At 35.6% G+C, this 72089-nt stretch overlaps 1 protein-coding gene and 1 pseudogene across 1 annotated transcript; one reads left to right on the forward strand and one right to left on the reverse strand.

The window, feature by feature from the left end:
• Positions 1-21004: 21004 nt before the first annotated feature.
• On the reverse strand, positions 21005-21670 carry LOC114275151 (uncharacterized; annotated as a pseudogene).
• Positions 21671-32283: 10613 nt separating this feature from the next.
• LOC114275152 (terpene synthase 10-like) lies at positions 32284-50169 on the forward strand. Its single transcript, XM_082896927.1, has 8 exons — positions 32284-32838; positions 32997-33041; positions 34491-34740; positions 37101-37109; positions 46942-47320; positions 48426-48643; positions 49089-49228; positions 49761-50169. Exons 1-8 carry the CDS (start codon positions 32284-32286, stop codon positions 50049-50051), a joined length of 1887 nt encoding a protein of 628 aa, XP_082753053.1. The 3' UTR covers positions 50052-50169.
• Positions 50170-72089: the final 21920 nt, after the last annotated feature.

The following is a 72089-nucleotide window of genomic DNA, read 5'->3' on the forward strand; positions in this document are numbered from 1 at the left end:
ACATATTGACAATATTGTTTTGGAGAACTTGGAATTTTTTTGACATTATACAAATAAGAGGAGAAAAGAAATGTGACATTAATTTTTTAACTAAATCATTAATTGGGTAAAAAAGGAGAGGACCAGAGAGTATATTTAATGATGCAAATTTCCCATGTTATCACAATGATGGAATTCTATTAAATGATAAACCTTAAAAAAAAAAAAAAAAAAAAAAAAAAAAAAAAAGCACACACACACACACATAGGACCTGTGGCAAAACACCTTAATTAGCGTGCGTTAAACTTAACCAAAAAAGAGCGTGAAGGGGGAGAACTGCAAAATAGCTCCTGAACCACCATACAGATGTCATGGCCAACTTCCCGGTGACAAGTAGGACCTATGACAACAAACAGAATGTAATTAGCACATGTAGGTTGGGAGTTAGAGCCGAAAACGCATCAAACTTAACCAAAAAAGGGCGTTAAGGGAGTGAAACTATGAAACAGCCCTCGAACCACTGAACGAATGTCACGGCCAGCTTTCTCGTGACAAATAGGACATGTGAAAGTAGATGGAATGTAATTAGCACGTGTAGGTTGGGAGTTAGAGCCGAAAACGCATTGAACTTAACCGAAAAATGGCGTTAAGGGTTCAAAATTGCGAAATAGCCCCCGAACCACCGTACGAATGTCACGGCCAACTTTCCCATGACACATAGGACATGTGGCAATAGACGGAAGGTAATTAGCGCGGGTAGGTTAGGAATTAGAGCCGAAAACACCTTAAACTTAACTGAAAAAGGGCATTAAGGGTGCAAAAATGTGAAACAGCCCTAGAACCACAGTATGGATGTCACAGCCAGCTTCCCCATGAGATGTAGGACCTGTGACAATAAACGGAATGTCATTAGTAGGCGTAGGTTAGGAGTTAGAGCTGAAAACGCAATAAACTTAACCGAAAAAAGTCAATAAGGGGGTGAAACTGTGAAACGGCCCCTGAACCACCGTACGGTTGTCACGACCAACTTCCTTGTGACAAATAAGACCTGTGACAACTAACATAATGTAATTAGCATGTGTAGGTTGAGAGTTAGAGCCAAAAACGTCTTAAACTTAACCGAAAAAAGGCGTTAAGGGTGCGAAAATGTGAAACGGCGCCAAAACCACCATATGGATGTTACAACTAGCTTTTTGATGATATATAGGACTTGTGACAATAGATGGAATGTAATTAGCACACGTAGGTTGGGAGTTAGAGCTGAAAACACATTAAACTTAACTGAAAAAGGGCATTGAGAGGGAGAAAATGCAAAATAGCCACCAAACCACCGTACGGATCATGGCCACCTTCGCCGTGACAAATGGGGCCTGTGACAATTGACGGAATGTAATTAGCATGTGTAGGTTGGAAGTTAGAGCCAAAAATGCCTTAAACTTAACCCAAAAGCAGCCCCAGAACCATCGTATGGATGTCACGAACAACTTCCCTGTGACATATAGGACCTGTTACAATAGTCGGAATGTCATTAGCACACATAAGTTGGGAGTTAGAGCCGAAAATGCCTAAAACTTAACTGAAAAATGGCGTTAAGGGGGCGAAAATGCAAAACAACCCTAGAACCACCATAGGAATATCATGGCCAGCTTCCCCATGACAAATAGGACCTGTGACAATAGACGAAATGTAATTAGAACGAGTAGGTTGGGAGTTACAGCCGAAAATGCCATAAACTTATTTGAAAAAGGGAGAGTTTGACATCCAATAAATGTTCAACATTTTGATTGTAAATGATGCCATTGTTTCGTCATATACGGTGGTCATTTGGTTGGTAAACGTATTAAGAAAGCATGATATGGTTATGGAGATAACCCCGTAGATTACTCATTTATTTTACTTTGACTAGGAAAATGGAAATCAAGAAGAGTTAAAATAAATTTACAACAAAAACATTCTAGCAATAAGCATTCATTTTATGAAGAGGTATGCTCCTAAAAATTGTATTTTTTGTAAATTGAAATCAAGTTTGGAATAAATCTTTCATGATATGTACATATAATTGTATATCGAAAAAAGGCTTTTAAATATTGTTCTACCTTAAATGCATGTTATTACAACCTTTTTCTTATGTTTGAATCAATTGATATTTTGTAATGGGTGCAATTTTGTTTTTATTTTTTGTAGATGGCTTTTAACGTGGACTTGTGGATAGTCTATATACTTTTATATAATCCTGCTAACTATGTAGTCCTCTGTTTTTGTGTAGATTAGTATTATTGATACATATAACTTTTGTAATCCAATTGATAGTTGCTGGCGTGGCATATAGATCACCTTTTGTCATTGTACAGACTACAATGGTAATTTGTACCACCCCAAATGACCATATCACATGGTAGTAAATATATTTTTTGTATATGGAGGGTTGAATTTTTGTATGGAAATATAATTTTAGTTTGGACAATAGTTGGTTTGTATGGAATATATATATTTAAAGTTATTCATTTTTGGATGGTTGGAAGTAATATGGATTGTGGAATGATTAATAATTTTACATTGTGGAATGATTGATAAGATATGTATTATTTTGATTATATACATAGAGGGTATTTGTTTGGGCTTTTTTGAGCCAACTTATAGCTTCTAATTTTAGGAAAGTTATTTTGGACTATTTGGTTAAACTTATTTCAAACAGCTTCTAATTCTAACAACTTATTTTAACTTTAAAAAGGTAATTCTGAAAAGATGCTCACCCCTTACTTCTGATTATCAGCTTCTGCTATGAACATGTTAATTTATGATTTTACTGTTAGATTTTTTTAAAAAAAAAAAATTAAAAAAAGGCCCAAATGGACTATAAATTATTATTATTATTTTTTATAAGAAATGTAGACAAGTAGTGAATAACAAAAAATAAAAGTTAATTGAAAAAGATACTTCACAGCTTATTTAACAAACACTACTCAGCAACTTAAATCCATAATCCAACAGTTACACCAAACAGATTAACAGCTTCTGATTAAAGTCATAATCTATAATCTGTTAAGCTATAATCTATAATTTGTTTTAACAACTACACCAAACGGGGCCATACTACAGGTTGCACAAAATACAGACAAATTGTGGAGAAATTAAAATTTTGTGATAAAACATAAGAACATTTTTTTTGCGACTAAAAAATTTGTAGTAAAAAGGGAAGTACTTATTTTAGTGACTAAAATGTTAGTAGCTAAAACCAAATAAAAATTTTCGGAACACAATTATGGCGATTACAAAGCTTAGTGCCAACAAAAAGCAAACATTAGATGACTAAAACTTAAAAAATAATCAGACATTTGGCGACTAAAATATTTTGTAGCCAAAAAACAAAAACATTTGCCGACTACAAGTTTAGTAATGAAAAATGTGAGACTTTTGCCCACTAAATGTTTAGTAGGCAAAACACAAATTATTTGCCTACTAAAAGCTTAGTAACTAAAAAAGTCAAACTTTTAATGACTAAAAAATTAGTAGTCAAAAAGAAAACCAAACTTTAGCCAACTAAAACCTTCATAGCCGAAACCAATCCGACATTTGGTGACTAAAATATTTTGTAGCCAATTTTTTTTTTGATGAACAACAACAACACTTTTTCTGACTACAAGTTTTGTAGCAAAAAATGTCAGACTTTGGGCGACTAAACTTCTAGTAGCTAAAAATACAATCATGCTTTAGGCGACTAATATATTTAGTAGCTAAAAAATAATAGGAGGAACCAAAAAAAAATTTGGTGACTAAATTTTTAGTAGCTAGATATAAGTAAGGTTTTTCGTGACAAAATATTTGTAGTTGCTGAAAAAGTGATATTTAATTTTTTTTCCAATACTTTTGACGACTAAAAAATTAGCCGACATTTCAATACATTTGGCGACTAAAATAATTTTGGTCGCCAATTACCTTTTCCCGACAATCCTTCAACGACTACTCTTGCAACCAAAAAATTTAGTTGCTAAATAGTTTCGGCAATGGCGACTAAACCTTTAGTCGCCAAAAGTGTAAATTCTTGTAGTGTGGGAATTTGATCACAATGAAAAATTGTGTGGTGAAATTGAAAATATACTATATTAATGCATTGTTTTATTATTGCATTGCCATTTGAAGACACCCCATTTTTGACCGTCCTCAAGACTTGGGCGTCACCATTGGAACACTTGGTGATTACCCTTGTTTGTGTTCGTCTTGAGTTCCCGGAGGTCTCGGCTTGCGCGCCTTGCCTCAGGATCTCTCTACTCGATTGTTTAGTGTCTGGTTTTGCACCAAACACTTGTGTTTTGCCTTGGAGGGGCAGGGAATGCCTTGTGCGGCATCCCCACACATCACCGGCCATGGCCAGAAGCCACCGGCTGTTGTTTTGTTGCCATCGGCAATGTATATTGCCGGTCGGCATTCTTTGTTGCCGGTCGGCAGTCCATTTTGTCAAAATGGCAATTTTGAGCAGCCGACTACTGTTCATCTGCTTTTGCAGATATTTTAATACAGCTGTATGGCATTTTGTTCCCCTCCATACACGTGTATGGAGGGATGGCTTCCTTGTTAGCTTACCTTGTAAGTTTTACAAGATTGGCCTCTTGGCTCTAGGTTAGACATTTTAGAGAGATAAGTTGTGTGAGAGCTCTGGTTTTAGGTTTAGGGTTCCATACACATTCTATCTATATACCTCTCTCTCATTTGGCCTTTGTGTGTGTATAAGTGTGTTTGTGTCTTACTATTGCACACAAACACATAGTGTTCCACCTTTCCTTGGTTTCTTGAAGGACCAGAGGTTGTTCTTGAGGTTCTTGGGCTGTTTTGAGCTCAAAGAAGCTGCTGGAGCTTCATTTGTGAAGAGGGTCTTCAAGGGTAAGACTTTTGCTCCTTTATTCCCCATCTTTGCATCCTATTTTTTCCTATCTTAGAACTGTTTTTGAGCTTAGTGTATAATATAAAAAAGTTCTATTTTTAGGCCCTCTAAATAGTTTGTTTAGAGTGTTTTGTGGTTTGGAGGTGTTTGAACCCTCCTAAGCCTTGTAAGGCTCCATTTTGTGCTATTTTGTGTAAGCTCCGAGACCTTGGTGTTTGGGCCTCCTCACCACTGAAATCTTGAGGGATTTCAGAGGTAAGGATGGTGCCTTGATGTCCCAAGAAGGAGAGGGCCACCCCCTCTCCTCGTTGTCCTTGAAATGGACCCTTTTTTGGCCTCTTGAGGGAGCACCTAGCTAAGCTTCTTGTTGACCATGCCTTGGCTGTTTTTTGTGCTTATTATGTCATAATATGCCTCTATTTTTTGATGGTTTTGGTACACCATGCATGCTTAGCATACCTACCTTGTAATGCCACTTCGTTGTCTTAACATGCCTTAGGTTGTAAACCCTTGTTCTAGCATGTTTTAGGCTTAGGCTTAGCCTTGTGAATCTTTCGTGCTTATTTTGCCATGTTTGAGGTCTGTCCTAGGTTGTTTGGGTCGACCTTGGCATGCTTAGTATAGTCCCTTTGCATTTTTGGTTTGTTGGCCTTAAGTGTGTGAATGTATAGCATGCATCCTTGCCTTAATTTAGTGGGTTGGGACCATTTGCCATGTTATTTCAGTCCCTTTAACATGCTTGTATGCTTGCCTTGGATGCCTCTTTGAAGCTTTGAAAGCTTGTCTTGCATGCTCCATGTTTTGGTCATTGTGCATGCTTTTGAGTTTGAGCCACTTAGATGCCATCTAGGTGTCCCTTGGGTGTTGTTTAGGCCTGCCTTAGACCTATTTTAAGTCCTCTTAGCCTTGTGAGGCTTGGTTGACTTAGACTTGGTTTAAGCCTCTTGGCTTGTCTTGGGTTTTTGGCTTTGTTTGCATGCCTTGTTTATCTTGTTTAATTGGCTTAGCACCTTTTCTAACATGATTTTCAATGCTTACCTTGCATGCCATTAGTCCATGTTAAGCCTCTTTTAAGTGTGCTTGAGATTTGTCCCTTTATGCCTACGTGTTGGTCCTTGTATACATCCATGCTTGCATGCCATTAGTCCTTCATTTTGGGCACTTTGGCCACTGTTTTAGGCCTAATTAGAGCTGCCTAAATCATGTTTAAGTCCATCCTTTGCTTACTTGCATGCTTACCTTGCATGTTGTTTGCATGCTTGCATGTACATCTTGCATTCCCATGGTGTACCCTTAGCTTGCATGCCTAGGTTGCATTGCATCTAGCATGCATGCCTTGTTCCTTGATCTAGTGATAGGAATTGGGCTTTGGTTTGTTGGTTTGCATTGCATTTAACATTAAAATGTGCACACTTCGTCCTTCGGGCCATCACGCATGGAAATGCGCGATTGATGGTCCGAGAACCAAGGAGCGTATCCCTTTGAGTCAGTAACATGATAAGGGACATGATTGGTGCATATATGGCTTGAATTGCATTCCCATGCAAAGTCCTATCCTCTGCTGCTGTCAAACAAGTTCTACAGGCACTTTCTGCCGATCGACTGCATGGAGTGCCGACCGGCAACCCATTGATGGCCGATGGATGCATTCACAGCCGGTGACCACCAGACCACTGCCGGTGGCCATTCTACTCAGCCGGTGGTGTCTCCCAATGTCCAGGGAAGCAATCCTGAGACTTTGGCAGCCTTCAGAGGAGTATAGCAGGGAAAACAGAGGCAGCTTGCGCATGGCAGTGCACTTCCGAGCAGGACCGAGCACGCGCACATCAAACCCTCTTCCCGAGGCCCATGTTATTGCTTTTCTTATGCTTAGTTAATTTGTTAATTAATTAGGTGATTTGTAATAATTAATTAGCTTGTAGGTTAATTATCTGTAATATTTATTTGGTCCCTCCGAGCGAGGGTAAACTTGTAATAAGTGTGGGTGAGTGTGTGCATGTCTTCCAATCCCCACTTCTTTTTTCCCTTTCATTTACCTGCTTATGAAAGTAGATTAGGGCATGTTTAAATCAGCATACCTTATGCTATGCATGCGTGCATCCATACATTTGTCTTGCATGCACCGGGCTCGGTACATCATGCTAACTGCATTTGTATTTCAATTCCAAATTGAATACGTGCATCAACTGATTGCATTTCACATACCATGTTTAGGTTAGCCAAGCCTACTCTAACTGCATCCTGTATGTGTTGCATTAGACATTTAAACATGGACTTGGATCATGCATTGTTTTACTAACGAGTTTATTGTTTTGGCATGGAGTACGATGTAAGTGTTTTCATGCTTTAGCATATCGCATGCGTGTGAATGCTACCATAATAGCATGCTTACCATATGGCTAGATGCTTATGTGATAAACTGTTTGAATGCCTGTGGGTGAAGGTTGGATTGTCTGAGTTGGAAAAACTCGTTGAAATCCGTATTTTTAGCCTACTTGCGAGTAGCAAATTCCAAAGCGTTTTTCAAGACAAACGGATATGCAATGCTTATTTCCAAATTAGGCAATCTAGTCTATACTTGTTTGCCGTTTGCATAACATAGTAATTCTAGGCTAATAAATGGAGTAAGAACACATAATGTTTTCAAAAACGGATATCACGGTTAGTAGAGGCCGATCTTCGGATCGGGCGAGAGGGGGTGCTCATAGCTGACCTTCTCCAATCGTACCCTAGCTCCCGAGCCGAGGCAACTCTGGTGATGACGGACATGTGGCCTTCGGCACCGAGTCAGGGTTTCCTAAATTCCCCCATAAAAAATATTTAGGTGGCGACTCTGTATCTGGCAAAGCAGTCCATGTTTGGCGCTTCTTTTCAAAAAATCTGTTTCTCAAAACGATTTGCTGGATTTGGACTCTTTGGTTCAGATTAAGAACCGTGATATAAATCGAGTCCGAACTGTAGTAGCGAGGGCCCCCCACGCGGGCGCGTCTACACCATTCTATTTTATCATTAATGCAATTGATTTTGAATCTTGCATTGGAAAAATATTATTTTGAGAAAGGAAATTGTTTGTGAAACAAGAATCATTCTGGATTTGTCTTGGAATAAATACGTTGGTAAGTCTGGATAGGGGGTGTAATTGGTAATGGTTAAGTTGGTCTGAGTGTCCATGGTAAAAGATTGAAAACACATATGGAGGAGGTACCATGTGCCTTCCAGTTAGTAACCGGTAAAGTGGGTATTACTAGTGCTTGTTATGCCTACTTGTAAATACCAACCTAGGGATTACCTAAGTTGTATTTACCGCTCCCTTTAAACTACATTGAATTGTTAAATTCTCAAATTGCGTTGTGCACAAAAGTTTCAAAAGATATAGATATATTTTTTTGAACATAGCATGACATATGCATTCATCTCAAGAGATTGTATAAAATGTATATACTTTATTAAGATTTTCTTATTGGGCTTTGTGCTGACCCTATGAGACTTTGTGCAGGAAATGATGTGGTGATCCTACCAAGTTAAAGGCATGGAATGTGGTTTGAGAGCACAAGGCTCTTTCCTTTTTGTTGTAATTATTTTGACAAGCCAATAACTTTATATGTATGGGTTTGAAAATCACTTTTGTGTAACCGGGTTTAAGTCTTGGAATTTGTAGCCCTTGAGGGCATTAATTTGTACATGACATATTATGTCACATGCTATAGATTCATATTCTAGGAATGTTGAATATATACTCGCATATGGAATTTTTTTGTAAATCTCTTGATGTTTAATGAATACACATGTTAGAGATTGATGATGACGTCTATGTTGAAGCCTTATATTCTTTACATATATTAAGCATTGGAGTGGTTGATTTGGAAACAGGATAATGTAATTAGAAGTTAGTGAATCTGTTTTGTATTACTTATTCGGGGCGTGACATTTTTTTTTAAATAAAAAAAATTAGAAACTAGTTTGGAAAAAAAAATTAACAAAATACATATATATATATATATTTTTTTAACAGAGGGGATTGGAATTTGGGTTTGGATTTGAAATTTTGAGTTTTTGGTCCCAAAATTGGACAAAAGATGGTTTTGGGAGTAAATTGAGAAAAATTACAAATGTTAACGGGTAAAGTGAGAAAAAAAAAATATTTTAAGGGCCAAAGTTAAAAAATATGAAACTTAAGTGAGGGGTAAGTGTAATTTACCTATTTTTATGCCAATGTGGCATTTTTCATTTCAAATTAGATGGAAGTTAGTTTTGGAAGTAAATTAAAAAAAAAAATACAAATGTTAGAGGCAAAATGTGGGGAATAAATATTTTATGAGTCAAAACAGAAAAATTAAGGGAACAAAGTGTAACTTATCTTATTATTTATAACCTGCTACTAATGTTATAATTGCATGATTTTCAGCTGGTGATGGTTACACATTGAATTATTACTATTTTTATTAACACATGTTTGGAATGTTGGAAAAGATATAAGGTTTTCACTGGTTAATTTACCCTCTTATCTTATCTATAACCTGTTACAAATGTAACTATTACATGATTTTCAGCTGGTGATGTTTACACATTTTTTTAAAGGGAAAGTTGCCGATAAATCCTATATGTTGGAGTTATATTTCATTTAGTTTCATAAATATATATATATATATATATTTGGTAATTTATTTAGTTATTTTGAATGTATAATGACTCATTTGATATTATAATCTCCTTAATTGTTGTTGTTTGCTGGAGTGTTACGTTTGAAAAAAATACACTAAGAAGTTTTTACTGTTATATTGGATTGTTCTATTTTTTGAGTGTTACATAAGAGTGTTATATTTGGGAAAAGTGCACTAAGAAGTTTTTGTTAGATTGGAATGTTACATTGGAGTGTTATATTTGGGAAATACACATTAAGGAGTTTATAGTGTGTTACATTGAATTGTTACGTTTTTAAAGTGTTAAGTTTAGAAAAAGTACACTTACATTTGAGTATTGCGTTTGGAAAAAGTATACTAAGTAAATTTGCTTTTTTTTTTTTGGTAATTTTTTATGTGTTACATTGGAGTGTTATACTTGAAAAAAGTGAACTAAGAAATTTTTTTTGAAGTGTGACGTTGTTACGTTTGAAAAAAGTACATTAAAGGGTTTTTTTAAGTATTATATTTGAGTATTACATTGAAGTGTTATGTTGGGGAAAATATACTAAGAACTTTTTTTTTTAGAGTGTCACATTGTTACGTTTAGAAAAAGTACACTAAAAAGTTTTTTTTAATGTGATATATTTGAGTGTTACATTGGAGTGTGTTACATTGGAAAGTGTGTTGCATTGAAGTATTATGTTTGGAAAAAATACACTAAAAAATGTTTTTTAGAGTGTTACGTTTTTACGTTTGAAAAAAGTACAGGAAGAAATTTTTTTAGAGGGTAGAAACGTCTACCAAATCATATCAAAATTAAAAATAGGATCTCACGTAAGATTGTCAAAATAAATAGGACCTATTAGTGTATTAGAAAGTTCATGAGATTAATTGGAGTAACTGATTCACATATGTTCTTCTTAAATTTATTTTTAGATAGTGTTAATGTTTACTAATTGAATTATGGTTTTATTACCATGTGTTTGGTACATTGGAAAATATATAAGTTTTTTTTTATTACATATATGTCATTTTACATCCATTTTGTTTATGGATTTGTTTCATTCTTTAATGTTTAAGTGCATCACATTCTTGCTAACACATTTGAGTATTACATTTGGAAAAAATATACTAAATAAATTTCCTTTTTTTGTAATTTTTTATGTGTTAGATTGGAGTGTTATATTTGAAAAAAGTAAACTAAGAATTTTTTTTTTGAAGTGTGATGTTGTTACGTTTGGAAAAAGTATACTAAAGGGTTTTTTTAAGTATTACATTTAAGGAATTACATTGAAGTGTTATGTTTGGAGAAAATATACTAAGAAATTTTTTTTGGAGTGTTACATTGTTACATTTAGAAAAAGTAGATTAAAAAGTTTTTTTTTAAGTGTTACATTGGAGTGTGTTGCATTGAAGTGTTATGTTTGGGAAAAATACACTAAAATTTTTTTTAGAGTGTTACGTTTTTACGTTTGGAAGAAGTACCGGAAGAAATTTTTTTAGAGGGTAGAAACGTCTACAAAATCATACCAAAATTTAAAATAGGAACTCACGTAAGATTGTCAAAATAAATAGGACCTATTAGTGTATTAGAACGTTCATGAGATTAATTGGAGTAACTGATTCACATATGTTCTTCTTAAATTTATTTTTAGATAGTGTTAATGTTTACTAATTGAATTATTGTAACAACCTACATTTATGGCTTAGTCATGTTTGCATGCATTTATATGTTTTGCCATTTTAAGATGCTGTAACGACCCATATTCATGTTGTAGTCATGCTCATGTTCATTTACACAACTTTGTCTTGCTAAGCTTGCATTCATGAATCTCGTCTTGCTTTGTGTTTTATGTGTTATGTCTAAGTGTTGCCTGCATGCCTTGTCCCTTTCCTGTTATGCCAAGCCTAGGTTATGTTGAGCCTGGGTCACGCCAAGCCTAGGTTATGTTACGCCTAGATCATCCCAAGCCGAGGTCATCTTCAGTCTGAAAGTACCTTGGAACCCCTTTGTTTGACCTCCACCTTCGCCCTAGCATAGTGGCCGAGATGTCATTATCTAGGCCGAGGTGTGAATCACCAAGGCCGAGATGTGTATTATCTAGGCCGAGATGTTACCTTTGCACCCAAGTGATCTTGTCCTAGAGTGGTATGACCTAGACCGAGGTGTGGCACATCTAGGCCAAGGTGTGGCACAGCTTAGTCAAGTGTTGTCCTTCCTAGCCGAGGTCATTGTCAACCTAGTTGCCGAAGCTTTGTCCTTAGCCGATGTCATCACTTGCCGGAGTGCCATACCGAGTAGCTTGTTAGATACACTTTGTCATAGTCTTGTCTTGTCAACCTATCACCTTTTTAAAGAGAACCAACCAGTCGTTGCCACGTGTCCGAGCTGAGAGTTAAGTCAGCCAGCAGAAAGAGAAACCCATCATTTGTACCTATACTTGTTTTGAAGAGGAGAGAGAAGCTCTAAGAGAGGGAGAGGAGTTCTTGAGAGGAGGAAGATTTCCAAGCTTGATCCCTAGAGATCGAACCGTTAGATCCATGTTCGAAGGTTAGATTCTTGATCTGCTCTTGTTGTTCTTTATGTTTATGTTATTGCATTGCATGATTGAATATGATTTGTAAGCCATGCATTGTTTTGAACATCGGTTTTAGAAAGAGAAAATAGCATTCATGTGTTCTTCAAGAAAAGTTATGTTTTGATCCGAAAGCTCATGCCAAGATCCAAGTTTTTGTGTTTGTTTTCACATGATTTTCAAGCATGGGTACCCAGGTCCATGTTTTCGAACTCATAGCATGAAATCCCAGATTTTCTAAATAAAGAAGTTATGATTTTAGCATTCATGTTCTTTATAATCTTCATGTTCATGTTCTTCCTGTTCTTCACGGGTGGAAACCCAGATCTCCAGACCTCACTTCCCGAGGTGTAGTCGCCGAGATCACTCTTACCTAGACCTCATACTTAGGCCGAGCATCGTATCTCACCTTGGCCTACCTTGCATGATCACTTACACTTTTAGTTGTCTTGTGCGCACCGCAGCGTGCAGCCGCATGCCGAAGCCTAGGTAGCCACACCTTGGCCAGGAGGTGTGGGATCTCGGCAAAGACCTAGTTGGTACCCAGCATGTTTTCCTGACATGTAAAACAGTGTTTTGACTTCCAACATGTTTTCCCGAGATTAATTGCATGCATGTAAGACTTGTTTTGACAAGTATGTTCTGTATGCTTTGCCTGTGTTGTAGGACTTGGACCTTTGCCTTGACCCCGACGTCCCAAGAACTAAGTGAGTGGTATTTTTAATAAAGTTATTTTCTTAAGGTTTTGATAAAACTTTACCTTGTTTTGATAAAAGTATTTGTTAAGCATGAATGATGTCCCTATTTTATATATTAAGTATAAGCTTTGTTCTGAATGGCAATGTATCAAGTAAGCTTTGTTTTGACGACATTTTCGGAAAGTCCCTCGTGCTGGAGGACTCTAAACTTTTGCAGCACCCTTGATTTGTACCCAAGTGTTAAAGGGCTACGGGCTCTTGTAACATAGGTCCCTTGTGTTGGAGGACTCTAAACTTGCGCAGCACCCAAGTGTTAAAGGGCTACGGGCTCTTGTAACATAGGTCCCTTGTGCTGGAGGACTCTAAACTTGCGCAGCACCCTTGATTTGTACCCAAGTTTTAAAGGGCTACGGGTTCTTGTAACATAGGTCCCTTGTGCTGGAGGACTCTAAACTTGCGCAGCACCCTTGATTTGTACCCAAGTGTTAAAGGGCTACGGGCTCTTGTAACATAGGTCCCTTGTGCTGGAGGACTCTAAACTTGCGGAGCACCCAAGTGTTAAAGGGCTACGGGCTCTTGTAACATAGGTCCCTTGTGCTGGAGGACTCTAAACTTGGGCAGCACCCAAGTGTTAAAGGGCTACGGGCTCTTGCTTGGTCTTGTTTTGCCATTGGCGGTTTACCGCGTGGGTCTTGTAAGTAAGTAAGTAAGTTTTGAAGGACCAAGGTTATGCCGAGGTTATGCTTTTGTTTTGAAGGACCAAAGTTGTGCCGATGGTATGTCATAAGATTTGACGCATGTTAAGTATGTAAGTTTTGTAAGATCAAGTTTGATGAACAAGATTTATCTCATGTTTTGTACAAACTATGATAAGTATGGTTTTGACAAAGATATATTATGTATTGTTTTGAAAGACCTCGGGAATCATTCATTTTACCCCTTTATTACTTATACCATTCACTGAGTATCCAAGCTCACCCTCCCTATGTATATATGTAGGTAACAAGCAAGAAGTCGGCTACGCCGAGATGTGTGTTTTGTGTGCATGATATGTCGGCTGTAAGGACGTCGGCAATCCTGAATATTATGTATCTTGACTTGTATTCCATGTATTTTGTTTATGTCGGCAATTTTGAAGCTTATGTATTTTGAACATGTCGGCTTGAGAAGCCTTTTTCCAAGATGTAATATGTATTTTTGTACTTCATTTCTATTGTATTCAAGTTGTAAAGCTATGTAAAGATGTATGCCATTTCATTTAACTTATGCACTGCTCTTATGGACCACTTGTATTTTAGACTATTGCTTCCGCGCTGGTGAGCCCCCTATATCTATACTTTGATTGTGTGTGAATTTTGTAAGTTGGCCTTCGATAATCTCGGATTGCTGACCATCACAGCACCAAACTACTAGGGGCGGTTTGGGGTCGTGACAGAATGGTATCAAAGCCCGCGTTCCTTCTAGTACGTTATTCACACACTTTGAGTCCTAAAGAGCATAGGATTTCCCCTTAGAAGGATGTTAGGATTGCATCATATAGCTTGCTACTTGACAAGGTGTGCATCATCTCGGCATGAGCATTTTGTTTCATCAGCATGATCATGTTCACTTGCATGCATGTTCATTTTGTGCTAAGTGTCACATCCTGCATACACCCAGCATCATGAGAAGAGGTAGACCCCCAGTTGGCTGAGATCAATCCGAGGACAGAATAGATAGATTAGAAAGATTGGTTGAAAGTTTGGCCGATGAGTTAAGGCAAGCAAGGCTGCAGAACACCGGTACCACCTCCACCCAGGCCGAGCAGGCAGATGGCCGACATGCAGTTCCACCACCGCCAGTACCACAAGTGCCTCCGCAGCCTGCTTTATATGGAGATGACACATTGACCCTGATCAGAGAATTCAAGAAGATGAAACTGCCGAAGTCCCATGGAGGTATAGAGCCGATGAAGGCAGAAGCATGGATTCTTGAGATGGAGAAGCTGTTCGAGGTTTTTCCCAGCACTGACGCTTAGAAGGTGTCCTTAGCAGCATTCACATTGGAAGACAACGCTTGTAGATGGTGGATGATGATCCGAGAAGGTAACCCAGACTTGACTTGGGCCAGATTTTTGGAGCTGTTCTATGACAAGCATTTCCCACTTAGTGTCCGAGATCGTAAGACCACAGAATTTCAGATGTTGACACAGGGTAGCAAAACAGTGGCAGAGTATGATCGTGCTTTCATCGAGTTGGCAAGGTATGCACCTCACATGGTCGACAACGAGCACAGAAAAGCTAGGAAGTTTGAGAGCAGGCTCCGAGGGCCAATACAAGATCAAGTTAACTTGCTCGACATGCCGACGTATGCTGGAGTGTTAGATAAAGCCATCCTTGCAGAAGCCAACCTGAACAGAAGTCAAAGTTCGGGGAAGAATCAGAGGAAGAGGCAGACCAACGACAATCGCGAAGAAGAGGCAGACCTGAATGATGCCGAGGAGAAGACAAAGGAGGACAGTCCCAACAACGTGAATCAGGAAGGTGATACCTGGCCGACATGTGCAAGTTGCGGGAAGCGACATTTAGGAATTTGTCATCGGACAACTGGAGCATGTTTCAGATGCGGTGAGATGGGTCATCGTATTAAGGATTGTCCCAAGGTAAAAGCTAAGGATGATAAGAAGAGATAAGAACTCGACATCGGGAGTCGTTTTGGGAACAAGGTAAGCGAAGTTTGGGGACCAAACTTTTTTAAGGGGGGAAAGATGTAACAACCCACATTTATGGCTTAGTCATGTTTGCATGCATTTATATGTTTTGCCATGTTAAGATGCTGTAACGACCCATATTCATGTTGTAGTCATGCTCATGTTCATTTACACAACTTTGTCTTGCTAAGCTTGCATTCATGAATCTCGTCTTGCTTTGTGTTTTATGTGTTATGTCTAAGTGTTGCTTGCATGCCTTGTCCCTTTCCTGTTATGCCAAGCCTAGGTTATGTTAAGCCGAAGTCATGCCAAGCCTAGGTCATTTTGAGCCTAGGTCACGCCAAGCCTAGGTTATGTTACGCCTAGATCATCCCAAGCCGAGGTCATCTTCAGTCTAAAAGTATCTTGGAACCCCTTTGTTTGACCTCCACCTTCGCCCTAGCATAGTGGCCGAGATGTCATTATCTAGGCCGAGGTGTGAATCACCAAGGCCGAGATGTGTATTATCTAGGCCGAGATGTTACCTTTGCACCCAAGTGATCTTGTCCTGGAGTGGTATAACCTAGACCGAGGTGTGGCACATCTAGGCCAAGGTGTGGCACAGCTTAGTCAAGTGTTGTCCTTCCTAGCCGAGGTCATTGTCACTCTAGTTGCCGAAGCTTTGTCCTTAGCCGATGTCATCACTTGCCTGAGTGCCATACCGAGTAGCTTGTTAGATACACTTTGTCATAGTCTTGTCTTGTCAACCTATCACCTTTTTGAAGAGAACCAACCAGTCGTTGCCACGTGTCCGAGCTGAGAGTTAAGTCAGCCGGCAGAGAGAGAAACCCATCATTTGTTCCTATACTTGTTTTGAAGAGGAGAGAGAAGCTCTAAGAGAGGGAGACGAGTTCTTGAGAGGAGGAAGATTTCCAAGCTTGATCCCTAGAGATCAAACCGTTAGATCCGTGTTCTAAGGTTAGATTCTTGATCTGCTCTTGTTGTTCTTTATGTTTTTGTTATTGTATTGCATGATTAAATATGATTTGTAAGCCATGCATTGCTTTGAACATCGGTTTAGAAAGAGAAAATGGCATTCATGTGTTCTTCAAGAAAAGTTATGTTTTGATCCGAAAGCTCATGCCAAGATCCATGTTTTTGTGTTTGTTTTCACATGATTTTCAAGCATGGGTACCCAGGTCCATGTTTTCGAACTCATTGCATGAAATCCCAGATTTTGTAAATAAAGAAGTTATGATTTTAGTATTCATGTTTTTTATAATCTTCATGTTCATGTTCTTCCTGTTCTTCACGGGTGGAAACCCAGATCTCCAAACCTCACTTCCCGAGGTGTAGTCGCCGAGATCACTCTTACCTAGACCTCACACTTAGGCCGAGCATCGTATCTCACCTTGGCCTACCTTGCATGATCACTTACACTTTTAGTTGTCTTGTGCGCACCTCGGCGTGCAGCCGCATGCCGAAGTCTAGGTAGCTACACCTCGGCCAGGAGGTGTGGGACCTCGGCAAAGACCTGGTTGGTACCCAGCATGTCTTCCTAACATGTAAAACAATGTTTTGACTTCCAACATGTTTTCCCGAGATTAATTGCATGCATGTAAGACTTGTTTTGACAAGTATGTTCTGTATGCTTTGCCTGTGTTGTAGGACTTGGACCTTTGCCTTGACCCCGACGTCCCAAGAACTAAGTGAGTGGTATTTTTAATAAAGTTATGTTCTTAAGGTTTTGATAAAGGTTTGCCTTGTTTTGATAAAAGTATTTGTTAAGCATGAATGATGTCCCTATTTTATGTATCAAGTATAAGCTTTGTTTTGAATGGCAATGTATCAAGTAAGCTTTGTTTTGACGACATTTTTGGAAAGTCCCTCGTGCTGGAGGACTCTAAACTTTCGCAGCACCCTTGATTTGTACCCAAGTGTTAAAGGGTTACGGGCTCTTGTAACATAGGTCCCTTGTGCTGGAGGACTCTAAACTTGCGCAACACCCAAGTGTTAAAGGGCTACGGGCTCTTGTAACATAGGTCCCTTGTGCTGGAGGACTCTAAACTTGCGCAGCACCCTTGATTTGTACCCAAGTGTTAAAGGGCTACGGGCTCTTGTAACATAGGTCCCTTGTGCTGGAGGACTCTAAACTTGCACAGCACCCTTGATTTGTACCCAAGTGTTAAAGGTCTACGGGCTCTTGTAACATAGGTCCCTTGTGCTGGAGGACTCTAAACTTGCGCAGCACCCAAGTGTTAAAGAGCTACGGGCTCTTGTAACATAGGTCCCTTGTGCTGGAGGACTCTAAACTTGCGTAGCACCCAAGTGTTAAAGGGCTACGGGCTCTTGCTTGGTCTTGTTTTGCCACTGGCGGTTTACCGCGTGGGTGTTGTAAGTAAGTAAGTAAGTTTTGAAGGACCAAGGTTATGCCGAGGTTATGCTATTGTTTTGAAGGACCAAAGTTATGCCGATGTTATGTTATAAGATTTGACGCATGTTAAGTATGTAAGTTTTGTAAGATCAAGTTTGATAAACAAGATTTATCTCATGTTTTGTACAAACTATGATAAGTATGGTTTTGACAAAGATATATTATGTATTGTTTTGAAAGACCTCGAGAATCATTCATTTAACCCATTTATTACTTATACCATTCACTGAGTATCCAAGCTCACCCTCCCTATGTATATATGTAGGTAACAAGCAAGAAGTCGACTACGCCGAGATGTGTGTTTTGTGTGCATGATATGTCGACTGTAAGGACGTCGGCAATCCTGAATATTATGTATCTTGACTTGTATTCCATGTATTTGTTTATGTCGGCAATTTTGAAGCTTATGTATTTTGAACATGTCGGCTTGAGAAGCCTTTTTCCAATACGTAATATGTATTTTTGTACTTCATTTCTATTGTATTCAAGTTGTAAAGCTATGTAAAGATGTATACCATTTCATTTGACTTATGCACTGCTCTTATGGACCACTTGTATTTTAGACTATTGCTTCCACACTTGTGAGCCCCCTATATCTATACTCTAATTGTGTGTGAATTTTGTAAGTTGGCCTTCGGTAATCTCGGATTACTGGCCATCACGGCACCAAACTACTAGGGGCGGTTTGAGGTCGTGACAATTATGGTTGTATTACCACGTGTTTGGTACATTGGAAAATATATAAGTTTTTTTTATTACATATATGTCATTTTACATCCATTTTGTTCATGGATTTGTTTAATTCTTTAATGTTTAAGTGCATCACATTCTTGCTAACACATTTGAGTATTACATTTGGAAAAAGTATTCTATGTAAATTTATTGTTATTTGTAATTTTTTGTGTTAGATTGGAGTGTTATGTTTGAAAAAAGTAAACTAAGAAATTTTTTTTCAAGTGTGACGTTGTTACGTTTGGAAAAAGTACACTAAAGAGTTTTTTTAAGTATTATATTTGAGTATTACATTGAAGTGTCATGTTTGGAGAAAATATACTTAGAAAATCTTTTTTGAGTGTTACACTGTTACGTTTAGAAAAAGTATACTAAAAAGTTTTTTTTTTAAAGTGTTACATTGGAGTGTGTTGCATTGAAGTGTTATATTTGGGAAAAATACACAAAAAAAAATTTTTTAGAGTATTACGTTTTTACGTTTGGAAATAGTACAGGATGAAATTTTTTTAGTGGGTAGAAACATCTACCAAATCATATCAAAATTTAAAATAGGATCTCACGTAAGATTGTTAAAATAAATAGGACCTATTAGTATATTAAAAAGTTCATGAGATTAATTGGAGTAACTGATTCACATATGTTCTTCTTAAATTTATTTTTAGATAGTGTTAATGTTTACTAATTGAATTATGGTTTTATTACCCCGTGTTTGGTACATTGGAAAATATATAAGTTTTTTTTATTACATATATGTCATTTTACATCCATTTTGTTCATGGATTTGTTTCATTCTTTAATGTTTAAGTGCATCACATTCTTACTAATAAAATATATAAGTATTATATTGGATAAAGTATCAAATTTTTTAGAGAAGGTACCAAAAGAAGAAATAATGATTCATTCATGTTAATAACGTGTTAAAAAAAAATATTATACTAATGACAGCACATAGAGTTCTTGTTAAGGTGTAGAAAATATCAAAGTAATAACAATTTTAATGTGTTTTTCATTTTTTTATATATTTTATTTTTTATACACATTTTACATGTATATTAAGACTAATGATTATTCATTATAGGTCAGTAACATTTCCCATGACCCTTTAATGAGTTGTGTATTTGGCAAAAGATGATATTTGACAATCATTTAATGTAGGGAAAATTACAAAAACAAAATTAAAAAAAAAAGTAAGGGTTGATCTTTGTAATAAAATAAATTCTAAAATTTTAATTTTGACACTTTAAATCCTGAACTTTTAATTTTTTTTTCAAACTAAATCATTTGTCTATTTTTGTTTAGAAAAAATAAATAAATAGTCATTAAACTCAATGAAAATGTGTATTTTAGATATTTTATGTATATTTACATTAAGTTTAATGACAAATACTATTTTTTTGGTCAATTTTAGTTAATGAAAATATGCAAATAGTTTAGATTGAAAACAAATCAAAAAATTATGATTTAAATTAAAAAAAATTAAAAATTAAAAATTTATTTTGTTGCAATGGTCCAACCCTTATTTTTTTATTTTATAATTGTCCCTCTAATATATGTATTGAATAAGGATGTGCACAAATGCCATATTTGTTTGGCTCTTTGGGCAAGAGGATTGGATTAATAATCTGTGAGACTCACCTAAAGTGTGTTTAGTTGAAAATATAAGTGAGGGGATTAACTATGCCCTTGGACTTAATCACCACATATGGTAAGACTAACAAAGCTATAGGAGGGTTGAGATTAGAAATTGAGTAAGGGGATTAGTGAATTTTTAAATAAATTTTAAGCCAAAATTATATTTTTTTAAAACAAAAAAAAAATAGGGGATTTTTTTTTAGTTTATTAAAATTTTATAGTATAAAGGACATCTAATATTTTTATAATGTCTAAGGTCTCTTAAATCAATCTAGAGAAATTTCAGTCCAAACTAGAGAATTTCTCTAGACCAATCCAAAGAAAATTCAGTTCAAACTAGAGAATTTCTTTGAACCAACCTAGAGAAAATTTAGTTCAAACTAGAGAATTTCTTTAGTCCAAACCAAAGAAATTCAATCCAATACACGAAGCAAAAACGATGATCGTTATACACAAAAGTGAAAGACAATCCTGCCAAGAAAACACAACATGTGCCTGGTCGAAGATGTGCATCTACAGAGTCTCATTAAAATAGTCATCTCATTAAAATTGTTCAGTAACATTTCACAATAATTCACACCACCCTACATGTTTATTATAACAGCAAAAATGATCTAGTTGTCAACCAAAAAAAAAAAAACTAACCTACATTTCATTATGTTGTGAACAAAAGTCATAATCATTTTCACTGGGCATCCGAAAGCACTGCAATAGCTAAGCGAATTTCATTATCTGAAAATTCTTGATTTGGGCTAGTGAAAATTGCAAATTCCTTGCATCGTGCTACTCCGGTGCCGACAGTGCAAGTTCAGAGTTTTCCAATGTTATTGCCACAACTTTGCATATGGGAATACTCTCATCTTTACTAGAAGCTTCAACGATAAGTGAATCTCAATATCGTGCATGAACATCTTATCTTCAATGTCTAGATTGCTTACATCCACCTCAATTTTGGAGGGGATGTGTTCAGCTGGGTATAGATATTTTAAAGTGATCCTTATCCTATTTAAAGTACCTCCTTTCTTGAGACGAAGACAAACATCTTCTCCTTTGAAAACAACTGACACTTCAATCTTCAATCCTGATCCCTTATCAGCCCAAACAAACACCAAATTCAAAATCATCTCACACTCTTCTCATCCCTATGAATCTTGATGGGAAGAATAGTACTAGATTCGAGGAGAGTGGAGGAACTAGAACTAGCGCAGATCTGGAGAGGGAATGTGGTGGAACAAAAGAAGGGGAGTTGAACAGAGTTAAGGATGGCCTGAATTTGCTTCCCCTCAGTGGTAACGAGGTGTTTCTGGAGGCCGACCTGCTGGTGGTGGTGGTGATGGTGGTGTGGCCGCCGTTGTCTTGGGCTAACACGACGGTGGGGATTCGGCCTTGGAGTCTGTCTATGGCGAAGACTTTGTGGCCAGTGTACTCTTTGGGAATGGCTTGGATTGTGTGGTATGATCACTATCTTCACCACCTCATCCTCTTTCGCAACTCTTTCTTTACGGATTAATTTGATTTTTTTCTGTGATTTATGGGTGTAGGATTGAGAGACTTTAGACATTATAAAATAAAATCATGAATTTCTTTCATTATTAAAAATGGAAGAGGGATCTTAGACTAATTTTTTTTAAAAAAAATAATTATAATATTAAAAAAATACTAAAAATTAAAAATATATATATTAATTTTATATATTAATACTATCTATAGTATTACTAATCCGGTGGTATATAAACAAACACTTTTTATCCTATATCTCCAACCTAATATCATTACACTAATAATTTTCTCACTCAATCTCACCAAACCCTTAATTCCCTTCATTCTATGGAGCCAAACAAACGTGATCAAATTATTTATACTGTGTAAATAGAAACTCCCAATGACTAACCGACCTATTACACAATCTATCTTAAATATTTATCTGAAGACTATATATTTACATTAACTTATATATCTCTTTGTTTCAACGACATTTTTATTTAATAAAGCAACATACACGGTCACTCTCACTCATATAATTATAGGAAAAGTAATACAAATAAAATAAAATAAAAAATACAATACAATACAATACAAGCACTCTTTTACCTCACATGTTACATTGCATTATTACACAGGACAATAATGTAGTTATAATACATACACGACAAACATTTCACTCTTTATTTTCTCTGTCTAAACCAATACATTCACACAATTAATATCAACCCAATTCATCCCATCATCATATGTGCTTGGTTGAAATTTAATTTTTAAATTTTAATTTAATAGAAAAACTAATTTAAAAAAATAAACCAAAAAAAATATTTTAAATTTTTAAAAATTATTTACCTTAAAGAGAGAGAGAGAGAGAGAGAGAGAGAGAGAGAGAAATCATATGAAAATATTAATATTTAATCATATGAAAAATATTTTTAACATTATTCTTTCAATTTTTTATATTTTTAATCTCTCTCACACACACACACACACAAAAAAAAAAAAAGGGAAAGTTGTGAGAAAATAAGAAATATGACTTTAGTAGAGTTCTTTTGAGGAGTCTGTGTTGCTTCGGTTTGCATGGAGGAGGTGATGGAGAGAAATAATTTTTTATTTCTAAATGAGAAAATGGTGATACATAACGGATAAAATGTAATTTAATTTTTCTTAAAAGAGTAGTAATGTCATATTCAGTAGTTATGAAATCGGATAAACCCTTTCTGCATATGTATCGTTTTTATTTTTTATTTTTTGAGTTAATTACACTTATCACCTTTACTTTTTCATCATAATCTTACTTTTTTGGTCTATGTATTTTCAATTGTGATTAATAGTCAACTTTTTATATTTTAAATCAAGTTGCAATATTATCATTCTATCTATCTGCTGTCAATGAAGTTGACGAAAATTAAAATTTTAATGAAAGTGTAAGGATTAAAGTACTTTTGATAAAAATGTAGAAATGTTAATGAGAAAAAAAAATGCCACTTTTAGCAAATATGACAAGTTCCATTGACCATATTAACTGTAAATGAACAAAAGTGTGATATTGTAACTTGACTTAAAGTGTAAGGCATTAACTAACATAATTAAAAGTGAAAAGGCCAAAATGACATTACAGTAAGTGTAATTAACCCATTTCCTTTCCTTTAAATAGAGGTTGTTACACAGCCAAACAATCACAACAGCAGCATCAGCAGCAGCTTTGTTAATGTTAGGTCCCTTGATTGTCAAATCTGGGTACAAAACTTTGTGTTGAACAAGTTGTAATTTTCTTGTGTTTTTTGTTCTTCCCGCTCGAGCGGGACCATTGGCGCTCGAGCGAATATTGTAGTCTCTCAGTATTTTGTCAGGTCTGTAAAAATACTGGAAGGTATGATTTCACGCTCAAGCGGGTCATCAAGCGCTCGAGCGGAACTCTGTTCTGTCGCACGCAGATTTTGCTGAAGCCGCTCGAGCGGGATATTGGCCGCTCGAGCGGAGATCGCGGACTCAGGATTCCTATTTATACCTGTTTAGGTTGTTTTTAGGACTACTTTTCCTAGATCTTATTCAAGAGTCCTAGGGTTTTGTTTGAAGTTTTGTTCTGAGGTTTTTATGAGTTTTCCTTGATGTTTTGAGAAGAGTTCTTCAATCATGATCTAAGATACATATATCAAGGAGTTGGTTACTTTAAATTCAAGAGAGAGATCTTTTCGGTGGATTTCGAAGATTCAAGCGTAGAGTTTCAAAAGGCGTTTGATTCTGTATGTAGTCGTTAATTCGACAAGTGAAGTTGTGGATTCAACTTCAGGATTGATCAGTTCCAAAATGAAGACGCGGTGAAAGAGTTGCAAAAGATTCGAAGACAAATTGACTGAGTTGGGTAATTTGTGTATTATCTTTGTAATCATTCTTTCTTCAGTAGTGGATTGATTAGTGGCATTTCGCCCGTGGTTTTTTATTACAATTGAAGGTTCTTCAATTGTGATTTTTTCCACGTAAAAATCGTTTGTGTTGATTTATTGTTTATTCCAAAAAACAAACAATCTAAATCACTTTCGTAAGTGCTAGTTGATTTAGATTGTGTGTTTTGGGTAATTGGGATTTAGAATATTATAATCTTGATCTAATCACGAATCACTTAGGATTTTCAATTGGTATCAGAGCGGGTCACTCTTTTTTTAAAAAATATAGGAGTGTGATTTTGTGTGACTAGTAATATGGATTCTATTCGTGAAGGTAACTCGACCCATAGACCTCCTTTACTCAATGGTACAAACTATTCTTACTGGAAAGCTCATATGAGAGCGTTTTTAAAATCCATCGATGAGAAAGTCTGGCATTGCGTGATCTATGGGTGGAGTGAACCTACTATCACCATTGATGGTATTGATATTTCTAAACCCCTTGATAAATGGGACACGACTGATTACCAAAACTCGAGTTGGAACAGTAAGGCTCTCAATTCCTTGTTTTGCTCCGTCACACCTGAAGAATTTCGTCGTATCTGAACGTGTGAGGTAGCAAAAGAGGCTTGGGACATTCTTGAAACGATTCACGAAGGTACTACTTCTGTCAAAAGGTCAAAACTTCAACGTCTCACCTCAGCCTTTGAAACCCTTTTTATGCGGGATGAGGAGACGTTTGATGATTTCTATGCAAAACTTAGTGATATCGTGAATTCCTGTTTCACACTCGGGGAAAAAATCCCGGAAGCTAAAATTGTTGGAAAAATTTTGAGGTCCTTACCCGAGAGGTTCCAACCAAAAGTGACAGCCATTGAGGAGGCTCAGAATGTTGATACCCTCAAGCTTGATCAATTGGTTGGAAACTTGCAGACTTATGAAGCCCACCAGATTTCAAAGAAAAAACAAAAAGAAAGTGTGGCTTTCACTAGTGCTCATGAGTCTGCAAAAACTTCGGAGGCTGAATTTGATTTAGAGTCTGAGATGACGGCTATGTTTACTAAACAATTTAAAAAAAATTTGAAGAAAAAGAAGCCTAATTTCAGAGACCCTATTTCTAAAGACAAGAGTAATGAAAAACCCAAAACTTTTCCACCAAAACTTGCTCCAAAAACTGAAAAGAAGATTGTAAAGGGGCAAGGGGTCAAGTGCTATGAATGTCAAGGGTTTGGTCACATTGCCCTTGAATGCCCTTCGAAAAAGAATCGAAAGAAAGTCTACACTGTGACTTGGGATGATGAAAGCGGGTCAGAGCAAGATCCCGAAGAACCTGAATCTGGAGAAGACGGGGATAGTGCTTTCATGGCATTTTGGTCCACTTTCACTCAAACTCTTCCAAAGCCAGCAGAGTTAGCTCGTGGTTAGAACCTGCATCATGCTCCTACCTTTGATGGGAGTAACTACCTGTTTTGGAAAATCAAAATGAGGGCTTTTCTGAGAGCTTTTGATCCAGAAGGCTGGCAGGCCATTGAAGAAGATACAGACAGGGCTGACAATCTGAGTAGTCAGAGAGCCCTGATCACTATTCGTGGAGCAATTTCTACTGAAGAACAGCAACGGGTTGTTCATTACACAAAGGCTAAAGAGGCATGGGAAATTTTGAGCCAATTCCATGAAAGAGGAAATTCACCTTCACTACCATCCAGCAACCTTTCTGTCTTAGTTGCTAGACTGGATGAGGTCAAGGAGAATGAAGAGCAAAAAGAGGATGATGAAACATCTGAAGATAATGATGAGATCAATGGCGATGAACTACAACAAGCCTACGAAAAGCTGTACGAGGAATCTCTGAATTTGTCCAAAATCAACGACAAACTCTCTCTCAAGCTCAAAACATGTGACAGTGAGAATGTCAGGTTGAAAGGAGAACTTGTAACCGCAAAGCAGAATATCATCAAGATCTCTAGTGATAGGCAAGAATTATGTGGAAAACTTCTATCCTGTGAAACTGAAAGGAATGAACTCCTAAAGGTGTATTCCACATATGAAGAAAAGCTTGAAAGTCTTGAGATGTCACAAGCTACATTGGAAGAGAGAGTCTGTCAAAAAGATGAAGAACTCCGTGTTGCTAGAGCCACTATTGCCATGTGGAACAAAGGTTCCAAATCTTTAGAAGACATCCTCGGGTCTCAACAAATGGGTTGTGACAAAAACGGGCTAGGCTATGGTGCAACAGCTCACAAGGGACAGGCCTCCACTTCATATGACATGAAGACTCAAGCAAAGGGAAAGTTGAAGGTAGACCAGGCTGATCTCTCTCGTCATCTACCTAAAGTTGGTAAGATCAACAAAAGGGAGGTAAAACCTATTTTTATTTGTCATCACTGTGGTAGGTATGGCCACATTCGTCCTTATTGTTTTGAATTATTTGAAAAGGTGTCTCAAAAGGGTAGAAATTCGAAAACTTTTTGGGTTAGGCAACAACCTTATATGTCTAGGAGGAATACCAAGACTAAAAAGATTTGGGTGAGAAAAGATGATTTGACTTGTTTAGTTGTTCACACTGCTCTAAAAGCACGTGATTCACACATGTGGTATCTTGACAATGGGTGCTCTCGTCATATGTCCGGTAACAAATCTTACTTCACATCCCTTGAAAAATATGAAGGAGGAATTGTTACTTTTGGAGATGGCGGCACTTCTAGAGTCATTGGTAAGGGCTCTATAAGTGTTGCTGGTCTTCCTAAGCTCAAAAATGCTCTTCTTGTTGATGGTCTTAAAGCAAATCTTTTGAGCATTAGTCAAATGTGTGATTCCCATCATGAAGTATTGTTTTCAAAAAATAAATGTGAAATTTTGGATAAAAAGGGAAATACTGTCTTACTTGGGGTTCACACATCTGATAACTGCTATGGGATTGTTACTACTAATGATCTCACTTGTCACTCTGCCATCATTAGTAACATTGACCTGTGGCATCAAAGATTAGGTCACATGAATTTCAAAGACCTAACTAAGATAGCCAACGAAGAGCTTGTGAGAGGAGTACCTAAATTGGGGAAGAATTTGAGCCATGTGTGTGGACCATGTCAACTTGGAAAGCAAACCCGTGCCCCTCATAAAAAGGTGAACAGCTTTACAACCAAACGTCCTCTTGAATTGGTTCACATGGATTTAATGGGTCCTACTCGCACTGAAAGCATCGGAGGTAAAAGATACATTTTTTTAACTGTTGATGATTTTACTCGATTTTCATGGATAAATTTTTTAAAGGAAAAATCTGATACGTTTGATGCTTTTCAGGCCTTAGTCTTTAAAATCCAAAATGAGCAAGGTGTTTCCATTGGGCGTATCATAAGAATCCGAACCGATCATGGTCGTGAGTTTGAAAATAGTTCGTTTTCGGATTTTTGTGATATACATGGAATTAAGCATGAATTTTCTACACCTATTACTCCACAACAAAATGGAGTTGTTGAGAGGAAGAACATGGTTGTTCAAGAAATGGCTAGGGTCATGCTCCTTAGTAAGAAACTTCCTCCAAAGTTTTGGGCCGAAGCCCTAAATACTGCTGTTTATGTCATAAATCGCGTGTATTTAAGGCCTGGCACTATACAAACTCCATATGAATTGTGGAAGGGATTGAAACCTAATGTAAAATACTTCAAAACTTTTGGGAGTAAGTGTTATATTTTCAAAGATAGAGAGCCTTTGGGTAAATTTGACTCTCGAAGGGATGAAGGTATTTTTCTAGGGTATTCAACCACTAGTAGGGCTTTTCGAGTCTATAACCTGCGAACTTCTTCTTTAATGGAATCTATCATTGTGGTTATAGATGACACAGGTGCACCTACTCCAGCAACAAATGAGGATGACAATGATGAGTCTCCAATCTTGGATACTGAACCACAAAATCATGGAAAAGCTGCGGACCAATCACAAGAAATTGTTACAGCTCCATCCTCACAGGTAAGTTCAAATCCAAAGAGTGCTCCAAGGGACATCACTCATGTTGCTCTGGTCACCGCAAGTCCGGAGCTTAAACCATCAGCTAGGGTGAAACTGAATCATCCAGCTCAACAGGTGATTGGAAGTGTCTCGGATCGAATAAAAACCCGAAGACAGATTCGGGATGAGGTATCACATATGTGTTATGTTTCATTAATTGAACCTAAGAATTTTAAAGAGGCCTTGCTAGATGATAGTTGGGTCAATGCTATGCATGAAGAATTAGGTCAATTTGAACGTAACAAAGTTTAGACTCTAGTTCCCAGACCTAGAGACGTAAATGTGATAGGTACCAAGTGGATCTTTAAAAATAAATCTGATGAGAATGGTACAGTTGTTAGGAATAAAGCTAGGTTGGTTGCTCAAGGCTACACACAAGTAGAGGGTGTTGACTATGATGAGACATTTGCCCCAGTTGCACGTCTCGAATCTATTCGTATTTTGCTTGGAGTTGCATGTTTTCTTTCCTTTAAATTGTTTCAAATGGATGTGAAAAGTGCCTTTCTAAATGGGTACTTGAGAGAAGAGGCATATGTAGAGCAACCAAAAGGGTTTGAGGACCCTAAATGTCCTAATCATGTCTACAAGTTAGACAAGGCTTTGTATGGATTGAAACAAGCCCCTCAAGCTTGGTATGATAGACTTACTACCTTTCTTCTTGATAATGATTTTCAAAGGGGTAGTGTGGATAAGACTTTATTTGTGAAACATACTAAGTCTCGTATTCTTGTTGCTCAGATTTATGTTGATGATATTGTGTTTGGATCCACTGCTGAATATCTTGTGAAATATTTTTCGGATTGCATGACACATGAGTTTGAGATGAGCATGATGGGAGAGTTGTCTTATTTTTTGGGTCTTCAAATTAAACAGTCTCCTTCAGGTATATTTGTGTCTCAGTCTAAGTATGCGAAAAATCTTGTGTCTAAGTTTGGTCTTGAGTCTGCCAAACATGCACGCACTCCCATGAGCACCAGTCTTCACCTCTCCAAAGATTCCTCTGGTATTAATGTTGATCCTACCCTTTATAGGAGTATGATAGGGAGTCTTTTGTACCTCACAGCCAGTCATCCTGATATTGCTTTCAGTGCAGGTGTTTGTGCCCGTTACCAAGCTAGTCCTAAAGAGTCTCATCTTCTTGTTGTCAAACGCATCATTAAATATGTTAATGGGACATTGGGGTATCGGGTTTGGTTTTCTACTGATACTACAGCTGAGATTACTGGTTTTTATGATGCCGACTGGGCAGGGTGTGCTGATGATAGGAAGAGTGCATCCGGAGGGTGTTTTTACCTTGGGAATAATTTGGTTTCCTGCATAGTAAAAAGCAAAAATGCCATCTCTCTTTCGACTGCTGAGGCTGAGTACATTGCTGCAGGGAGTTGTTGTGCACAAATGCTATGGATGAAGCAAATGCTTCATGATTATGGGATAGAACAGAACACTTTCACTCTTTTCTATGATAACACAAGTGCCATAAACATTTCAAAAAATCCTATCCAACACTCTCGCACCAAACACATTGACGTTCGTCATCATTTTATTCGAGAGTTAGTGGAAGAGGGCCTTGTTGTTCTTGAGCATATTCCCACTGAGCATCAAAAAGCTGATGTTTTTACTAAACCCCTTGATCTTCTTCGGTTTGAGTTCCTTAGAAAGACCTTGGGTGTCATGCTCGATCACTAGAGTGTTACTTGTTTCTTGAGTAGATGTAAGTGTTTTGCCTTATGTATGCTTGGATGTCATAATCTCATTGTCATTGATATCTGTTTTTCTTGCATCCAACTTTTTATGTACACTACTCATGCTGCTTACAAGATCTCATTGTTCATTGGTCATAGCTCATTTTGAATGCCCATGCTCATTAACCTCATGATCTCATTATGTACACATCCTTGAGATTAATTGCTGCAGGGGTTTCCGCACAAGTGATCAAAGTTCTCTATGGACCACTAACAGTGTTTCTTGTACTTTTACAGTGGAATTGACCGATACTAGTATATCATGGGTGATGTTGAGTCTCTTAACCATCTACCACCTGTTTTCACTTCCACGGTTTCTCCCTCAATTCCTTGAAGTCCGGGCATTAGGAAAAGGCTACCTCAGAGGCACCAACCAGGCCATCCTTTATGATTTCATTCTTCTCTAGTTTGGTTTCCATACTCTTGAGAGTGAATGCCACCAGTGAGTGCCCACAAGAAAGAAAAAGTTCAATAATAATAAAAAAAAAGGGACCCATTGATTGAGGGGGAGCCTCCGCATTTACTCAACAAATACCCCGTGATTCCTAGTGGTTTGACTTTTCTCTGTATTGTTGAGTTACTCTTGATGGAGGTCCAGCCATCCGATCACTACTAGGATTAACTCTAGCTCAGTGACCTCTCATGGTATGCACACACACACTTTTTTTTGTGAGCTCTCATGTTGGATTTTGAGTTGTACATTCTCATGTAGCTTATGATCATTGATTATATTTTATCTGCTTTGCTCATGATTTCCAGTGTCATTTTTTTTACAAATTGCAAGTTTACGGAATTCATGCATTGCGGATTATTTCATCTTCGTCGTCAATTTTGGCTAAATGTGATCATCTACTTTTGTCTGAGGTCTCTCTTCTAGATATTGAGTTTCTTGTTTTATTTAAAAAAAAATGTTTTTTTTACCCCGCTCGAGCGGATATTTCCACCCTCGAGCGTGTTTTTGCGCCTTGCAGCAGTTTGCTCTTTGCTTTTCAGTTCTGAGAGAGGTATTTTTGCGCTCGATCGTCCTTATTCGAGCTCGAGCGGGTGTCAGCTTGCCTTGACTCACGCTCGAGCGTTCATACCTACGCTCGAGCGGACCTATTTTGTATAAAACTCCCTCCCTCGACTCTTCAGGTCATTTTTTTCCCTCTTCTTCAGTTTCTCCGCCCTAGGGTTTGGCGAGTGGGCTCTGTGTGCTCGATTTCACCTTTCTTCTTCCTCTTCCTTGCCGATTTCCACTTTGGTAAGTGTTTCCCTCTCTTCTTTTCTGTTTTTTTTTTTGGAATTTCGGCACATTTGGGGGTTATATTTCGGGTTTTTGGTGTTTTTTGTGTTTCATTTTTTTTTCCCTTTCTCTCACACACTTTCACTGAGTCGTTTTGTCTTTCTCATGTTGCATTTCATGTTTGTGTGTATGGAGTCTGTGTTGTCCATTCGACCTAGGGTTGTGTGTTCCACATGCTTGAGGAATTTTTGTCTGTACTACAATTTTGAGCAGTTTTTTGACCACAAGATGGAGTAGTGTTGCAATAGGAGTTCTCTTGTTTTTTTTTATATCATTGATTGACATCACTAGGTCATTGATATTCTGCCATTTCCATTATGCACATTTTTGCATTCTGCATTTCATTGATATGTGTCCTCCATGTTTATGAAGTGATATCATTGATATTTGTCCTTCATGCTTATGCATTATGCGTTTAATGTTACTAATGTTCTCTGTATTGTGCCTGGTTTGCTTTTCGGGTTTGGTTTCTTTTTGGCTTTGTTGGGTTTTCGGGTTTTAGTCATCTCTCATCTCATCATGTCGGCCCCTAAACGCCGGAAGGCGATAGTGTCTCGTCCATCCTTTAATTCTGAGAGGTTTCAGACTGCTAAGCAAGACAAGTTGTTCCATAAATCTTTTGAGGCTCGCACTGTTCACCTAGAACGGAATGTCCAGCCTAACATTTTCGAGTCCATCCCCATCCGTCCATTGTTTGATCCTCTAGGTGGTGATTTGGTGTTGTCTTTTTCTGGGCGTCAAAATCTCGACTGGGTCTGAGAATTTTACTGCAATATTGAGCAAATTAGTGACTTTAAGCGTTCATTCACTACTTGGGTTCGGTCCAAATCCATTTCTGTCACACCTGCTCTCATTCACCATCTTCTTAAGATTGATCAAGTGTACCCTCAACACTATCCTTTTCCTGTCCCTGGTCGTCCTACCTGTGATTTCAATAATGTAACTGAGGTGTTATGTGGTACTTCCCGTCCTTGGCCTACAGGTGCATTGATTAAACAGTTTGAACTTCTTCCGGAGTTTAGACTGCTTAATCTAATTGTTTGTGCAAACATCCTTGTGACCACTCACTCCTCCGAAATTAATCAAGACCAAGGTTTTGTTTTGTTTTGTATCGCCGGTCACATGTCTATTGATCTAGCTACCCTGATTATTAAGAAAATGATAGGTGTTTCTGGGAATAAACAGTTAGGACTTCCTTCTGGGTGTTTGATCAACCGTCTTTTGTCTGAACTTGGGGTTCGAGTGTTAGAGGATGATGAGTTTGCCTTCCCCTCCCGACCATTCACAAAGAAAACTGTTTCTCAGAGTCGGGCTCATGTTAAGGGGGAGTCTTCTCGGGCCGGTACTTCTGCAGGTACCACTGCTGGCCTAGCTGAGGAGGCTGAGTTTGACGCTACAGCAGCAGGGGGTGAGGAGGATGCTATTCCCCCTGTTCCACCTCGAGCTTTTCATGATCAGCTTCAGCATTTTGAGGAGGCTATGACCCGGCGGTTGGACCTTCTGGATGCCTGCTTTGATGCGTTTGATGGTCACCTTGGTCAGTTGGAGCAGACTGTCGTCCACACTACTTCTCAGCTGGCCCACATCATTTCCTTACTTCAGATTCAGCAGCCACCACCTTCCCCTGGTGCATGCTTCATTGATTCCTTGATTCCCGGTCAAAAAGGGGGAGATCGATGTTACAGTGGTGATCTTACAGTGGTGATCTTGGTGGTATTTTTCTTTTTTGATATATTTTGTTAGATGGATATTTTGTTCATGTTTGGACATGTTGGATACTTTGTTGATATTCAGATAGGTTGGTTATTGTAGTTGGTGGATACTGTATCATGGTTATCTTTTTATGTATGTTTTGGTATATTCTTATATAGTTCCACAAGTTTTCTTTTTCTGGTATGTTGCTCGCTATTTCACAGGTGAATGTTGGATGAAGTTGGATGGATGGATTGATTGATCACATGGCAAGATTGTTTGATAATAGAGTTGTTTAGAGTCGTTTCTCTTTTTTATTAATCTTGTCTAGTGCGTGTGTTTAAGGACATTTGTTTATAAAGGTTTTGTCCGGGAATTGACAAAGGGGGAGATTGTTAGGTCCCTTGATTGTCAAATCCGGGTACAAAACTTTGTGTTGAACAAGTTGTAATTTTCTTGTGTTTTTTGTTCTTCCCGCTCGAGCGGGACCATTAACGCTCGAGCGGATATTGTAGTCTCTCAGCATTTTGTCAGGTCTGTAAAAATACTAGAAGGTATGATTTCACGCTCAAGCGGGTCATCAAGCGCTCGAGCGGAACTCTGTTTTGTCGCATGTAGATTTTGCTAAAGCCGCTCGAGCGGGATGTTGGCCGCTCGAGCGGAGATCGCGGACTCATGATTCCTATTTATACCTGTTTAGGTTGTTTTTAGGACTACTTTTCCTAGATCTTATTCAAGAGTCCTAGGGTTTTGTTTGAAGTTTTGTTCTGAGGTTTTTGTGAGTTTTCCTTGATGTTTTGAGAAGAGTTCTTCAATCATGTTCTAAGATACATACATCGAGGAGTTGGTTACTTTAAATTCAAGAGAGAGATCTCTTCAGTGGATTCCGAAGATTCAAGCGTAGAGTTTCAAAAGGCGTTTGATTCTGTACGTAGTCGTTAATTCGACAAGTGAAGTTGTGGATTCAACTTCAGGATTGATCAGTTCCGAGATGAAGGCGCGGTGAAAGAGTTGCAGAAGTTTCGAAGACAAATTGACTGAGTTAGGTAATTTGTGTATTATCTTTGTAATCTTTCTTTCTTTAGTAGTGGATTGATTAGTGGCGTTTCGCCCGTGGTTTTTTATTACAATTGAAGGTTCTTCAATTGTGATTTTTTCCACGTAAAAATTGTTTGTGTCGATTTATTGTTTATTCCAAAAAACAAACAATCTAAATCACTTTCGTAAGTGCTAGTTGATTTAGATTGTGTGTTTTGGATAATTGGGATTTTGAATATTATAATCTTGATCTAATCACGAATCACTTAGGATTTTCAGTTAGAAACTCATTGCAATGGCTCTTGCTCTTCTTAAACTCGTAGTTCCAACCTCTTCTCTTTACACTTCAACTAGGTTACCATCTCAAAGCTGTGCATCATCACAATCTGCTTCCATTGATCATGGCCGAGCTTTGCGCACCATTCGATGCATCAGTTTGAGCCAAACTTGTGATCAGACGATTGTTAGGCGAACTGCCTACTATAAACCTCCCATTTGGGACTATGACTCTCTGAGTCACTAAATAGTAAATATGTGGTATATATATGATTTTTGTTATTTTTATTTACCTTCTAAATTGTGTTTCATTTGAAGCAATGTTTTGCTTGCTAACATTAATTAATACTTTTTTTTAGGGAGATATATATGTAAAGGGTGCTGAAAAGTTGAAGGAAGAAGTGAAGAGAATGCTTGCAGAAGTGGTGGATCCATTGGGTGGACTTGAGATGATTGATGACTTGCAAAGGCTTGGAGTGTGTTACCACTTTGAGGATGAAATAAAGAGAGTGTTGGACAATATTAGAAATGATGATAAGTGGAACAATGAGGATTTACATTCTACAGCTCTTCAATTTAGGCTTTTGAGACAACATGGTTATAATCATGGTTCTAAATGCGCGGTATCGGGTAGCGTAACGGTATCGATTGCAGAGTTCGGTATCGGTAGTATCAATCGGTACGTATCGGGAATCAGGTGTCGCGGCGGTGAAATTTTAAAAATCATTTCACAAGTTTTTCAGCTTTTTCTTTCTCGTACCAGTCCGAACCAGTGAGTATCGGCCCGTCGCGGCTTATGTAACGGTTACAGACTGATACGTACCGGGACTCAGCCAATACATTTGCGATTTTTAATCTCAGTGGTATACCAACCTGTATCCGTCGTGGTGCCCTATTTTTTCGATACGTATCAGCCGATGCGTAGCGTATCTGCTGGTTTTTAGAACTATGGTTATAATATACCCCAAGGTACTTCAATGATTCCCTCTACTTTATTTTTTATTAGGGTAGATTATAAACACACTTTTTAAAATTTATTTAAAATATGAATCGTCCTTATAGTTTTATAAATTATATTTCGCCTTCTGATATTTATAATTTCATAATAAATAGTCATTTTTATTAATAAATTATTAAGTTAATTAACAATTTTTAATGATGTTAAAAATTTATTTCAATTAATAATTCAAATAAATTTATTATTGTATAGGAGAACATTTAGGAATTTCATTTTTTTTTCAATTAATTCTGTTAAATAAAAAATTTTGACAATGAAATATTTATAATTTTTTAAATCATAAAAAACAATATGTATTTTAAGCAAATTTTAAAGAGTACATTTGTAATTTGCCTTTTTATTATTTATTATTATTATTTGGTTTTTGCGTTATGATGGTTTTACGGATAGGCCAATACTTGTTGGTTTATTTATTTATTATTTTTTTTTTTCCCACATACATTTTTTTTGATCAGCAAAGAAAAGGAAATTTTATTGATGAGATGAGCAAAAACATGCAACAAAAAACATCAATAAAGGAGGAAAGTGCAAAAAGCAACATAGCTAACACTCTACAATCCCAACTAAGTTGGCACAAAGGAGGAAGCACAATCATCTGCTAGCACTAAACCCACAGATTGGCGAAACAAAACAAAGGAACAAAAACTAAAAACAGAAAAAAAAAAAAAAAAAAAAAAAAAAAAAAACCACCCAATCACACAGCCTTCCAAATCTGCCAATTTGTATCCCAAAATTGCATCAATTTGTAGCCCAAAACTGTTGCACTCTCCTAGCAACACTAAAGAAATAAACACCCAAAGATAGCCGACAGACAGACACCAGCAGCAGACAAACCAGCAGCAGACACAAAACTGTTGCAGTCTCCTAGCAATACTAAGAAATTAACACCCAAGGTAGCCAGAACAGAACCATAGGACAGCAGAACACAACAGCAGCACTCCTAGATTCACTCCATTCCTCACAGCAGCATCCAGGAGGTGTTAGTCAGGCTAATGCAAGACTAGTGCAAAACAGAACACAGCAGCTCATCCTCAGATCACAACATACAAATTCAGCAACTCATCCTCTTCCCCATAGATCATCAGCAGACTATACTCCACAAAACCTACTCCTTCACCCGTCATATGTGATACAAAACTTTGCCTAGAGTCACTCCATTCCTCACAGCAGCAGCCATGAGGTGTCATTCAGATACCAGTCCATAACCAGTAGCAGACTTGCTTTCTGAGGCCTTTTATGACACACATATCAGACCAGCTTCCAGCATCATTAGCAATCCACTCCCCTCCTAAATTCTGCACAGCAGACCATTCAATCTTAGACAACAAACACAAAATTAGCATACAGAAGCAGGCACACCAGTAGCCCCAATGGTTCAACTTCACAGCAATCACAGATCAGCATGTAGCATCATACATTAGCACAACTCTGCATCTGGATGAGGATCTCCTTTGATTACTAGATTCAATCTTGCATATCAGGCCAAACATAAGAGCAACATACACCAGCATCACTACCAGATACCCTCACATAATTTCCTTTTCACCTTGTGCTTAGAGGCAATTTCTCACCTGCTACAATTTATAAATAACATCTGTAAGACAGCAAACACAAAATTAGCATACAGAAGCAGGCACACTAGTAGCCCCAATGATTCAACTCCACAGCAGTCACAGATCAGCATATAGCATCAGACATTAGCACAACTCTGCATCTGGATGAGGATCTCCTTTGATTACTGGATTCAATCTTGCTTATCAGGCCAAACATGAGAGCAACATACACCAGCATCACTACCAGATACACCTCACATAAATTCCTTTTCACCTTGTGCTTAGAGGCAATTTCTCACCTGCTGCAATTTATAAATAACATCTGTAATAGAAAATGAACATTTTGGGTCACAAGATTTCCACCAAGAAGCTACCCTGACTTTGATAAGTTCACATAGTTCCACCAGGTTAGGCTGTATACCAGAAAACAGGTAATCACTCCTACATTTCCAAATTGAACATATCACAGCTGCTGGTATTGTTCTCCAAACTTGACTTTCCTTTTTTCTAAACTTCCAGCTCATCCACCATTGTAGCAACCCTTCCAAAGATCCTGGAACTACCCATGGCAGCCCCTACCACTGCATTATATTTGACCAGATTTTCCAAATAACGGGACAGAAAAGAATAATGTGGATCAAGGATTCCACTTCTTCTTTACAAAAGATACAAGATGAGTCAACATTATCCCTCAACACTCCAATTCTATTCAGGAACTCAGCTGTCTTTAATCTTCCTTTCCATGCTAACCACATGATAAACTTGGATTTAGCTGGAGCGAAAGTATTCCAAATTAGCTCTGTGGAGGTGGATTTTAAACCATTTGCCAATTGACACCATTTATAGACAGTATTCACCTTGAAAAGCCCATCTGGGCCTGCCTTCCATCTCATGGTGTTAGGTCCCTAAGTCTTGTCAATTCCACGAATAAACTTGTGTAATCGAGTTGTAATTTCTGTGCTGTTTTGTGTTTCTCGCTCGAGCGAAGAAGGCCTCGCTCGAGCGAAGGACTGCGTCTGGCTGCAAACCTGAAAGAGGTCATTGTGCGCTCGAGCGAAGCATTGGAGGCTCGAGCGAAGAACTGCATCTGCGTACAAACCTGAAAGAGTTTATTCCTCGCTCGAGCGAAGACTTTATGGCTCGAGCGAAGGTACTTGTGGAAGTCACGCGAGATAAGCTTCTCGCTCGAGCGAGATAAGCTTCGCTCGAGCGAGCTTCAGAATCCGGAATTCTATAAGTAGTTGGTTTCTCCAAACTTTAGGATTACTTTTTAGATCTACTTTGAGATTTGCTGAGGTTTTCTTGTGGAGAGATTTTTGTGAGTTTTTCTTGATATTTTGAGAAGAGTTCTTCACTCATGATCTAAAATACATACATCAAGAAGTTGGTTACTTTATATTCAAGAGAGAGTTCTCTTCGGTGGATTCCGAAGATTCAAACGTATAGTTTCAAAAGGCGTTTGATTCTGTACGTAGTCGTTAAATCGACAAGTGAGGTTGTGGAATCAACTTCAGGATTGATCAGTTCCGAGACAAAGTCGTGGAAAAAGAGTTACAGAAGATTCGAAGACAGATTGACTGAGTTGGGTAATTTGTATGATATCTTTGTAATCTTTTTACTTCAGTAGTGGATTGATTAGTGGCGTTTCGCCCGTGGTTTTTTAATCACAGTTGGAGGTGTCCAATTGTGGTTTTTTCCACGTAAAAATCGTTTGTGTCGATTTATTAATTATTCTGAAAAACAAACAATCTAAATCACTTTCGTAAGTGCTTGTTGATTTAGATTGTGTGTTTTGGATTTTTGGGATTTGGAATATTTTTAATCTTGATCTAATCACGAATCACTTAGGATTTTCACATGGAATCACTTTGTTCCATATGCAAACAAGGACCATCACCCAGCAGAGCAATAAGCCTTGAATTTTCTTCCTCTTCCCAAGCATGGAAAGATCTTCTAAACCTAAAACTCCATTCATTAGACAGATCTTTCCTTGATACGTATTGGCCGATTTGTGATAAATCACTTTATATTTAATGCACACATTATAATATATAAAGTTTATAGATTAAATTTTTTGATTGTTAAAAGTGAAAATTTTGTTACAAAAGACATTTAGAGAATAATTTCTATTGTCCTGAGGATAGTCGTTAAAAGGTCGTCTTAAAAAGTCAAAAATAAGACTTTTAGCGACAAAATTTTGAAAATGTCACTAATAAATATACTTTTAGGGACAAAATAATTTGGTCTCAAAAGGGTTTATTTTTTAAAACAAAAAATTGATCCCAAAAAGATAATAATTCGTCACTAATGTCAAATTTTCGTTGCTAAAAATATAATAACGACACTTGCCGTAACAAAAATATTTGATACCTAAAAAGTAATTTTATCCCTAAATTTTAATGGCTAAAACCTTAATTTTAAGTGACATCAACTCACAACCGATATGCCCTGTTTGGCAGTGTTGGTGGTGGGTTTTTCCAATAGGCGGTAATAAATTGTTGTGAAATAAACCACATACACAAATAACAACCAGAAGAATCAATCATGAATAAGAAAATATGATGTATGAATTTGTGCAGTTCAATAAAATTGCTTATGTTTATAGCTCATGCTAGTTTCATTATGCTAAAAGAAAAGAAGAGTATATGCAGTTGCTGTGAGTACAATAATATATATATATATATATATGTTTAGTCATTTTCTTTTTTTGTCTTTCTTTTTTTTTTTTTTTCACTTTGGCTCTCTATATTTTAAATTTTTCTCAATTTATTCTTACAGTTAATTTCTGTTCAAAACTAGACAGAAAATGACACGTCAATTGCCACATAATATAAAAAATATATTATTATATTAGGGTTGGGGTTCGGGTTGGGGTTCGGGTTGGGGTTTGGATTAGATGAGTGGGTTATATATTGTTATCCAAAAGACAATCCAAAAAGAAAGAATAAATTGTTAAATTAAAAGTTTAACCCAATATATAAACAAATAAATTTGTGCAACAATATACAAAAGCAAAATGAGCAAAGAGATAAGAAAGCAAATACATAATTTATAGTGATTCGGTTCAAATAAAGCATACGTCCACTTCTCAAGATTCTTATTGAGATTTCTCCATTATTAATCAAATAGCGTCACACCAATTAATTTTAAATCCAGTAATAGTCACATCTAACTAAGTGATCGCCCTCAAATACTCCACCGACTAGTTTAGAATCCTGTAACCAGTAGTAGAGTTAAGAAATTAAGTTAGAAGGGGTCACTTATTAATTACAATTTTTTATTTAAAAAAAAAATCATGATCATCATTAAGATAATAATAATTTTATGAGCTAAATTTAAGTATAAAAAATTAAAAATCATTATTAATAGGAACACATCAAAATTCTATAATAGTGTGTAATAACTCGGTGCGAGATAGTGATATAAGTTGGTAATTTTAACACAAAAAATTATGGATCAAAATTCCTAATTTTAGAAAATAAAAACACATCATTTATAGCATAAATTATTATAAAATCTATTTAATTTTATTTGACAGAAAATATTAAAGAGATGATATTGTTTCTAAATGATGTGTTTTGAATGAAAATTACTAAATAGTCTTAGAGTAGCATATGGCGCTGCCTATGTGATGCTCAAAGCATGAGAAATCACAAATCACACTAAGTAATTTGTCAACTACTTGAAAATAATGAGTTAATTATATTCAATCCATAAGATTTCTCACTACACTATTGGTTTAGAATACTACATAAACAATACAACATAGTGCTCCCAAAGTATCAAATAACTACTTATTGTGAACAATACAATAAATCTTTAGCCAAAGAGCATCTTAAGAAGAAAAAAAAAATACATTTTGTATATGATCACAAAATAAAAACAAAAAAAGTTCAAAATTGAGGGGAGCACGTGACTCCCTGACCCTTCTTTGACTCTGCCCCTGCCTGTATCTAGTCACACCTAACCTAAGTGATTTTATTATAAAAAATCACTCATAAAAATATCTCTTTACAAAAATAGAGTAAGGACTAAAAAAATACACTCAACAAATTTTTCTTAAAAAATATTATGCAATGAAGCACGATAATATTTTTTTAGAACAAATAAATATTACAAATTTTTTCTCTGCCATTCTTTTTCTTATCAAAAGATATAGCCCTTGAACCTCTTTTCTTCCTTATTCCTTATTCCTTACTCCATTTGAATTTACTAACTATTGCACTCTTCCATTCTTGACTATTTGACAAAAGATATAGCCGTTGAACCTCTCTCCTTCCTTATCCCCCCACTCAAAACAAATTCTTCCTTACTCCATTTGAATTTACTAACTATTGCACTCTTCCATTCTTGACTATTTGACAAAAGATATAGCCGTTGAACCTCTTTCCTTCCTTATCCCCCCACCCAAAACAAATTCTTGAAAGGGTAAATTACATTAACACCCCTTGAGATTTATATTTATTACAGTTCCCTCCTCACATTTTGAAAATTAAATCCTCTCCCTGAGATTTAAAGTTTCAGTACAAATTGCTCTCTCAGTTAGTTGACTGTTAAGTCAACCAACAGATTTTGCTGATGTCTACAATTTAATTTTTTTTAAATACCAATTTTGCTCTCAATGGGTAAATTACATTGACACCCCTCATATTTTAAAAATTACAATCCCCTCCCCAAGGTTTAAAGTAGTATTATCAATTGCCCTCTCGGTTAGTATTAGTTGAAAAAAAAATTATTGAAAAAAAAAATTAATTGGAAAAAAAATTATTGAAAAAAAAATTATTTGAAATTTTTTTTTATCTTAGGCTACCAAAAAAAATTTAACAAATAATTAAATAAGTTACCAACGTAAGAAATGAATTATCAAAAGATTCTTAGGCTATGTATGATTTGATTTTCAGATTTTTTTAAAAAAAATTAAAAATTAATTTGGTTAAGAAATAAAAAATAATTATCATTTTTATAAAATTTTTATCTTTCGTGTGGTTAGAAATAATTTTTTACAAATTAAATATATTTCATCATATTTATTTTTATTAAATTAGTTTTTTATTTTTTTGAATGTTAAGGAGGATTCGTATTAAATTGAACATTCAAGGGATGTCAATGTAATTTACCCTTTAAAATATATGTAAAAGTTAAGGGTAAATATGTTATTTTAACTTAAAAGTTAATACCGTCAAATAATTACACTAATAAAGGAATCAGTGTAATTTCTCAAATATAAAGAGAAAATTGTAATAAATATAAATTTTAACGGGTATCAATGTAATTTACCTTGAAAAAAAAGAGGAAAGAAATAGTAGGATGGAAATGAATTTGAAATGTACAACCCACCACGTGGTTTTGTCCATAGAACACTGCAAAAAAAGGAAAGTACTACAAAAAAGGAAAGGACAAATGATAAAACAACCAACCACCACCCCCCCAGGATGAAAGGAATAGTAGGAGGTTGTTTAGGATATCTTAAATAAGTGTATTTTTTCATTTTTTAAATTAAAAAGTTGAGAATTAACTTTATTATTTTTTACAAAAAAAATGTATATTAAAAAATTATATAAATTAGTATGTAGGAGAAGATAAGGACAATAGGCAGTAGGCTGTACCGTCTGGGGAGTGGATTGATGATAAGAAATGGTTGTCTACTTTTCGGGCATTGCATTGGACGATACTGTTCGGTTCGTGGAGGCTTTTACGGGTTCCGTTTTGATGATTTGAACTGTTCAATGTGTAAAACTCGTCGAGTACTATATGTCTGTAAAAAATTACGTTGATCAGATATCGATAACTATCTGATTAGATTAGTTTTTTTTTAACCGTCAACTATAACACCATCATTTTTTATACAAAATTGATTTAATCATGCAGTTAGTGATATCCGATCAACGTGATTTTTTACAAACATATAGTACTCGACGAGTTCTACATATTGACGGTGCAGATTATCAAAACAGGACCAGTGATGGGCCCCCAAGGGTCGAACAACATTTTGTTGTTTGTGCACCCTGTCTGTGCAATTTTTTTAAATCATTTCAACAACTCAGCAACACTCTGTGAGACGGTTCAGACTGAGTTGTAATTATTTGTGTGTAAAATTATTTTTTTTGAGTAACAATAACTTTTTAACTTTATAAATAATTTTTTGACTTTTTAAATTACTCAACCAGTCCTAATATAGAAATGAATTTGAAATGATGTACAACCCACCACGTGATTTTTGTCCGAAGAACACTGCAAAAAAAGAAAGTCCCCCCACCCCCCCCAAAAAAAAATCTTTAAAAAAAAATAAAAAAAAATCCCCCCAAATTCTTCAAAAAAAAAAAAAGAAGAAGAAAGGAATAGTAAGATGGAAATGAATTTGAAACGATGTACAACCCACGACGTGGTTTTTGTCCAAAGAACACTGCAAAAAAGGAAAGGATAAATAATAAATGTTTGTTTCTAATTTTTGAAAATATTTTTAAAAAAAATTTACTTTCTTATTTTTTATATTTATTTTTGTTTTTACTGATTTTTTTTAATTTTTAAATATGCCTAACATAAATACACTTAAAAAGTACAATTTTTATAATTTTTTTTAAAAAGATTCACTAAATATAAAAAATACAAAAAAAAATACAAAAATTTAATATATTTTTCGTATTTTTGTGTATTTATTAATTTTTAAAAATATTTTTTCACAAATATTTACTTTTTAGATACGTCTAAGTAAGATGCATCTAAAAAAATATAAAAAAATTAATTTTAAAAATATTTACTAAAAATAAAAAAATATAAAAAATAAAAAATTAATTTTTAAAAAACTGAAATCAAAGTAAAATTGAAATAAATTTGAAATGATGTACAACCCAACACTTGGTTTTGTCCCAAAAAAAGGAAAGTACTGCTAAAAAGTAACAATAATGTTTGGGACCCCTTTTGGAGAGACCCCTACCACCCCTACAGTGATGTGGATCAGTGATGCATTTGTATTTTTTTTTCTCTCTTTCTTACTTGGGGTTGTGGGAGTGATGTTTTGTGGGAGTTTGAATCATTACTGAAGAAGTAAAGGAAAAATAGTAAGACGGAAATGATTTGAAATTAATAATGATACATAACTTTAATACTAGAGCTTTAAATGGAGCTCTAATAAGGTGGAACAGATAGGGTAAAGAGAGATAGAGAGAAAAGTGATAAGCCTCACTTTCACATACACTCTCTCCACATTATTAGAATTATATTAAAATTTTCAAATTAAAATTCTTAAACATTATTCATTTAAAATTATGTACAACCCACCACGAGGTTTTGTCCAAAGAATATTGCAATCAACGCTACCCACTCCCCACCCGGGCTAAAAAAGAGAGAGAGAGAGAGTAAAAATAATTACTGATGTCAATTTTCAAAATTTACTTTTTCGTTTTTCATATTTTTTTTTTGTTTTTATTGAATTTGTTTAATATTTTAAATAATTTTTGTTAATTTTTAGATACACCTAACATAAATACACTTAAAAAAATTATAATATTTGTGAAAAAAATCTTTAAAAAATTCACTAAATACTAAAAATACAATATATATATATATATATAAATTCTGTAATTTTTTGTATTTTTGTGTATCCGTTAATTTTCTAAAAAAAATTTCACAAATAATTTACTATTTAGGTACATCAAAGTAAGGTGTATTTAAAATAGTGCAAAATTTGTTTAAAATTTTAAAAATATTCACTAAAAATAAAAAAATATGAAAAATAAAAAATTCAATTTTTTAAAAATTAAATTTAGAAAATTGAAACCAAACCCACTAAATAGTAAGATGAAAATGAATTTGATCCTTTCCTTTTATTATTATTCTTATATTATATATAAATATATATAATATAATTAATATATATATATATATACAAGATGTATAATAGACTTAAATATTTTTTAATTGGTGCAACTTGTATTAATATGATAAAATTTATTTTCATATTTTGTGTTAAATGATTGTAAACTATATATATTACAAAAATTACAATTTATCTTATAATATTTTAGACATCATGAAAATCAAATTATAATATTAATATATATAATAAAATATTTTTATGTATATGATTATTAATGTGCCATTTTTTTTTATCTAATTTTAGATATAAATTAATTTTTAGAGTAAATTGAGAAAATTTTAAAACATGAAAGACCAAAATGACAAAAAAAATAAAAATAAAAATAAATTTAAGGGCCAATGAATTATTAGGTTGACGTCAATCAATTATTGTAATAGTTTTAGTTGGATCCGTGAATGTTTGTGTGGTAGAGTATACAACACAATACATACAAATTATATGTATGTGTGTGTTAGTTTTATGTTAATAAATTATTATAATAGCTTTAGTTAGATCCGTGAATGAATGTTTTATTATTATTTTTTTTTTTCACTACAAGATGAATGTTTTACAAAACTAAAAAAAAATCTAATCCAAACAAAATATCACATCAAACCACATAATCATTTCACTTTTTCTCTCACAAACATCTTATCCAACCAAAAAAAAACCCAACTATCTTCCCAAACACAAAAAAAAAAATTCTCCAATAATATTCTACAACTAAAAAAACCTTCAAAAAAAAATTCACTTCCCAAACACCCACAATACTAATCAAGCTCTACAATCTCAATGCCAATATGTTCCATGGTTAATGGTTTTTAAAACTAACGACCGCATTGTCCAATTTCTAACACTTAGAGGCAATTTGGAAACTTAGTTTTTAGTTTTTAATCCATTTTCTTATACACAAAATGAGAAAAATAAATAAATAAATAAATCAAAAAATTACCTTTTACCATTGGATATATACACTGGATACAAGTACATAACATGTACCAATTCGTCTCCCAATAATACTATTTAAAACGTTGCTGCTTATATCAGTACAATTAGTAATTCAATATGTTACATTTGCTAATAGTTATTGTAATCTTTTTATAGAAATCCTATCATATCTGATAGAGCAAGTATATGCAGTAAAGACAATATGGACATATATGTGGTAAAAGATCAAGTCTTTTGAACTTTACTACTACGCTCCAAATATTCATATTTGTGAATTTACAAATTGGTTTTAGATTTAATAAATTTGTCGAACAATCAACTTACAAGGACGTGAGATATTTTTCCTCAGTTTTATAGGCAACAATGCAACATTGTTACAAGGTAATCTACTTATAGGTTTGTATGTATACTAACTAAAGTTACGTCCTTCATTTTCGGTCTATTCCATCTTATTTTTTGTAGTTTAATGTTGTCATAGATCTATGGCAAAAATTGCATCAAAACAATTTGAAGAGATCATTGAACGTGACATTTGATATGAACGATGTCAATCTATGTCGATATGTAAGTTTTTAATTTTTAGATTTTGTTTACAACAAATTAACACAAATAATTACCTTTTGTGCCTTTATACATAATAAGCCAATTATAAAACCAAACTTATGTATAATTATGCCTCATAACGTAAAATATAATTTCAATCAATGTATACTATTACCAATCTTATGATAAATATATCTTATATATATATATATTTTTTTTGCAGGATTTGCAAGATCTCCGGTCTCATGTTACCAAATTTAGATTTTATATGAATTTTTATTGTAGAGTTTTTTTAGTTAAGATTAGTAAATATTTCAATTTTTAAAACACGTGTACATATTGTAATGTGCATATGCTTTAAATATCAAATACGTTAATATCAAATGTTACATTGTACATAATTATTCATATAGTTTATATGTATATTATTAAAAAAAATAATATCAAAATTATATTATAATTTTAAACGAGTTTGCACACGCATCGCGTGTGCCCCACCGCTAGTACTATTTAAAACGTTGCTGCTTATATCAGTACAATTAGTAATTAAAAACAAGGGCAAATTACATATACCTCCCTCGAGGTTTGGCTAAATTACAAATATCCCTTAAGGTTTGAGAAATTACAAATTCCCCCCTGAATGCTATATTTGCATAACAAATTAGGGGGTAATTTGTTTTGAAATTTAAACCTCAGAGGGCAAATTGTTATGAAAATACAAACCTTAGGGGGCGGGATGTAATTTTCGAAACCTCAGGGGATATTTGTAATTTAGCCAAACCTCAAGGGAGGTATATGTAATTTGCCCTAAAAACAATAAGAAAAATTCTCACTTTTATGATCAGTTTCTGTACAAATTGAAAAACTAATTACAAACACTTCCTTGCTTGCAGAGGTTTTTAATAGTTTCAGGGACAAGTTTGGGAACTTCAAGAAGTCTTTATGTGAGGATACTAAGGGACTTCTTTCATTGTATGAAGCCTCATATCTTTTAATGGAGGATGAAAGTATATTGGAAGAAGCTAGAGATTTCACAACTAAACATCTCAAAGAATGGCTCAAGATGGAGAGCATAGATCCAAATCTTGGCATGCTTGTGAGTCATGCTTTGGAGCTCCCATTACATTGGGCAATGCCAAGAATGGAGGCAAGGTGGTTCATTGATGCATATGAGGGAAGATTGGACATGAATGCCAAGTTGCTTGAGCTTGCCAAATTGGATTTCAACATGTTACAAGCAATTCACCAAGAAGACCTAAAACATGCATCAAGGTAAAAGATCACTTCCATGAAATAGAATTAAACCATAGGAAAATGCTATTCCAGTAGAATGTTTATATAGAATTCTGCACCAGAATGATGTGGTAGTTTCATTTATATTATTACCAAATTGGAACAACTTATTACTCAACTTAATGTATTTTATTTTATCCAAAAAAAATCTTTTTTTTTTAATTGTTATATACAATTAGGATACCAAATGAGACGAGTAATAGATTGTTTCAATTTGGTTTGAAAATTTGACTTAAAATGTGTTTAAATTTGACTTGTTTATCTCATCTCAAAGCAAGTTTTAATCGAGCCAACAACAAACTGAGCTCTAGTAATTTGATTTCATTTTATTTATGGTGCATATAAATTTTGGTTATTACACTTTTCCCCCTTTATATTTGGACGCTTTCCCACTTTGGCCCTTAAAGCTTGTTTCTCTTATTTTGGCTCTTCATGTTTCAAACTTTTCCCACTTTACTTCTAAAGCGAACTTCTATTCAAAATTAGATAAAAAAAATGTCATAATAACTATCACATAACATAAAAAATATATTATTATATTAAAATTTAAATTTTTGTCATAGGTATTATATAATAAAATATTTTTATACCACGTGACTATTAATGTGTCATTTTTTGCCTAAGTTTTAATAGGCCAAAGTGGAAAAAAAATAAACTTTGAGGACCAGAGTGAGAAAGTGGTCAAACATAAAGGGAGCATTGTGTAATTTACCATTTAAATTTACCGAGTTGAGCAGTAGGTTGCTCAAGCTTGGTTTAAAAACTTAACAAATTTCAAAATGTGCTCAAGTTTTGTTTGTTTATGTAATAAACAGATTTTAAATGAGTTTTTAATGAATTAAATACAAGTCGAGTTTAAATTTAAGTAACTTGATTTGTTTGATAGCTCTATACACCATTCTCAACCAAAATATGTGATAATGGCATTTTGAAAATAATACAACTCACGACATTTTTAAAATAATAAGTCACGTTTAAAATGGTAAGACCAAAATTTGTTACATTATTATTTTTTTATTAAATTATTTATTTATATATTATTACTGATTTTGTCTTTCTACATACTTTACTTGATAATTAATAGGTGGTGGGAAAGCACAGGTTGGGGGAAAAAGTTGCCCTTTGTTAGGGACAGGGTGGTGGAGAATTATTTATGGTCTCTGGGAGAGGCTTTTGAGCCTAAGTTCCAAAATTTTAGGAGCATGGAAACAAGGATCAATATATTGGCAACATGTGTTGATGATGTTTATGATGCTTATGGTACCTTGGATGAACTCCAACTTTTCACCACTGCCATTGACAGGTTGGTACAAGTAGGGAATGTCATTCCTTCTTAATATTTGCTCTTATGGTGACTATGATTTTAAGTTTGAAAAAGTCTAATGGTATAAAATTGATCATAAAATCAGACATAATTTTCTGACTCATAATAGATTTGGGTTATGTTTCATTTTGTGATTAGTTTATACATGAGTTGAAGAATTATTTAAGTTTCTAACACAAAATTTGGAAAATACTTATGTGTCTCAAATGAGATGTTAATGCAACAGAACAATTTCTGGACTTTCAGACATTAATTAATTACAAAATCAAACAAAATCTTCTCTCATATGAGGTAGATTTCACTTTTTTGTGAGTTTCCACACTTACATGAGAGAATTTATTTGATTCTATAATTAATTTTTGTGCAAGTAAAAAAATTATTTAAGTTTTTAACACAAAATTTTAAAAATTCTTTTGCATCTCGGATGGGATGTCAATGTAGCTGAACAACTTCCAGACTATATGAAGATATGCTTCCTTGGTTTATTCAATACCATTAATGAAATGGCTTATGTCACTCTTACGGAAAATGGTGTCCATATCCTCCCATACGTTAAAAACAAGGTACCCACATCCTTTTTTATATCTTATTTAAGCAAACTACCATATAATTACTTGATCACATTCAAACAAATGCTGTATATTAGCTTACTAAATCCATGCTCAATTTTATCAAGAAAAAAAAAAAAAAAGTGCTCAAATGTTTTTTTTCATTAGTCTATGAAATTTATTTCTTGTGTCAATTTGATTCTTATAGTTCTCGTGGTATCAATTTTAGTCTAATCGATAATGTCCCATTGAAAAATAGAATGAAAATGGACAAAATAGTTCATTCATTCTCTTCAAAGCGATTGAATTGTTGTCATCTAATTTAAAATGATCTATTTCTTTTTGAATGGATCATTTCGTCCTTTTTTTTTCTATTCAATTTCTTAATGGATGTTATTAATAAGACTAAACCGACACAACATAAAAAAAAAATAATAAAAAAATAATAAAAAATTGAAGAACAAAATCAATACAATTTAAATTACAGACCAAATTGACATGAGGAAAAATATAAAGAATATAATTTGGCTTTTTTTAAATGTTGTAGTGGCGAGATTTATGTCAATGTTACATGAAGGAAGCAAGATGGTCTTACAGTGGATACATGCCAACACTTGAAGAGTACCTTGACCATGCATGGACTTCATCCTCTATTCCTACATTACTAACACATGTTTATTTTCTAAGTACAAATGCCATAACCAACGAGGAGTTGGAATGCATAGAAAAGTGCGATGACATAATTAAGTGGTCATCAATGGTTGCAAGACTTGCAGATGATTTGGGAACATCATGGGTGTGCAAGCTAATGGGATTGGGCTTCTTTCAAGTTCTCTAATTAGACTAGAGGGTTTAATATAGATCAATTTTGGTCCGTTTTGAGTCCATTTTTAATAATCTAAACTGTTTTAACTTATAGTGTCTTTTGAGTAGATTACTAATACAAAAAATTCAATTGATTAGATATTGTTAGCCACATGGCTGGATCACGTTTTCCTTTTTCAAAAAACGAATGACAAGTATAATCTTGAGAATAGGCAGTCTATTTTTTTTTAAAAACAAATGTGATCCAAATATGTTACTACCGATATCCGTTCGACGTTTTTATTGCATGGATGATCTACTCGGAAGGTATGAAAAAATAAGTGGTTCTGATAAAGAGTCTAGCCATGATCCAGCTTCTTCAGCTAAAGCTTCTTCAGATAGCTCCAGCTCCAGCTCCAGCCAGCATGCCCATGCTCAGTCGATAGCTTCATCTTTATTGTCAGCACCTGCAACTGCAACTGTTAGGCAGTTACAGAGTAGTTAGGCAGTTACAGAGTAAACTAGAGTTAGGTAGTTTGTTATGCATTAGTTAGCTTGAACCAGAGTTAGTTTGTATAGTTTATAAATACCTTCATCTCTGTAATTATAATTTAATCTGAACAATAGAAATGTTTTGATTTGATCTCTACAAAATATCTTTTATGGTATCAGAGCAAGCAACTCTTGCGCGTATTAGTTCTTGAGGATTCATCAATGGCGTCTTCACTGCCATCTTTGCATCCGTCCTCTTCTGCTGTATCATCTACTTCATCTTCCATACCTCCAAATCTTGCACTACTCATTACAAATCTGAATGCCTTCGTCACTGTCAAACTTGGTGCCACAAACTTTATTATCTGGAAGAATCAAGTTCATAATATTCTGAAAGCTACACAGCTTCTCAGTTTTGTTGATGGCACACAGGTATGTCCATCATCCACTATCATTGATGAACACAATCATGAGATTCTGAATCCAGACTATACAAATTAGATGCTGATTGACTCTCATCTTCTCAGTTGCTTAACTGCAACTCTCTCACCATCTATCTTCACCTCTGTGTTACATTGTTCCACAAGTCATGAAGTGTGGAGTGTTCTGCTCAAACGTTTCACATCTTTGTCACGATCACATATTCATCAATTGAAGAATAAACTTAGTCAAATTGTGAAAAAAGGCCACACAATGGATACCTATTTGACTCAGATCAAGTCCATTGCTGACCAATTGGCTCTAGCTGCATCACCTGTTGATGATGAGGATCTGGTTCTCCTAATTCTTAATGGATTGCCTGATGAATATAATGCATTCAAAACAACAATCCGAACTAGAGTTGAAACCATTTCCATTGGAGAGCTATGTTCCCTATTAAATTTTGAATCCATTCATGTTGAATCTTCATCAAAGCAAGCTCATGCTTCAGAATTACCTTTTGCTTATCATGTTTCAAGCACTTCTTCTAGGGGTGGCTTTAGAGGTGGTTCTTACAGAGGTCGAGGAGGAGGCAGAACTGGTAGCAGGTTCTTTAAAGGAAATTCTAGTACTAATTTTTGAGGTAGAGGCAGATCTTCTACTTTAGGCCACGGTCGCATAGGATATCAGTCCTCCCAATCAAGTTCTGCTGCATCTGCTGCACACTCTACTGCATTTAATCCTCATTCTTCTCAAGTGATTTGCCAGATCTGTGGGAAACCAAATCACTCAGCATTAGAGTGTTGGTACAGATTGGACACATCTTCTTTTCACTTTTCAAGGCCTCAAACTCACCAAGCCTATATTACCAATACAAATCAGTCTACTATTGGTTCTCCTGGTGACAGTTCTCCCAACACTAACTGGTTTTTAGATTCTGCAGCTACTAGCCATATCACCAATGACTTGAACAATCTCTCTTCTTATCAACCATATCACGGACCTGATCAGGTCACTGTTGGTGATGGAATTGTCTTACATATTCACCACACTGGACAAGGTCTTCTCCCTACTCCATCCTTTCCTTTTCATCTCTCAAACATGCTTCATGTACCTTCCATTTCTTCCAACTTAATCTCTGTCCATCATCTTACTTCTGATAATCATTGCACTGTTACTTTTGACAAAGATATGTTCATTATACAGGACAAGAGTACCAAGAAGGTGCTATATAAAGGCTTTCATTCCCATGGTCTCTATCATCTGCCTAGTGCTGCTCCATCTTCTGCTTCTGCATCACCAGCTTGTTTTCAGTCCACTGTTAATTCTTCTCATTGGCATTTTAGATTAGGCCATCCTTCTTCAAGGAAACTTCAGCACATTGTTACACATCATTTGTTGCCTTCTTCATCTGTAAATGTTCCATCTGTTATTGATAATAAAATGTGCTCACATTGTTGTGTTTCCAAAAGTTATAGACTTCCTTTTAGCTTGTCTAATTCTACAGTTAATAAGCCATTGGCTCTTATTCACTCTGATGTATGGGGGCCATTTACTTCATCTGTTTCTTCATACAAATATTATGTGCTGTTCATTGATGACTATAGCAAGTTTACATGGTTGTTTCCTCTCCATTATAAAAGTGAAGTTTTTCCTAAGTTTTTTGGAATTTAAAGTATTTGTTGAAACACAATTCTCTACTCAGTTACAAGTGTTAAGAAGTGACATGGTGGTGAATATCTTAGCACCAAGTTTCATGATTAAAAGAGCCATGGCATCCAACATCAGTTAAGTTGTCCTCACACACCTGCTCAAAATGGAGTAGCAGAGAGGAAACATAGACATCTCATAGAGACCACCATTGCTCTTATGCACCACTCTTCATTGCCTCTTGCTTATTGGTTTGATGCTCTTGCCACATCTATTTTTCTCATTAATAGACTCCCTACTGCTAAGATCAATTTTCTTACTCCTTTTGAAATGTTGTATCACCATGCTCCTAATTATACATTGCTCAGAACTTTTGGTTGCCGATGTTATCCATGGCTTAAACCTTATGTTTCACATAAACTTCAACCTAGGTCTGTGCCTTGTGTGTTTCTTGGTTACATTCCATCTACCAAAGGCTATAGGTGTCTTGATCCTGCTACTGGACAAATTCATGTTTCCAGACATGTTGTTTTTGATGAAGATGTTTTTCCTTTTGCTTCTTCTCCATCAGTTAAGTCTGCCTCTCCTTCTTTGTCCTAGCTAAGCTCATTTTTCTGGTCTGATCAGTCTTTATTTGTGCCTTCCCCTGTAGTTTTTCCTGCTTCAGTTCAGTCACCACAGTCACAAGTTTTACCACAGTCCCAACTTTCACCACAGTCACAAGTTCCAATTCCTGCTTCAGCTCAGTCATCACAGACACCTCTTTTACCACAGTCCCAAATTATACCATAGTCACCAATTCCAATTGTTTTTGGTCAATTTGATTCTGTTCCAGCCACTGCTGCTCCTCTTGGCAGTCTGCCTTCTGTTTCAACTCAGTCTGCTGGTTTGCCTCAATCTGCTACTGCTAGTTTGCCTCAGTTTGCTGCTGCATTGTCTCAATCTGCTGGTTTACTTCATTCTTCTTCAATCTCCAAGCCTACTTCTGAGCCTCAAATTCCCATATCTTCCTTATCTGTTCTTTTACCTCCTATTCCTTCCTCTCATTCTATGCCCTCCAATTCTCCTCCTAATATTCATCCCATGATCACTAGGTCTAAATCTCAACATCAGTGCTTTCTCACTTCTTCTGATCAGTCTAAGCCTCAATCCTATCAAGAGGCCTCTCAATCTAGTGCTTGGACTGCTGCCATGAAGGAGGAATACACAGCCTTGATCAAACAAGGTACTTGGACTTTGGTCCAGCTTCCTTCCACCAAAACGACTATTGGTTGCAAATGGGTATTTCGCCTTAAGAAAAATTCTGATGGGACTATTGCTCGACATAAAGCCCGATTGGTTGCAAAAGGGTTTCTCCAAACTGAGGGTATTGATTACTTTGAAACATTTAGTCCTGTAGCAAAACAACCTACTATCAGAATTCTCCTCTGTTTGGCTCTTCATTTTCAGTGGTCTATCAAACAGCTGGACATTTCTAATGCATTTCTACATGGAATTTTAGAGGAGGAGGTGTACATGCATCAACCTATTGGTTTTGTTGATCAAAATAATCCTTCCTTAGTTTGCAAACTAAATAAAGCCTTGTATGGCCTCAAGCAAGCACCTAGGGCCTAGTTCTCTACTTTTTCCTCTTTCCTTCTTACTCATGGTTTTAAGGCCAGTCATTGTGATTCATCTCTGTTTGTTAAAAGGACTCCTCACTCTATCACTGCCATTTTAATCGATGTTGATGACATTTTACTTACAGGCAGTGATTCTTCCTATATTTCTACTCTCATTACTCAGATACATTATACCTTCTCTATGAAGGAATTGGGCTGATCAATTATTTTTTGGGAATCTCTGTTACTACTTCTTCTTCAGGATATTTTTTTATCTCAAAGAAAGTATGCTACTGAAATTTTGGTTAAAGCTGGTATGACCAATTGCAAATCTTCTCCTTCCCCTTTGCCTCTCAAAGCTTCTACTGATCCAGTAGATTTACCCTTTTCTCAGCCTTCTCTCTATCGTAGTCTTGTTGGTGCCTTACAATATCTTACCATTACTCGTCATGGCTTAGCCTTTGTTGTTAATCACGCATGCCAATTTCTTCAAACTCCTCTTACCAGCCATTTTGCTTTGGTTAAAAGAATTCTCCGATATCTGAAAGGCACTCACCATCAAGTTCTCCATTTTACTCCTGGCCCTCTTACCTTGCATGCTTTTTCTGACTCAGATTGGGCAGGCTGTTCCCTTGACCGAAGATCAACCACTGGTTATTGTGTGTTTTTGGGTCCTAATTTGATTTCTTGGTCAGCCAAGAAGCAACCTATCGTGTCTAGATCTTCCACTGAAGCTGAGTATAGAGCTCTTGCTCAAACTGCTACTGAATTGAGCTGGCTTGGCATGCTGCTGTTTGATCTTCATATTGCAGTTCCAGCTCCCATCCTTTGGTGTGATAATCTGTCTGCAATTTCCTTATCCAGCAATCCTGTGTTTCATGCCCGATCTAAACATATTGAAGTTGATTATCATTATGTTCGAGAACGACGTCGTCTTATTTATTTTTTGTTAAAATGAATTTATTTTTTTATAGTTAATGAATTTTTTTTTATTTTTTTATTTTTAGTTACTAAGGTTGAAAATTTATTTGTTTCATTTTTATTTTAATGAAAAAATATTATTATTTTTTATTTGGTAGAAGTAGGGATAATATTTTAATGAAAAATATTTTCTGTTAAAATAAAATTTATTTTTTGTGGTCAATGAAAAATATTTTTCTGCGGTCCATTTTTTTTTTTGTTACTAAAAATCATGAACTAATTTTTTGTGGTAGAGGAAAGAGAGTGATAGTAGTTGTGAAGGTGGTGGATAAGAGGTGATGGTAGTGGTGGTCGTGATGGCAAAGGAGATTAGTGGGGAAGTTGTGGTAGTGGTAGAGGATATGGAGTGGCGGTGGTGGAAGAGAGGTAATGGTAGTAGTAATGGCAGTAGTGATGGTGGTAGTAGTAGTGGAGTGGTGGCAATGGTAGTAGTAATAGTAGTCGTAAAGGTGGAGTGGCAACAATGGTAGTAGTTGTGGTACTGGAATGGCATTTGCAGTAGTGGTGAAGGTGGTAGAGAAGATGTGTAGTGAAAGAGAGAGATGAGTGAGAGACAAATAGAGAAGAGAGATAGAGAAAGACAGAAACAGAGTGATAAGCGAGAGAGAGACAAAGTGGTCGCTAAAAGTGCATTTTCTTATAGTGGATCGATAAATCGAGAGGGAGCTTGGTAAATAGAGAAGTGGGAAGGGAAAGAGTGAGCAAGGCAAACACAGTGGGGAAGAGAGAGAGAGAGAGACAGACAGACAGGTAGACAAAGAGAGAAAGAAAGAGAGAACAGTGATGAGTGTGAGAGAGAGAGAGAGAGAGAGAGAAACAAAAAAAAAGAGAGAAACAAGAGATGAGCAAGAGATAGACAGAGTGAGATAGAGAGAGAGAGAGAGAGAGAAAGAGAGCCTAAAGAGATGAATGAGAGAGAAAGAGAGACACAGAAAAAGAGAGAGACAGAGAGAGAAGAGAGATGAGCGAAAGAGATATAGAGAGAAGAGAGAAGAGAGATGAGCGAGAGAGAGAGGCAAACAAAAAGAGAAGAGGGACGAGTAAGAGAGAGATAGATAGAAAGATGAAAAAATGGGTGAAAAGAGAAATGTTATATCAAAGGAGTAAGATGATGTTGTTTTTTTTATTTTTATTTTTTATTTTTTTTGCGACAGAAAAATGTTGTTGCATTATTCAAGAATGTGTCACTTGAGTGTAAACTCCCTCGCTCGAGCATAAACTCCCTCGCTTGAGCGAATAAGAAAAAGCAAGGCTCCCAAAAAAAACGCCCTTTTGAGCATAATAAAGGCACTCACATTGTCAAGTGGAACTTGGAACAAAAGGAGGTTAGCAAAATAGTAAGAATATGATACTAAGATGAGATAATCCACAAACCATGAAGCTCATAAACTCGCAATTTTGACAATATGAGCACAATACTCATGAGCAAATCAGGTAACCATCAATCAATGAGGATAAGTGACATGAGAATACACAACTCAAAGACAACCATGAGAGCTCAAATAATGAATGTGTGTGTGTGTGCGCGCGCGCGCAATCCTTGAGAGGCCATAGAGCTAGAGTTAATCATCGTAGTGATCGGATGGCGGGACCTCCAGCAAGAGTTACTGAACATCACAGAGAAAAGTCAAACTACTAGAAATCAAGGGGTATTTGTTAAGTAAAAGTGGAGGCTTTCCCTCAATTAATGAGTCCTTTTTTTTATTTATATTTTAACTATTCTTGCTTGTAGGCAGTCACTGGTGGCATACATGCTCAAGAGTATGGAGACCAAACCAGAGAAGTGTGAAATCAATAAGGATAGCCTGGTTGGTGCCTCTAAGGTAGCCTTTTCCTAATGCCCGGATTTCAATGAACTGAGGGAGGAACCGTGGACGTGAAAAAATGATGGTAACTGGTTAAGAGACTCAACATTACCCATGATATGCCAGTATAGGTCAATTCCTCTAAAAATGTAAAAAAGACACTGTTAGTGGTCCATAGAGAACTTTAATCACTTGTGCGGAAACCCCTGCAACAATTTATCTCAAGGATGTGTACAAAATGAGACCATGAAGTCAATGAGCATGAGCATTCAGAATGAGCTATGAACAAAGAAGAATGAAATCTTGCAAGCAACATGAGAGGTGTTCATATGACTCTAAATGCGGAGATGACATGAATCAATGACAATGAGATTATAGCATCCAAGTACACATAAAGCCAATCACGCTCACCCACTCAAGTAACAAGTCACACCCTAGTGACTGAGCACTACACCTAAGTTCTTTCTAAGGAACTCAAACCTGAGAAGATCAAGGGGTTTTGTAAAAATATTAGCCTATTAATGCTCAGTGGGTACATGTTCAAGAACAACAAGGCCCTCTTCCACTAACTCTCGAATAAAATGATGACGAATGTCAATGTGTTTGGTGCGAGAGTGTTGGACATGATTTTTAGAAATGTTAATGGCACTTATGTTATCACAGAAAAGGGTGAAAGTGTCCTGGTCTATACCATAATCACGAAGCATTTGCTTCATCTACAACATTTGTGCACAACAACTTCTTGTAGCAATGTACTCGGCCTCAGCAATCGAGAGAGAAATAGCATTTTTCTTTTTTGCTATGCCATGCAACCAGATTATTCCCAAGGTAAAAACACCCCCTGGATGTACTTTTCCTATCATTAGCACACCCTGCCCAGTCGGCATCAGAAAAACCAGTAATTTCGGCTATAGTGTTGGTAGAAAACCAAACCCCATACCCCAGTGTCCCATTAGCATACTTAATGATGTGTTTGACCACAAGAAGATGAGACTCTTTAGGACTAGCCTGGTAACGAGCACAGACACCTACACTAAATACAATATCAGGTCGATTGGCAGTAAGGTAAAAAAGACTCTCTATCATACTTCTATAAAGGGTAGGATCAACATCAGTACCAGATGAATCTTTGGAAATGTGAAGACTGGTGCTCATGGAAGTACAAGCATGTTTGGTTGACTCTAGACCGAACTTTGACACAAGGTTTTTGGCATACTTAGTCTAAGAAACAAATATACCCAAAGGAGACTGTTTAATTTAAAGACCCAAGAAGTAAGACAACTCTCCCATCATGCTTATTTCAAACTCATGTGTCATGTAATCCGAGAAATATTTCACAAGAAAATCAGCAGTGGACCCAAACACAATATCATCAACATAAATATGAGCAACAAGTATATGAGACTTAGTATGTTTCACAAATAAGGTCTTGTCCACACTACCCCTTTGAAAATCATTATTAAGCAAAAAGGTAGTAAGTCTATCATACCAAGCTCGAGGAGCTTGTTTCAACCCATATAATGCCTTGTCTAACTTATAGACAAGCTGTGGACATTTTGGATCCTCAAACCCTTTTGGTTGCTCAACACACGCCTCTTCTTTCAAGTACCCATTCAGAAAGGAACTTTTCACATCCATTTGGAACAATTTGGACCCAAGAAAACATGCAACACCAAGTAAAATATAAATAGATTCGAGACGGGCAACAGGGGCAGACATCTCATCATAGTCAACACCCTCTACTTGTGTATAGTCTTGAGCAACCAACCTAGCTTTATTTCTAACCACAGTACCATTCTCATCATATTTATTTTTAAATATCCACTTGGTACCTATCACATTCATGTCTCTAGGTTTGGGAACAAGAGTCCAAACTTTGTTACGTTCAAATTGACCTAACTCTTCATGCATAGCATTGACCCTACTATCATCTAGTAAGGCCTCTTTTATATTCTTAGGTTCAATTAATGAAACATAACACATATTAGATACCTTCTCCCGAATTTTTCTTTGGGTTTTCATTCGATCTAAGACACATCCAATCACCTGTTGAGCCAGATAAGTCAGTTTTACCTTTGCTAATGGTTTGAACTCTGGACTTGTAGTGACAGGAGCATCAGAAGTGGTGTCTCTTTGTGCACTTTTTGGACTCGGACTTACCTTAGAAGTTGGTGCTAGCTTACCTTCTTGAGCTTGGACCTCTGTTTCTCCTTGACTTTGTGGTTCAGTAGCCAGGATTGGAGACTCATCATTTTCTTCCTCATTTATCATTGAAGTAGGAGAACCTGTGTCATCTATAACCACATTGATCAATTCCATTAAAGACAAAGTTCGCAAGTTATAGACATGAAAAGCTCTACTAGTGGTTGAATACCCTAGAAAAATACCTTCATCACTTCGGGAATCAAATTTTCCCAAAGGCTCTCTATCTTTAAAAATGTAATATTTACTCCCAAAAGTTTTGAAATATTTTACATTAGGTTTCAATCCCTTCCACAATTCATATGGAGTTTGCAAAGTGCCGGACCTTAAATACACACGATTAGCAACATAAACCACGGTATTTAAGGCTTCAACCCAAAACTTTGGAGGAACTTTCTTTCTAAGGAGCATGACCCTATCCATCTCTTAAACAACTCTATTTTTCCTCTCAACAACTCCATTTTGTTGTGGAGTAATATGAGCAGAAAACTCATGCTTAATTCCATGCATATCACAAAAATCCGAAAATGAACTATTTTCAAACTCACGAACATGATCGGTTCGGATTCTTATGATACGCCCAATAGAAACATCCTATTCATTTTGGATTTTAAGGACTAAAGTGTGGAAAGCACTAAACGTATCAAATTTTTCTTGTAAAAAATTAACTCATGAAAAACGAGTGTAATCATCCACAGTTAAAAAACTGTATCTTTCACCTCCAATACTTTTAGTGCGAGTGGGTCCCATAAGATCCATATGAACCAGTTCAAGAGAACATTTGGTTATGAAACTATTCACCTTTTTATGAGGGGCACGGGTTTGCTTCTCAAGTTGACATGGTCCACACACATGGTTCACATTCTTACCCGTTTTAGGTACTCCTCTCACAAGCTCTTTGTTGGCTACCTTAGTTAGGTCTTTGAAATTCATGTGACCTAATCTTTGATGCCACAGATCAATATTACTTATGATGGCTGAGTGGCAAGTGAGATCATTAGTGGTAACAATCCTATAGCAGTTATCAGATGTGCGAACCCTATACATGACAGTATTTCCCTTCTTATCTAAAATTTCACATTTATTTTTTTGAAAATAATACTTCATGGTGGGAATCACACATTTGACTAATGGTCAAAAGATTTTCTTTAAGGCCATCTACAAGTAATGCATTTTCAAGCTTGGGAAGACCAGCCACACTTATAGAGCCCTTACCAATGAATCTAGAAGTGCCACTATCTTCAAAAGTAACAATTCCTCCTTCATATTTTTCAAAAGAAGTGAAATAGGATTTGTCACCAGACATGTGATGAGAGCACCCACTATCAAGATACCACATGTGTGAGTCACGCACTTTCAGAGTAGTGTGAACAACAAAACAAGTCAAGTCACCCTTTCTGACCCATATCTTTTTAGTCTTAGCAAAATCAGGACTGCAGTCTTGGTAAATGTCTTAGCATTATGAACACCCTTATGAATTTTGGTGTTCCACCTAGACATGTAAGGTTGTCTCCTAACCTAATGAGTATTAGAATTTCTACCCTTTTGAGACACCTTACCAAACAACTCAAAACAATGAGGACGAATATGGTCATACCTACCACAATGATGACAAACAAAAACAGGTTTTACCTCTCTTTTGTTGATCTTACCCCGTTAGGCAGATGAAGAGAGGGATCACCCTATTGCACCTTCAGCTTTCCCTTTGTTTGAGTCTTGATGTTATGTGATGTAAAGGCTTATCCCTTGTGAACTGTCGCATTACCATAGCCTAGCCCACTTTTGTCACATCTCATTTGTTGAGACCCGAGGATGCTTTCTAATGTCTTTGACCCTTTGTTCCACATAACAATTGTGACTCTAGCATCTCTAAGTTTTTTTATTTCTGACCAACCATCTCTTTCAATACAGCTTGTGACATCTCAAGGTTTTTAATCTTCTCTTCATATGTGGCATATATTTTCAAAAGTTGGTTCCCTTCGGTCTCACAAGATAGAAGTTTTCCACATAGGACTTACCTGTCATTAGAGATCTTGATGACATTCTGCTTTGCTATTGCAATATCTCCTTTTAGCTTGACATTCTCGTTTTTACATGCTTTGAGCTTGCAAGTCAATTTGTCATTGATTTTGGGTAAGTTCAAAGATTCATTGTAAACCTTTTCATAGGCTTGTTAGAGATCATCACCATCAATCTCATCATCATCTTCCAAGGTTTCATCATCTTCATTTTGCTCCTCTTTCTCCTTGACCTCATCCAGCAGAGCAACCAAGGTATGAAAGTTGGTGGATGGTGGTGACAATGACTCTCCTCTTTCATGGAATTAACTCAGAATGTCCTATGCACCTTTGGCCTTTATGCAGTGAGCAATCTGTTGCTATTCTTCGTCAAAAATTGCTTCACGGATGGCAGTCAGAACTCTGTGATTGCTTGAATTGTCAGCGCTTTCAACATCCTCTTCAATGGCTTGCCAGCCCTCAGGGTCGTGAGCTCTCAGAACCGTCCTCATTCTGATCTTCCAGAACAAGTAATTACTCTCATCAAAGGTAGGAGCACGGTGCAAATTCTGACCATGAGCAAACTCAACTGGCTTTGGGGATGATTGAGTGACAGTAGCCCAGAATGCCATGTAGGTACTATCTCCGTCTTCACCGGATTCAGTTTCTTCGGGTTCTTGCTCTGACCTGCTTTCATCATCCCAAGTCACTATATAGACTTTCTTCCGGTTCTTTTTCGATGGACATTCAAGAGCAATATGTCCAAACCCTTGACATTCGTAACACTTGACACCTTGGTCCTTCACAGTCCTTTTTTTTTCTTCTCTCTTTAGTTTTTGGAGCAACTTTTGGTGGAAAAGTTTTGGGTTTTTCATTACCCTTATCTTTTGAACTAGGATCCTCGAAATTAGCCTTCTTTTTCTTAAAATTTTTTTTTTGAACTGTTTGGTAAACATAGCTATCATTTCGGACTCTAGATCAAACTCAATCTTAGAGGTCTTAATAGTCTCATGAGCACTAATAAAAGCCACACTATCTTTTTGTTTTTCCTTAAAAATCTGGTGGGCTTCATAAGTCTACAAGTTTCCAACCAACTAATCAAGCTTGAGGGTATTAACATCCTGAGCTTCCTTAATAGCTGTAACTTTTGATTGGAACCTCTCAGGTAAAGACCTCAAAATTTTTCCAACAACCTTAGCTTTAGGGATTTTTTCACCGAGTATGAAATTGGAATTGACGATGTCACTAAGTTTAGCATAAAAATCATCAAACGTCTCATCGTTACGCATAAAAAGATTTCCAACAGAAGAGGTGAGACATTGAAGTTTTGATCTTTTAATGGAAGTAGTACCCTCGTGATTAGTTTCAAGAATATCTCAAACCTCTTTTGCTACCTCACAAGTGCAAATACGACGAAACTCTTCAAGTGTGACAAAGCAAAAGAGGGAGTTGAGAGCCTTACTATTCCAACTCAAATTTTGATAATCGAATACGTCCCATTTATCAAGAGGTTTGGAAATATCAACACCATCAATGGTGATAACAAGTTCACTCCACCCATAGATCACACAGTGTCAAACTTTCTCATCGATAGATATTAAAAACGCTCTCATAGAAGCTTTCCAATAAGAATAGTTTGTACCGTCAAGTAATGGAGGTCTATGGGTCGAGTTACCTTCACGAATTGAATCCATATCACCAATCACACAAAATCAAGCTCCTATAGTTTTGATAAAAACAAAGAGTGACATGCTCTAATACCAATTGAAAAACCTAAGTAATTCGTGATTCGGCTCAAGATTAATTGTACCAGTTCTCAAACAATTAAAATTAACAATCTAAATCATCAAGCATGTACGAAAGTGATTTAGATTGTTGTTTTAAAAAATAATAAATCCACACAAACGATTTTTATGTGGAAAAACCACAATTGGAGCACCTCCAATTGTGATTAAAAAATCACGGGCGAAACGCCACAAATTAATCCACTATGAAGGAAATAAAGAATACAAAACAACCAAACAAATTACCTAAACTCTGTCAATTTGTCTTCAACGATTTGTATTTCTTCCACCGCAACCTTCGTCTTAGAATTGATTAGATTGATGTTGATTTCACAACATCCACGTTGACTCAACGATTGCACACAGTTTCAAACACCTTCGAACACTCCATGCTTGAATCTCCGGATTCTACCAAAGAAGAACACTCCTGAAGATGATCACTCAAACAACCCTTTGATGTGAATTGTCAAACCATGTGAGTTCAATACTCAAGCAACCATCAAAGGAAAACTAGTAAAGTTGCCCCAGAACAAAACCCTAGAGCCCTCCAAACCATGTGAGTTCACTACAGATTTTTTGTTGGGAATTATTGGGTTTTAACTATTTCTTTGTTGGGAATTTTTGACTTGTGAAAAGCTGTAAATTGTAAAGCTGAAGTCACTCCTTTGGATAATTATTAACAGCAGATGTAACTCAGACTTCTGTATCTATAATTATTGCAAGATAATTATTGTATCTATCATTGTTACAGCCAGTGGATCAACAACAGCGTCTTTCATTGTGCTTTGACCAACTTCTGGCAGACATCTCTCGAAGCTTAGAAACAAAGAACAGGGACAAATTCACCCAGAACCTGACCAGATTCAGGAACGACTTCCGTACTAGATAATATTCTACTCTGCTCACTGCATTCAAGTACTTTAAAAATAATATTAAAAAAAACCTATGTATATAACACCTTCCCCCAACCCCTACCTATCCAACCAAAAGAGAAGAGAATGAACGAGTAGAAAATTCTGTATTGCAAAGGTTTATTTTGAGAATTGAGTTGTCTGCTCATGTGGGGGTTTTAACATGAAGTTTTGGGGATGTTTTGATATATTTTTTCATGACAGTCGTTCGGCTAGGAAGATAGAAATTGGTTGTGGAATGGTTTTCCATTTCAAATGATTGTAGTTTTTGCTGCATATGTTATGCTTGACATGATCGATCTTTTTCAGAAGAAACAATGAAAAAAATTGTAAATGAGATGCCATAGTTTTTGGTTGCAGAGTTGAAATCTCTCTCTCTCTCTCTCTCTCTCTCTCTCTCTCTCTCTCTCTGTTTTTGTTTCTTTTGTTAAATTTTTAGGTTTCTTAAATTTGGTTGAGGAGGTGGCAGCGGTGGTGGTGTTTGGTGGTGGTGCAGTGGTGATAGTTGCAACGGTGTTTTGTGGTTCTGGTGGTGAAATTTCTTTCTTCAAAACTTTTAATGTTCACAACTTTGTATACATATATTTGTTTTGGACCTCCCCCCCCCAAAAAAAAAATTTATTTTATGTATTTTTTTTTCAAGATACAGACATTGCAAACTGTCTTAGGTGATTTGGGCATATGGTTTTTTTACTCTTTTTAACAGTGAAGTTTCTTCGCTAGGAATTAGCATGGTGGCATATGGCTGTTTGGGTTCTCTTTGGCGGCTTCTATTTTAGCACATTACTTTTTATTAGTTAATTCAAAATTTTTAGTTTGGATACCAACTTTTGAACAAAATTATAGGGTTTGGAAATTGGCTTTTAAATAAAATTTTGTAGTTCAGAAATTAACTTTTGAACCAAAGGTAAGTTGAAGTATAAGTCTTCTTTTGAAAATGGATTTTGGACCTTAATAGTTTTGTTCAAAAGTTGATTTTCGAAGTAAAACAAAGGATGAGAACTAAGAGAAAGTGGTGTTTAAAAATAGAAATTGTGAAAGTTAATATAGATTCAAATGTGAAGAATCAAAATTCAAACCAATGGATATCTGAATAGCATAAATGATGTGTACTGTAATTTTCTAAATCGAAGATCCTAATGTGGCACCCATCCCACATGTAAAGCCTCACATGTAAAATCTCACCTCACGTAAATTTCTTCTTATAAATATCTGTGTTTGAAGGGGAGATTTTTGAAGTTTTATTGTTTGATTACATGATTTTTTTTTTCTTCAAATTTTCATATTGTCACAAATTTCAGACTATCATATACTATTGTGGCATTAATATTTGTTTTGCAGATCATGACCTTTGTTGGTTGAAATGGATTGGGGTGATTAAGATTTTCTTTGTTATGTGTGTATTGTCATGAAATTGCCAAAGGAGGAGATTGTTAAGTTTTGTAATTGGTAATCCCGTTGGAAAAAACTCTATTCGGTTGTATTTTTATTCACTCTACTACATTTGTGAGTTATGGGAGTTTAGAGGCGAATCCAACCCAAGGTGTGCTTGTGTCGAGGGGTTTGTGTTGACATTAGTATCTTGACATGAGTATTCCTTGTTTGTCATTTTGCTGACTAAGTACGAGGATCGAGCTGCTCGGTCAACTTAGTGGGCTCCAGGAGGCAGTGGCCCTGGTGAGTCCGGGGTAGCGCTCAGGTAGGATCCAGGGGCAATCCCCTAAAGCCAAGAACGAAGTCAAAGTTGATTAACCGCTTGAGTGGTCTTTCTTGTGCTCGAGAGGTGAAGGTCTATCTAGTATCTTTCTACTTGAATTTTGAATTTCTAGGAAATATGTTTTACTACTCGAGCAGTAGATGTTGCACTCGAGGTCTTTGCAGCTCTGTTTGATATAAAGGGCGCTGTTTGTTATTTTTAGGGTTTAACCCTTTCAGATTCTCAAAGACGAGTAAAATATAAAGTGTTCTATATTGGAGGGTATTTATATTTGAGTTTCCTTGATGTATAGAAGATGATTGATTGATCAACAAACTATATATTGACAAACATCAAGGTTGATTTTATTTTTTCGTTCACAAAAAGAGAAGAGGTGCTCATCAGTGGATTCTGGAAAACTTAGGCCTGAAACTTTAGTGGATTCTAGAGTGGCTCATTGTCGTAGATTCGACATTGGCGTTGTGGATTCAACGTTGGGCAAAACAATTCCGAGGTCAAGACGGTGGTAGAAGAAGCATATTGGGTTCGGTTCAATTCGGACATGAATTCGCTAGGTAATTGAGGATTCTTGTGTATAATTTCTTTTTGTCTTCTTAGTGGATTCTTTTGTAGTTTTGGCCCGTGATTTTTTTATCACAATTAGAGGAGTCCAAATTGTGATTTTTTTTCCACGTTAAATTGTTGTACCGATTTATTATTATTGAGATTGTTGTTCATTATTTAAAATTGAACTATAATCACATATCAATACCTCGATAGGGGAGGAGGTTATATTTTTCAAAAATAAAGACAAAAGCCACATAAGCAAGGATAGGATGATGTAGTAACCAATAGTATGCAATAAATAAGCAACACATAGCAATATGCAAACCAACAAGAATCTAACTTCCTCTCAAAACAATTAACATACGTCCATGCTCAACAAGCTCCCCCTCAACAAATAACCTCCTTATCAAAGGACAACAAAATCCAAAATAAATAAATAAATAAACGAAAGAAAAAAATTCATATATGGTGGAGCAAATAAGGAATTTCAGATTTGTACCTCAAAACAGACAAGAATATCCAAGAAACACAATTACTTGACAACACAATGTGTACAATCTCTAGACGCAACATGTGAAAAGCATAGATCTCATGAGAAAAGTGTGTGTGTGTCTATTGGAGTTTGACAAACGCTAGATTCAAATCCTAGTAGTAATCTGATGGCTAGACCTCTGGCAAGAGTGTCACACCCCAAACCCAGGTATGACCGGCCATGGCCCACAGGGACTTAGCCCAAGGCACACGAAAGCCTAAACATCAACCCAAAACTATAAAGAATAAATGTGATGATAGCCCAGAAATAAATAATCAAAACTCAATCTAGTGACATGCCACAAGTGCAAAGCAAGCCATGACCAACTTCCAAAATATATATATATACTAAATGGGACACAAACTGCCCACAAAATAAAATAATTCTAAAATAAAACCCAACCACAATGTATGCACAAAACCCGACATAGAAACCTAAAACAAATTAAATGAATGCCCTAGACGTCCATGCAATTGAGTCCCCGCTACACCATGAGTCCACTCTAAGTCTTTCGAACACCTGGAAATGATAAACAACTAAGTCAGCTGATAGCTCAGTGAGTAGCAACATGGATAGTATATACAGTTTTGAAAACAGGGATCAATTCGAAAATAAGACATATATCACAGAAACTAGATTGGCATACAGTTTGGTAAAGACAATCTGTTTCAGAAAGAAGGTTCCACAGTTCAACAGTTAAAATACTCATGTCTCTGAAGAACATGTAAATGACATTTTCCACTTAAAACAGATTACAACATGAACACCAATAATTTTCTAGGTACCAAGAAATAACAAATAATATGCCACACAGTTCTCAAGGCTATAAGCCCCGTTGGATCCAATACCGAATTAGGAGTCATCCTTAGGGTGGCAACCTGAGCCTTTTCTCTAAGATGATCCGATTGAAGGTCACCTAGCTTAACCCAGGTCTTTTCCTTACAATCGTTGGGCACTAGAGTCATCACGGCCCAACCCGGATCTGTTCCCTAGTGGCCAGAGTCACCACACACAGTGGAATAATTTCCTTAGACTAAATACACATATGGTCCCAATAATCAATACACATCAGTTTCGCAAAACATGGTAGTTCATCATTATAAACATGAGACGAAAACAAATAGTTTACAGTATGCCAAGTTCACACATGTTTCAAAAATAATTTGATTCTATTGATAATATAATAATTTATCAAAACAGTTTAGTCTTAAAACAACAATTTAATTTTCCAACAGTTCAGGGTAGGGAAACATTTATTAAAATATGTAGCATGAAACTACTCACCTGAAAACGAAATAATATAATCCTCGAATAGAGTATGAAAGTCCAACTAGTGCTATCATACCCCAAACCCGGGTATGTCTGGCTGTGGCCCACAGGGCCTTAGCCCAAGGCACACGTAAGCCTAAATACGAAACCATACACACTGAATACTATAAAATAGTCCATTAATAAATAACCAAAACTCAATCCAGTGTCATGCCACAAGTGTAGACGAAAAAATCAACCATAATCAATACCATCCAAACTTATGGGGTATAAACAGTCCACATATCAAAATAATCCTAAATGAACCCCAATAAAAATTAAAAATAAATATGCACAACCTTGACATAACAATCTAAAACAAAATAAATGAATGTCCTAGAGGTCCATGCACTTGAGTCCCCACTACGCCATGAGTCCACTCTAAGTCCTTCTAGCACCTGGAAATGGTAAACAACTAAATCAACTAATAGCTCAGTGAGTAGCAATATGAATAGTATATACAGTTTCGAAAACAGGGATCAATTCCAAAATAAGATATATATCACAAAAACTAGATTGGCATACAGTTTGGTAAAGATAATCTGTTTCAAAAAGAAGGTTCCACAGTTCAACAGTTAAAATACTCGTGTCTCTCAAGAACATGATAAATGACATTTTCCACTTAAAACATATTACAACATGAACACCAATAATTTTCTGGGTACCAAGAAAAACAAATAATATGGCACACAGTTCTCAAGGCTATAAGCCCCACTGGATCCAATATCGAACTAAGAGTCATCCTCAGGGTGGCAACCTGGGCCTTTTCTTTAAGATGATCCGATTGAAGGTCACCTAGCTTTTTTTTAAGGTCTTTTCCTTACAATCGTTGAGCACTAGAGTCATCACGACCCAACCCGGATCTGTTCCCTAGTGGCCAGAGTCACCACACACAGTGGAATAATTTCCCTGGACTAAATACGCATATGGTCCCAATAATCAATACACATCAGTTTCGAAAAACATGGTAGTTCATCATTATAAACATGAGACCAAAACAATTAGTTTATAGTATGCCAAGTTCACATATGTTTCAGAAATAATTTGATTCCATTGATAATATAATAATTTATCAAAACAATTTAGTTCTAAAACAACAATTTAATTTTCCAACAGTTCAAGGTAGGGGAACATTTATAAAAATATGTAGCATGAAACTACTCACCTGAAATTGAAATAATATAATCCTCGAATAAAGTATGAAAGTCCAACTAGTGCCCTGAACAAAGTATTAAAACTACACGTCACTGCTAATTCAAACATACTAAAAGGAATAATAAACTAAGTAACCCCAAACTAAAGCGCACTAACACGGCTCAACCCAACTCACCGTTACTCTTAAATATTACCTAAGCTCATGTTCTTCAATGTCTAAAATTACCCAAGACATGGGTTCAGATCGAAACTTAATTAAAAATAACTTTAAGATGAAACAGAATTTTAAACTAGTTTTCTCAATCTATTCGCTAACTTTAAAAATTAAGGACCCACTCCATGCTACTCGAAAATTTCTAAAACCTTCCAGATATCAACTAATATATCCTAAGTTTCAAACTCAAAAGGTTTCACTTGATTTGCTTATCAAAATAATTACCTACAATTAATTATACCTAAACAGGTGGTTTTCTACAGCACTTCAAAGAAATTAATGGTTCTCTTAGTATACATGAGCAATCAACGCAAGGCCAAAAACGTACGAAACTAGATTCGTAACCGGTTCTAATGACACTAATTTGATAATTTTTGGATTTATACCCAAAGAGAACAACACTCCCGAATTTACTGTTTAAAATCAGTTTTCTGGACAGATTTGAATGCATCAGATTATATGGATTTTTGACTTCCAAAAATTATGAAAAAATTCAGATATGCAATTCAATATGTAATTGATCTACTGTAAAAAATTTCAGTTTAAAATTCACTCGTTTGATATGGGTTTTTTATTTTTAAAGTTTGTAGCTACATGCAGAATTTCATACTCAGAAATTACACCCTCAACTCCATGTACTCGATTAATTCCACATCAACTTCAAATAGAATCTTAATCATCAATAATTGAAACAGTGCTAACTCAATATAATATATAAACAAACCCAAAAACCAAATCCTTAATTGAAACAGTGCTACCCGTTACCCTTTTTTTTTCTTTTCTTTTTCTTTTTTTTTCTCTTCCAATCAATACACCAGAACATCTATACACAATAATCATAGATATAATATATTATAGAAGAACAATACCTTAAAGTTGTAGAACCACAAGATGCTGGAAATCTCTCTCTCTCTCTCTCCCTCTCAATGACTCACGGCTGCTAAGAACCTAAAGTGGCTACTGTTGTGTTGTTTAGAAAAGAATTGATATCTCACCATTAGGGTTTTATCCTCCTATAATAAATTTTCAAAATGACGCCTTAATAACTATATTATTATTATTATTTAACATTATTACTATTATTTATTTTAATAGCAAATTTTGCCTTTAAATTAGAGATTTCTGCCATAAATTTATTTTAGATTTAAAATTAATTAAAAGACCTTCCAAATATTTAATTTGCACTTTAGGATTTATCATCAAAATATTTGGGATTGCAAAATTATTGTTATTTAATTATTTACTTAATTTTTATATTTGGGTTGTCACAAGTGCCTGAACCAAGTATGAAAACTATACGTCATTACTAAATTAAAAATACTAAAGAGAATAATAAACTAAATAACCCGAAACTAAAGCACACTAACACAGTTCAACCCAACTCACCATTACTCTTAAATATTACCTAATTTCATGTTCTTCAAGGTCTAAAACCACCCAAGACATGGGTTCAAATCGAAACTTAATTAAAAGTAACTTTGGGATAAAATAGCATTTTTGATAGGTTTTCCCATACTGTTTACTAACTCTAAAAATTAAAAACCCACTCTACACCATTTGAAAAATTCCAAAACCCTCCACATATTAACTAATATATCCTAAGTTTCATACCCAAATGGTTTCACTTGATTTTCTTATCCAAATAATTATCTACAATTAATTATATCTAAACAAGTTGTTTTCTGCAGCACTTTAAAGAAATTAATGGTTCTCTTAGTATATAGGAGCGATCAATGCAAGGCCAAAAATGTAAGAAACTAGACTCGTAACCAGTTCTAATGACGTCAATTTGATAATTTTCGGATTTATACCCAAAGAGAACAACACTCCCGAATTTACTATTTAAACCAGTTTTCTGGACAGATTTGAACGAATAAGTTTATATGGATTTTGACTCCCAAAAATTTTGAAAAAAATCAGATATGCAATTCAATATGTAATTAATCGACTGTGAAAATTTCAGTTCAAAATTCATCCATTTGATATGGTTTCTTGATTTTTTAAGTTTGTGGTTCTGTGTAAAATTTCATACTCATAGATTGTACCCTCAACTATATGTACCCATTTAATTCCTCAAACTACATAAAAGAAACATGATATTCACAAATATTGGTGGCCAAGTACTCCTACCTAACCCACGTTTCACTCACAAGATCCACCATTACAAGCAAAAACACCCATTTAATATAACCCATGCCATATACTTGTTCTTCATACATCCACTGTACCCATTACACTATTTCACACCAACTATTAATCTAATAGATATTCAAGCCACCTAATCAGTTAAGCTTTCAGTCCTTCTTCTTCCAATGAATGCACAGAAACATATATACAAAATAACTATATTCACAGAATATTGGTTTCTACCTTGGGGATGGTGTTATTCAAGCACCAAACTAGTTCTTCAATTTTCACCAAAAGCTACTCCTATCTCCTCTTCACGGCTGCTAGTTGAATAATATAAGAGTTTAGGGTTTTTGTTGGGAAAACTAGGGTTGCTTTATTTATATCTAAACTTAAAAGATTCTAAATTAATATCCTGTTTTTATTTTATTATATTTCCTCTCATCATTAATTTAAATAAAATACAACTATTATTAGATCAAAATATACTTACTAACTTGCCCTCTTTTTTTTTTAAATAATAAATCTCACCTCTAAATTAGAGATTTCCACCATAAATTTTTTAGGCTTAAAATTAATTGAAAGACCCTCCAACAATATTTAATTTGTACTTTAGGATTCACCAACAAA

This window comes from Camellia sinensis, chromosome 12, assembly GCF_055761805.1.
Source record: "Camellia sinensis isolate YWXY chromosome 12, ASM5576180v1, whole genome shotgun sequence".
Classification (NCBI taxonomy): Eukaryota; Viridiplantae; Streptophyta; class Magnoliopsida; order Ericales; family Theaceae; genus Camellia; species Camellia sinensis.

What these genes read in the sequence shown, in the direction of transcription:
- LOC114275152 (XM_082896927.1), top strand. Translation starts at nt 32,284, where the DNA reads ATGATAGGTGTTTCTGGGAATAAACAGTTAGGACTTCCTTCTGGGTGT. An exon ending in GACCTAAAACATGCATCAAG is followed by an intron (nt 47,321 to 48,425) that starts GTAAAAGATCAC and finishes GATAATTAATAG; the next exon opens with GTGGTGGGAAAGCACAGGTT. An exon ending in TCCCATACGTTAAAAACAAG is followed by an intron (nt 49,229 to 49,760) that starts GTACCCACATCC and finishes TAAATGTTGTAG; the next exon opens with TGGCGAGATTTATGTCAATG.